This window comes from Sapajus apella, unplaced genomic scaffold, assembly GCF_009761245.1.
Source record: "Sapajus apella isolate SASKATOON/1434 unplaced genomic scaffold, GSC_monkey_1.0 scaffold43, whole genome shotgun sequence".
NCBI lineage: Eukaryota > Metazoa > Chordata > Mammalia > Primates > Cebidae > Sapajus > Sapajus apella.
Genome location: NW_022436983.1, coordinates 18,738,575 through 18,799,897, shown reverse-complemented (window position 1 = coordinate 18,799,897; position 61,323 = coordinate 18,738,575). Strand labels below are relative to the sequence as shown.

Sequence of the window (61,323 nt, the reverse complement as noted above, 5' to 3'; positions counted from 1 at the left end):
AAAAACAAAACGAAACCTGGCTTATCAATTATGTAAAATTCTTTTAATTTTAAAAAGTTATGTTTACTCCACTGTAGTCTATTAAATATGCAATAGTATATGTCTAAAAAAAAGTACATTGCTTTATTTAGAAGTACTTTATTGTTAAAAATTGCTAATGATCATCTGAGCCTTCAGTGAGTTGTAATCTTTTTGCTGGTGAAGGGTCTTGCCTCAATGTTGATGGCTGCTGGTTAATTAGAATGGTGGTTGCTGAAGGTCAGAGCGGCTGTGGCAATTTCTTAAAATAAAACAATGAAACTTGCTGAATTGATGACTCTTCCTTTCATGAAAGATTTCTCTGTAGCATAAGTTGCTGTTTGATAGCATTTTACCCACAAAACTACTTTCAAAATTGGAGTCAATCTTCTCAAACCATGCCTCTGTTTTCTCAATTAAGTTTATGTAATATTCTAAATTATTTGTTGTCATTTCAACAATGTTCACAGCATCCTCATCAGGAGTAGACTCCATCGAAAGAAACCACTTCTTTTGCTAATTTATTAGAAGCAACTTCTCATCCATTAAATTTTTTATTGGGAGATTGTATCAATTCAGTCACATCTTCAGGGTCCACTTTTAATTTTAATTCTCTTGCTGTTTCCACCACATTTAGTTATTTCCTTCACTGAACTTTTAAATGCTGCAGTCATCCATGAGAGTTGGAATCAAATTCTTCTAAATTCTTGTTGGTGTTATTTTGACTTCCTCCCATGAATCATGAATCCTTTTTTTTTTTTCTTTTTTTTTTTTGGGACGGAGTTTCGCTCTTGTTACCCAGGCTGGAGTGCAATGGCGCGATCTCGGCTCACCGCAACCTCCGCCTCCTGGGTTCAGGCAATTCTCCTGCCTCAGCCTCCTGAGTAGCTGGGATTACAAGCACGTGCCACCATGCCCAGCTAATTTTTTGTATTTTTAGTAGAGACGGAGTTTCACCGTGTTGACCAGGATGGTCTCGATCTCTTGACCTCGTGATCCACCTGCCTCGGCCTCCCAAAGTGCTGGGATTACAGGCTTGAGCCACCGCGCCCGGCCCTTTTTTTCTTTTTTTATAAACACACAGGATCTCGTTATTTTGCCCAGGCTGATCTCAAACTCCTGGACTCAAGTGGTCCTCCAGCCTCAGTCCTCCTGAGTAACTGGGACTTACGGCATGCACCACCATGGCCAGAGAATCACAAATGTTCTTAGTGACATCTAGAATGGTGAATCCTTTTCAGACGATTTTCAATTTACTTTACCCAGATCCATCCCAGGAATCATCTATGGCACCTGTAGCCTTATGAAATGTATTTCTTTCTTTCTTTTTTTTTTTTTTTTTTGAGATGGACTCTTGCTCTGTTGCTCAGGCTAGAGTACAGTGGTACAATTTTGGCTCACTGCAATCTCTGCCACCTGGGTTCAAGCGATTCTCCTGCCTCAGCCTCCCAAGTATCTGGGACTATAGGTGCATGCCACCACATTTGGCTAATTTTTATAGTTTTAGTAGAGATGGGATTTCGCCATGTTGTCCAGGCTGGTCTTGAACTCCTGATCTCAGGTTATCCACCCACCTCAGCCTCCTAAAGTGCTGGGATTACAGGCTTGAGCCACTGCGGCTGGAAGCTGAAATGTATTTCGTAAATAATAAGACATAGAAATTGAAATTACTCCTTGATCCATGGGGTACAGAATGAATATGGTGTTAGCAGGCATGAAAACATTAATCTTCTTATACATCTCCATCAGAGCTCTTGAGTGGCTAGGAACATTGTCAATGAGTAGATATACATATATATTTTGAGACAGGGTCTCTGTCACCCAGGCTGGAATGCTGTGGCACCATCATGGCTCATTACACTCCAGCCTGGGCTCAAGAGATCCTCCCACTTTGGCCTCCCAAGTATCTGGGACTACAGGTGTGTGTCACCGTACCTAATTTTTGAAGTTTTTGTAGAGACAGTCTCACCACGTTGCCCAGGCTGGTCTCAAACTTCTAGGCTCAAGCAATCTGCATGCCTCAGCCTCCCAAAATACTGGGATTACAGGCGTGAGCCACTGTGCGCAGCCAATGAACAGTAATATTTTGAAAAGAATCTTCTTAGCAGTAGGTCTCAAGAGTGGGCTTAAAATAGTAAACCATGCTGTAAATAGATATGCTGTCATCCAGGCTTTGTTGTTTCATTTATAGACCATAGGCAGAGTAGATGTAGCATAATTCTTAAGGCCTAAGGATTTTCAGAATGTTAGGTGAGCATTGGCTTTAAATCACTAGCTGCATTATCCCCTAACAAGAGAGTCAGCCTGTCCTTTGAAGCTTTGAAGCCAGGCATTGACTTCTCTGTAGCTATGAAAGTCCTAGATGGCATCTTTTTCCTATATAAGACTGTTTCGTGTAGCCACCTTCATCAATAATCTTAGCTAGATCTTCTAACTTGCTGCAGCTTCTACATCAGCACTAGCTACTTCACCTGTACTTTTATATTACAGAGACAGTTTCTTTCAACTCGTGAACCAACCTCTGCTAGCTTCAAACTTTTCTTCTGTGGCATTCCTTACCTCCCTCAGCCTTCATAGAATTGAATTCCAGTTAGGGCCTTGCTCTCTGGATTAGGCTTTGACTTAAGGGAATGTTGCAGCCCGTTTGATCATTTATCCAGACCACTCGAACTTTCTCTGTATCAGCAATAAGGCTGTTTTGCTTTCTTATTTGTGTGTTCACTGGAGTAGCACTTTTAATTTTCTTTAAGAACTTTTCCTTTGCATTCACAACTTGGCTGTTTGGTGTAAGAGGCTCAGCTTTTGGCCTCTTGGGACATGTCTTCCTTACTGAGCATTAACATTTCTAGCTTTCGATTTAAAGTGAGAGACCTGTGACTCTTCCTTTCACTTGAATACTTAGAGGCCATTATAGAGTTCTTAATTGACCTAATTTCACTATTAAATAGGGTGGCCCAAGAAGAGGGAGAGAGTTGAGGCAGTGGCCAGTCAGTAGAGCAGTCAAAACATTTACATTTATTGATTAAATTTGCCATCATATATAGATATGGTTCCTGGTGCCCCAAAACAATTAACAATAGTAACATTAAAGATCACCAATCACAGATATAATAATAATGAAAAAGTTTGGAATATTGCAAGAATTACCAAAATGTGACACAGAGACATGAAGTGACAGACATGACATGAGCACATGCTGTGGGAAAATGGCACTGATAGACTTGCTTAACACACGGTTGCCACAGACCTTAAATTTGTTTAAAAAAAAAAAATCTGCAGAGTGCAGTAAAGCAAGGTGCAAGAAAATAAGGTATGCCTGGCCAGGCACGGTGGCTCACGCCTGTAATCCTAGCACTTTGGGAGGCCGAGGTGGGCAGATCACGAGGTCAGGAGTTCGAGACCACCCTGACCAACATGGTGAAACCTTGTCTCAAAAATAAAAAAATTAGTTGGGCATGGTGGCAAGTGCCTGTAATCCCAGCTACTGGGGAGGCTGAGGCAGGAGAATCGTTTGAACCCTGGAGACAGAGGTTGCAGTGAGCCAAGTAGTCTGGGCGACAGAACAAGACTTCATCTCAAAAAATAAAAAATAAGGTGTGCCTATAATGTATAAAGTAAAAGCAGCTGCCTTTATTTTGAAGTAGGAATAATCAGCTGAAGGACTTCGTACCTGCGGTTCTTCTCAGTTCCAAATGACCTTTTCTCACAGTCATAACAGTCCACTGAGACAGACACAGATCCTTGAGGCCAAGGGTCTTCTAAGAGAGCTATAACTGAGGCAGTATCACTTCTGACCTCACTCTCACCTAAGGAAGGAACATCCTGCCAACTTGGCAAAAAGCTTTATTCCCAGATGCTTTGCAAATTGAGGTCTTAGTGTTTTCTGATAATCAGTAGTGCTCTACAAAGCTTCTTTATAGGACTTAACATACTTGTAGTAATTTAAATAACTATTAGTCTATTATTTTCTCTTAAGCTGTCAACTTCACTAGAACAGAAAGTCTATTTTGTTCATCGCTGTCTTCCTGGTCTTAGCATATAGGTATTCAAATATTTGTTGGTATACTAACTCTGTTATTTTATATATCCTAGGATGTGGATCCTATAAAATTTAGAGAGTCATGTGCCAGCTTGGGCATCCTCATAATGTGGTGGGCAGATCTCAAGAGAGCAAGGCAGAAGTGCATGGCATTTTAATGACTTAGTTTTGGAAATCATGTATAGCGTTTGTTACTTCTGTCATATGTTATTGGTCAAAGTAGTCACAAAGTACTTTCCAAGTTCAAGGTGAGAGAATAAGGATTTCGTCACTTGATGGTAACAGTGTCATAGGTAAGAAAAACATGTAAAATGGGAGATCTTGTATTGACTATCTTTGGAAAAGGATGTTACAGTTTATAATTTTCACCAAATTTGGAAAACATTTTGGCCCTTATTTCTTCAAATGCATTTTCTGTCCCCCTCCACTTTGTTTTTTTGAGACTGTAATTATATGTACGCTTTATATCTCACCGATGAAGACTTTGCTTCTTCCTTTTCAGTTATTTTTTCTCTCTGCTCATTTTGTATAGGTTGTGTTGCTATTGTCTTCAGGTTCACTGTTATTTTCTTCTGTGATCTCCAATCTGTTGTTAAGCTCGTCTGTTGAATTTTTTTTTACATCTTTTATTTTCTCACCTTATTATGTTCATATTTTCCTTCAAATTCTTGAGCATATTTATTGTAACTATTTTAAGTTAACTATTAACTTGTCTGCTAATTCTCTTACATATCACATTTCTGGGTCTGTTTCTATTAACAAATTCACCCCCACCACAATTACAGATATTTTTCTGCTTCACATATCTAGTAATTTTTTATTGTATGCTAGACATTACAAGTGCTACATTAAGTATCTAGATATTGTTATCTTTAAAGAATATTGGCCAGGCACAGTGGCTCACACCTGTAATCTTTGGGAGGCCAAGGCAGGCAGATCCCCTGAGGTCAGGAGCTCAAGACCAGCCCTGGCCAACATGGTAAAATCCCATCTCTACTAAAAATATAAAAATTCGCCTGGCATGGTGGCAGGTGCCTGTAATCCCAGCTTCTTGGCAGGCCAAGGCAGGAGAATCCCTTGAATCTGGGAGGCAGAGATTGCAGTGAGCCATGATTGTGCCATTGCACTCCAGCCTGGGCAACAAGAGCAAGACTTCGTCTCAAAAAAAAAAAAAGAATATTGAAATTTGTTTTGGCAGGTAGTTACTAGTCAGCTTGATACTTTCAAAGCTTGTTTTTACGCTTTGTTAAGGCAAGTGTTTGGAATAGTTTTTGCTCTAGGACTAACTTAGCTCTACTACTAAAGGATGATTTTCCTTAGAGCTCTAATCAATATCCCTGGTATTCAAGGTCATCCTATCTGGATAGTGGGAACACAAATATCCCCCAGCCTGTGTGAGCTCTGGGAATTGCTCCGCTTGCAATTCTGTTCGCAGTTTCATTGCCTGGCTTTGTGGGGTTTCACCTAACACGTGTAGGTTAGTATTCAGTAGTGGAATAAAGGCATCCCCATGCAGAAGTCTCCCTTTCGGAGGTCTTTCTCTGCGCTGCAAAGCTCAGCCACCTCAGTTTTCACAAATTCCAATCTCAGTCTACTCAGTTCATCAAGAAAGATACATTATGGTCTGCAAAGTGCTTCTGGGCAGAAAGCTGGAATGATCATAGGGCTCACCTTATTTGTTTCCCTTTTCTCAGGGATCACAATTCTTTACTGCCTAATGTCTGCTGTTTATATCAATTTTTTCATATATCTTTGATCCAGTTTTCTGGTTGTATGTGGTGGAAGAGAAGATTCTGTACCAGTAATACAACATGTTGAAGTACGAATTTTACCTTCAGGATTTCTTTCTTCTTTTTTTTTTTTTTTTTTTTTGAGACGGAGTTTCGCTCTTGTTACCCAGGCTGGAGCGCAATGGCGCGATCTCGGCTCACCGCAACCTCCGCCTCCCGGGTTCAGGCAATTCTCCTGCCTCAGCCTCCTGAGTCGCTGGGATTATAGGCACACGCCACCATGCCCAGCTGATTTTTTGTATTTTTAGTAGAGACGGGGTTTCACCATGTTGACCAGGATGGTCTCGATCTCTTGACCTCGTGATCCACTCGCCTCGGCCTCCCACAGTGCTGGGATTACAGGCTTGAGCCACCGCGCCCGGCCCTTCTTTCTTCTTTTAACCACTTAAAGTACAACTTAAGTTTCCAAATGCAAAAGTCAACTCTGAGTTATAATAAATAACTTGGCTTCAAGTTTCAGGCCTACCTCTAACTTGCTGCATGAATATTGTCAAATCTTATTTGTTCTTTGGCAGACACAGCAAAATTGAATTGAATATAATCCTATTCTCCCTGCTTCTCAGGTATTCTGTAATAAGCAAATGGAAATAAAAACAAACACTAAATAAGGATGAGGTTATATTTACAGTTAGTTGACAACTCACTTCTGAAACCTCTCTTGCCTTATCTTCCAGCTCCACTCTCTAAAGAATAAAAGTAGCTGAGTTAAAAATGTAGTGAGACTGCTGCTGTTTCACTGCTCCTCCTCTTACTATTAGCCAACTGTTACTGAATGCTTTTTATGGGCCAGGAACTGTGTAAGTCTTTATGTGAATAAATTTACTAAACTTTCATAACTGCCATATGGATAGGTACTCTTATTGTCCCCGTTTCACACTTGAGAATGAGACAGAGATTAAGCAACTTGGAGACGGTCACACAGCAAAGTGGCAGTGGCAGAACTGGGACTGATTCTTGTGCCATGCTCTTAACCACCACTGTGTGACTACTTTAAAACTACTGAAAATGCATCAACTGCTGCTGATGTAGAATCATTAACTATCCTTAAATATAAAAGAGCATTATCTCTGCCACCCCTTTAACAAATCTTGTTTGTTTAGACAGCTTGACTGATTTCCATGGAGAAGCAGAAAGATTGGGCTGTCATTGGAATATATGATTCCTGAGAAAAACACCGTCAGGATGGCAGGAAATGGAAGATGATGTCCAGCACCAACTACCTGGCAAATAGGCTATATAAGTGGAGTATAAAGGGTCTAGTGTGGTTCTTAGAGGGTCACTGGTGGGTACTGAATCTCTCCTGTCTTTTAATATTAATAGGCTCATTATTCTTTTTCTCTTTTTTCTCAGACACATTTAATCAAACCAGGCACCAAAATGTTAACACTCCTTCCTGGAGACAGACAGACAAAGGTTTCTTTTAATCAAAGAAGAGCTCCATCTACAGGCATTCACCAGAGAAGCATTGCTTCCTTCTTCACCTTGCAGCCAGGTATGGTGACCCATATGGGAATATTTAATTATCCAGAGCAAAAAATGGAGTGTGTTCATTGGTCCATGTTAGAACATATATGAGAAATGGTGAAACCAGTGCATTGTGTTAAACTTAGCTGACCTATTAGAAGAGGTTATAAAACATAAGAAGTCATTGCCTTTTGAAAAGCAGTATTATATGTGCTTTTACAAATTTACTTTTCTGGTTCTGTTTTGCTCAGCTTAATATTAAATATTTGTATTTGCTGACAGAGCAGTAAGGAAAGGTGTACTTGGGTGTTGGAGGTGCACTGGGGAGTTGCCCTGCCATTAGTTAGGTGGTATGTTTCTTGGGTTGGCCACAGTGGGTCCTCAATGTAAGGGTAATTGATAATTGATATTTTTGTGTGAAGCTTCTCAGATTAATGAAGGTTCAAAGATGTCTTTTTTTAGAAAAGCTCACATAAAGTTGGTTTGTATCTTATCCTTTGGCAGTTCTTTGCTTGCAGATCCCTGTTCAGGGGAGCAGCTGACTCAGAGTACGCTGGGCCTTAAACAGCAGGGCTCCTGCCCCTTGGAGGGTGTGAGGAAGAGTGCTCTAATGCCAGGTGTGATTCTCAGGATTGCTTTGCATAAACCTTCAAAATGCCCTCCTCCTCCAAACAAAAATGTAAACACTCTTTTGCTTTATGTAACAAGGGCAGATTAAAAAACAAAACAACAACAAAAAAACCTTTTTCTATTTACAAATTCTGGTGTATTTTAGTCTATATTGAATTCTTAGGAAAAGTTGAGAATTCTCACAAAACCTAAGTTTCTGTAGTATAATTCTTATGTGAGAAGGAAAGAGGAAGTCAGTTATTCTGTTTTGTTTTTATAATGAGATCTTGATACAATTTGAGCCAAGCTGGGAATTCCATGCCCTTCATCTTTATCTTAAGGCAGAACAGAATCCACTCGATGTCTGATAAAATTAACAGGCCAAACCCTAGTAGTTGTTTTACTATTCTACCTACTGATTGATTTAGCTCCTAACTGTGTCTTCACTCCCTTTATAATGAAATGCTTGGGAAGTGGAGAACCCGTTTTTCACGCTGTCACCAGAAGGTTTCTCAGAGTTGGATGGTTAATGTAATCTTTAAGACCTTACAAAACTAGTGTGTGTTTACCATGTTTCTTCAAAGATAATATCTAGGAATGTATATTTGGCCAGGATCACCATTTAGTAAAAACCACATTAAATAAAAAACAAGGGCCGGGCGCGGTGGCTCAAGCCTGTAATCCCAGCACTTTGGGAGGCCGAGGCGGGTGGATCACGAGGTCAAGAGATCGAGACCATCCTGGTCAACATGGTGAAACCCCGTCTCTACTAAAAATACAAAAAATTAGTTGGGCATGGTGGCACGTGCCTGTAATCCCAGCTACTCAGGAGGCTGAGGCAGGAGAATTGCCTGAACCCGGGAGGCGGAGGTTGCGGTGAGCCGAGATCGCGCCATTGCACTCCAGCCTGGGTAACAAGAGCGAAACTCCGTCTCAAAAAAAAAAAAATAAAAATAAAAATAAATAAAAAACAAAAGCAAAACTGATATGCCCTATATTAAACCCACAAATGAAAACTCAGCTGGTAAAGTAGGCTGTGGTCTGATTATATGCGATGTTTGACTTTATTAGGTAGGTGATGGGAAGCATTTATGTATTTGAGTAGGGAATTTAAGATCTGATGTTTTAGAGATCATTAAAGTGGCAAGGTTGAAAGCAGGAAGATTAGTTACAAAGTTATGTGAACAGCCTGACTCCTGCAGTAAGTAGTAATAGTAGCTAGTATTGATTTCAGAAAAAGCCAAATAAATCCTGCTTAGGGCAGTTTTTCTGCAGAATAATATTTATTCATTCCTGTTTTAGGAAAGACAAATGGTAGTGACCAGAAGAATGTTTCACCTCATACAGAAAGTCAAATCAAAGAGTCCAAGAAAAATGCTACCCAGCTAGACTATCTGATCCCAGGCTTAGCACATGATTGCATGACATCCCCTTTAGCCACTTCAACCACTGCAGACATCCAGGAAGCTGGACTTTCTCCTCAGTCCCTCCAGACTTCTGGCCACCACAGAATGAAAACCCCATTTTTGACTGAGCTATCTTTGCTCCAGCCTGATACTCTAGACTGTACTGGAGAGAGTAATACCCCACTGGCTTTATCCTTCACTGAGGACTTGGAAAGTTCTTGTTCGATGGACCAAAAGGAAGAAAAAAGGGATTCTGCCATGAAAAGGGAATGGCTTCATGGATCTAAGAAAAACTATAAGGGTATGGAGAAACATACCAAACTATCTGAGGACAAATGCTGTCAGCCCTTAGGCAAGACTAAACTGGAAAGAAAGGTGTCTGCCAAAGAAAACAGGCAGGCCCCTGTCCTCCTTCAAACCTACAGGGAATCCTGGAATGCAGAAAACATAAAATTAGTGAAACAAAGCCCTTGTCCTATTTCTGCGTTTTCCTGGGATAATGAAAAGAATGACAAGGACTCCTGGAGTCAACTTTTCACTGAAGATTCTGAAGGTCAGCAGGTCATTGCCCACAACACTAGAGCTCCTTTTCAAGATGTAACCAATAACTGGAATCAGGACTTAGGGCTGTTTCCTAACAGTCCTTGGGCTCAGTGCCAGGAGGATGGGCCAACTCAAAATCTGAAGCCTGATTTGCTCTTTACCCAGGACTCTGAAGGTAATCCAGTTATCAGGCACCAATTCTAAATGTTTTTATGAAGTTTTGTTTCTAAAAATACCCTGAAATGACAGAGATGTAGGAAACTATAGTTGTGGGTGGAGAGAGGAGTGAGCTTGTTTAGTTGAGAAGGTGGCATGGGATAAAGCCGTCATTACCAAGCATCTTCTGTGTTAAGTAAAGCAGGCAGTACCATTGTTAAGACAGTGGGATTGGCATCATCGTTTTCCCTCAGGAAGACAGTGGCTGGTAGATTCCCAGAACGAGTCTATGATGAACACTGAGGCAGCACATTGTGTATTTATTCCTCCATGAAAGCACCTTTTACTCAGCCTGCACAGAGCCATCTCTTTGCCCTTCCAGATCCCTGACTGGGACCTTGCTTATGGAATTGTGAGCTTCCAATCTCTGGCTGTAATCTTACTCACTTCAACCTAAGCTTGGGATGATTACTCTTGACCCCCCGCCTTTTTTTTTTTTTTTGAGTGATTAGGCAAATCTCCCCACAACCCAGGTGTGGGGAGAAGAGAGGCAGAATGGTGCTAGTTTCTTGTTATTTTGTTTTTGTGGTAACTGTACAGCACTTTAAAGTTACATACTTTATGTTTAAATATCCCTCTTAAGCCTGAGCTGGCCAGGCGCGGTGGCTCACACCTATAATCCCAGCACTTTGGGAGGCTGAGGTGGGCGAACATGGTTAAAACCCTGTCTCTATTAAAAATACAAAAATTAGCTAGGCGTGGTGGCGCATGCCTGTAATCCCAGCTACTAGGGAGGGTGAAGCAGGAGAATCGCTTGAACTCAGGAGGTGGAGGTTGCCGTGACCCAAGATTATACCACTGCACTCCAGCCTGGTGACAGAGACTATCTCAAACAAACAAACAAAAAAGCCTGAGTTATATAACAATCTGTATGTGACTATGTTACCCTTTTCCCACAAGATAGGATGGAATCCCCTTTGTAAAACTATGAATCCAAATAAATGTTTACAAAATGGCTCTTAAGGTAATTAAACAATTACCAATTTTATTTTTGAAAATGCAGTGTTGTACAGGTATTGATCAACTTATGATCTATGCAACTTACGACCATTCAACTTTACAACCACAATCGCTAGCCATGACTGCTCCGTGTCTGGCAGCGCAAACGTTGCCCAGCTGGGTGTACGACAGTGCGGACCAGCTTCCGGCAGCACTACCATCTCCGCGTGCATACAGCCTACTCAACTTACGACCAAATCATGTTACGACCGGTCTGTCGGAACCAACCGTGGTCGTAAGTCGAGCACTAGCTGTAATAGTATATGCTGTCATTGCCCTGAGTCTGATCTGAACCAGTATCTAGTTTGACCTGTCTTCTACCCAAGGCATTGTCCTTTGTTGTTAATGTGGTACCTAAGAGGCTTAAACAATCTCTAGGGGACAAATTTGCAGGTTATAAGATGGAACTGCTTTTTTTTTTTTTTTTAACTTAAATTTTTTATTGTTTTGAGACATGGTCTCGCTCTGTTGCCCAGCCTGGAGTGTAGTGGCATGAACATGGTTCACTGCATCTTGAACCTCTTGGGCACAAGTGATTCTCCCACCTCAGCCTCCCAAGTAGCTGGGACTATAGGCATATGCCACCATGCCAGCTAAATTTTAAATTACTTTGTAGAGATGAGGTCTTGTTGCCCAGGCTGATCTTGAACTCCCAAAGTGCTGTGATTAGAGGTGTGAGCTACTGTACCTGGCCTAATTTAAATGTTAAATTCTACTTTTATCTTGTATGTCATCTCTCAGGTCATTTTCCTGAAAGAACTGCTTTTAAGATTGTATGGAGCTGAGTGCAGTGGCTCATGTCTATAATCTCAATGCTCTGGGAGACTGAGGTGGTAGGTCTGCTTGAGGCCAGGAGTTCGATCATCCTGGGCCACACAGCAAGACCCCATCTCTACAAAAAAATTTAAAATGTCCTGGGTGTGGTGATACACACCTGTAGTACCAGAAGGTGGGGGGCTCGCTTGAGCCCAGGAGTTTAGAGGCTGCAGTTAGCTAATGATCTCACCACTACACTCTGGCCTAGGCATGACAGAGCTAGACCCAGTTTCTAAAAAATGAGTGTAGGGCAAAATCTCTACAGAAAGGGGGAAGAAACCCCCTAGAAGGGCAGGAAAGAGAAGCCAGTAGCCTGTTTAAGTTCATACACCTTAAAATTAACAATAATCCTATATCCCTGAAGGATACTGGGTAACCACAACAACTCAAAAGATGGACACAGTAAATGCATTCTCTCCCCAAATCCTTCCTTTAATGTCAGGTAGTACTTCAACCCAAACACACAAAGTATACATACCATAGAGAAAGGGACCTGAGGGCATCTGAGTCATGCATGGCGTGGTAGGTATAAACCTTGGCCCAACCCAAAGGAGCAGTCAAGGGCCTTGAAGAAAGATGATGGTATGCTCTTTCCCCCTCCTCCTTTCTCTTTCCTGCTGGGCTTAAAGTCCGTGGAAAAGAACGCTTTTAATCAGTGGAACTGATAAGGCCTCGGGCCCTGGAGGGTAGACTTGGTTGTTCGGTAATATAAAATATCTTTAAGGAAAAAAAACAGCCCAGGCTTCCCAGCAATAGACCATGTATCAGCTGGTTCAACAGCCTGCTCTCTACACCTAGACAAGGAAGTGAGGAGGGTGATTGCTGGGCATTGGTGTAGGTTTATGATGGAGCAGCATAAGATGATTTTCCGTGCCCTGTGAACATGTATACAAACATAGCCCCTTACCCTCAGCCCTGCTCTGCTGCAAGGAAGCTGCTGAGAGTGAGTGACAGCTGGGCACAGTGTCTTGTAAGACCAATTATAGGGTCTAATGCAGTGAAGTAAATCAGTCATTTAGGACCTATTTTCACACAGGGGCAAGGAAAAACCAGAAACAACTTCTCTCTTACCCTTTAAACTGAGACACTTCATTCTGCACAATTACCTGTAACAAATGTCTCAGGTCAAATCACAGGCCTTAGCTTCTGCTAGGGTTTGAAGTCTGGGAAGCATACAATCCAGTCTTCTCTTTCAGTCCAAGCTCTAGCTTGTCAGCAAGATTGTTGAAGATTTCTCCTTGAGAGGCAGAAACATCTGCAGTGAGGAAGGCAGCTATTGAAGGTATTCCAGGAGCATGAGACTGAGTTTGCAGAGCTGAGGGTTATCAGTTTCCTTTTCTACTGATATCTTCTTCCTTTAGAGCAAACTTCCTCCGTAGGACCTCAGAGATAAGCACAGCAGGGTCTTCCTCCTTCAATAAACTCCGGTTCCTAAAGGCACAATAACAGCTTGAGTACTTTTTCCTGGGTAGTGCTGTATATCTTTGAATATATTATCTCATTGAATCCTCACAACAATCTTACGCTGTAGGTGCTACTACAATTCCCTTTCACAGGTACAGAAATTGAAGCAGAGGAAGGTTATACAAGTTGCCCAGGGTCACTAGTCACTCAGCAAGTAAGTAGCGAATCCAGAGTTCAAAACCAAACTAGCTGGTTCCAGATCTCATCTCTTAACTAGAATGCTTTACTAGTTCCTGAAATAGCTATAAGGTGTAGGCAAAGGACCATCAATCTGTAAGAGCTGGCCTCTGGTGGCTAATCTTATGCTTCTGCCTTCTGGCCCTATGTTTTCATAGTAGCATTTCCCCAGAGGGTCAGCAGGGGAAGTGACTGATGATTCTTGGCTATTCTGACCCTTAATAGTTCTGGGGAAAAGGTGTGTTTGGGATTTCCTACTACCCTGTCTCCCTTTCAGGGGAGATGATTTTTTTCTAAGAGCCAGAATTACAGCAAAACATTCACTTAAGAAACTCATGGGAGGCCGGGCGTGGTGGCTCAAGCCTGTAATCCCAGCACTTTGGGAGGCCGAGGCGGGTGGATCACGAGGGCAAGAGATCAAGACCATCCTGGTCAACATGGTGAAACCCCGTCTCTACTAAAAATACAAAAAAATTAGCTGGGCATGGTGGTGCGTGCCTGTAATCCCAGCTACTCAGGAGGCTGAGGCAGGAGAATTGCCTGAACCCAGGAGGCGGAGGTTGCGGTGAGCCGAGATCGCGCCATTGCACTCCAGCCTGGGTAACATGAGTGAAACTCCGTCTCAAAAAAAAAACAAACAAAAAACTCATGGGAACAAAACCAACTCCAGACTGAAGTCCAAATTATCTGATACATTATATAACAGGGTCCTAGATACCTGGAAAATAGTTGCTTGAAATCCTAGTGAACTTATATACATGTATCATCATGAAGGTGTTTGATTGGTGATTAAGCTAAATATAAGGGCCAAGACTGACTATTCAACTTTCAAAGCAAAAACAGGACTGCGTTTGGCTGGTGACATTTCTGAACCTTGCTGATTTTGGTACTTTCCCATTCTTATTCACTGACCCAACTCCTGATGCAAGGACACAAGTGGGAGGAGGGGGCTGGCAATAAGGGTCTTGAATCTAATTTGGTCAAAAAGGCAAGTAAGAGAAAGTTTTGAGAGTCAACCTATAAAGCATTGTGTTCAGAAGAAAACAGCTCAGAGAAGACCAAAAGCAGCAGCAACTGAATTTGGGAATGCAGAAGACCAAAGAGCTACAGGTGAGTATGACCAACCTGACTAGGGCCAGTGAAGGAATGTTAAGGGTGACTTCCCAAATGGGTCAACTGCCAGGAAGCAATGAGAAAGTCACTTAGCCTGATCTGGTTTTCAGAAGAAAATGGGTCCTAGGAGACAAAAAGGGAACCAAGGCAAGTAACTCTCCCTTTAACAGGAACTTTATCAACCCAGGAGACCTCACTTCCAGTCCCTAAAACAGTTTTTCATCTGCATTAACAAATACAGCTGGCCGGGCGCACTGGCTCACACCTGTAATCCCAGCACTTTGAGAGGCTGAAGTGGACGGATCACAAAGTCAAGAGATCGAAACCATCCTGGCTAACATGGTGAAACCCCATCTCTTGTAAAAATACAAAAATTAGGCGTGGTCGCGTACACCTGTAGTCCCAGCTACTCGGGAGGCTGAGGTAGGACAATTGCTTGAACACTGGAGGTAGAGGTTGCAGTGAGCCAAGATCATGCCACTGCACTCCAGCTGGGCAACAGAGTCAGACTCCATCTCAAAAAAAAAAAAAAAAAATCAAATATATCTGCACAACTAGGTGCAAGGTCTAGATCAAATGCCTAGAAACCTATATTCAAACCAAGTTCCTCTGGTGTCTGGTGGTCCTGTGCAGCTGTTGAAACCACAATTGAAACTACAATCCACAACTGGAGAAACACTGTGCAATGGGGTGACTCCCTGAGGCTTCTCTGCCAGATGAAGTTTTTCCCTAAAGTCCCTCATACGCCATCGGAAAAACCTAGAGCTCCACTCCTTGGGGTTCTACTTTAGTAAGTTAGTTAAAGATGTATTTTTAACGAATCCAAGCAATTCTGATACACAGACAGGTTTAGGAACTCCTGGTGAATCTCAAAAGCCTTGTTCTGAAATCACTGAATTTGCAGGATTTGCTTGCATAATGGACCACTGTATTTTAAAGCAGAAATCTCTAACTTTATGAAATTCTCCTCCCACCAAAAATGTCTACCAATTTGAGATAAGAAAACAAAACATAATGTCATGCAACCCATCACTTTGAAGGGTGGGGCATAGAGACATTATCACTAGCAGTATGAGAAATGAAGTGGTAAAGCCACCTGAGAACAGAAGTTGGATTAGATGAGCCTTCTTGTAAGATCCTTACTAGCCTAACATTTGGTTTGGGTGACCTAACCCAATAAATGTAAAGTGTTGCTCTTTCCTCAAACTGGGGCCCAAGACACTGGCAAGCAGGTAGTCAGGAAACTTTATGAATGACATAACATACGGTACTACTAAGAACTTACTATGTAAGTATGTTGCATTAGATCATTGGCCATGAGTAACTCAGAGTAAACAGATCACCAGAGCTCCTCATCAGATACTTACAGATCTTGGCTCTGTTTCATCCGGTGAAAGTCCTTCAGGATACCCATCATGTCTGCAAAGCTGCTGGCCTTGGACAAAGAGATGCAGTCATCCTCTTCAGACGAACTGCAGGTAGCTTTGTGTTCTAGTTTGCAACATTCAGGGCTGGCAGAACAAAGCAGGGGGACTGATGGAAGCTCAGGAACCTCCACCTCTGTCTCCTCAGTGATGTCACTAATGACAAAGGAAGTTGTAGAGTGGAATGAGGATCCAAAACAAGGTAAGGGAGAAGAGACATTTGAACTTCCTGGAGATAAGAAATCTGGCGTTAATGAAGCCGAAGCTGAAAGAGAAAACAATAGGCATGGATGGACATTGAGGCCAGAACATAGTAGCAACATCTTCTCCCCGCAGCCCTGCCTACTGAACATTCATTTCCTGGGCTGACACCATGACATTCTGGGACAGCCAGGATGGTACTATCTCTGTAGCCAGTGGAGGGTCAGTCCACTATGCTGGCTCACTCGGGGGCTCAGAAAGATGTAGAAGCACTGGGCTTTTCCAGCGTTCCAGGAGGGCAGGAAAACCCAGCCCTATAGGCCTTGGCTTTTAAAAGCTCCCATTCCACAATAGGCTGTGGAGTGGTAGCCTTGTTACAGGCCAAAGCAGCAATGACAGCGCTAAGGCCTGAATTTGTCCTTTTCTCTAACTAGGCTAGCGCTTCTGACTATGCTCCTTTGAATCTTACTATCTATGAACTAGAAGACATGTTCTCAGCAAAACTAGAATAGTGAGAGACCTCCCAACCTTCCCAAATTTCAGTGAAGAGAATTTCCTCAGTTTCTACAAAACACTAAAAATATTTTAAAACCACTAAACATACTAAAAACTCTGTTTCTAAAAAACGTTACTTCTGCTTGTCTCTCATATGACACAGAAGTAGCCAAGAAATATAAATGGAAAGTTTCAGTGCAATTCTTCCATAAAACTTCCATGTAATGAAATTAAATGCACGAAGATTTCAAAGAATACCATGATTTCCATGTGTTCTACTAACTGGTAAGTTTCGGAGTTATGACTGACTCAATGCAGAGTGAAAAAATGAGGATGGGAAGAATATGAGGATAAGCCCTGAGCATCTGGGGACATATTGACCTGTTGGCTGTCCATGCCTCTGGTCAAGGCAGGCTTCCCATCCATTTCCAGTGGTTCTGCTTTAACTGCAGATAGAAAGCTGGAGGGGTGGGTTACAGGGCTTGTCTGCAAAATGGACCCATTTTTTTTTTTTTGGAGACAGAATCTCACTCTGTCGCCCAGGCTGGAGTGTAGCAGTGCAACCTCAGCTCATTGCAACCTCTGCTTCTCAGGTTCAAGTGGGTCTTGTGCCTCAGCCTCCCAATTAGCTGGGACTAATGTTTGTATTTTTTGTAGAGACGGGGTTTCACCATGTTGGTCAGGCTGGTTTCAGACTCCTAACCTCAGGTGATCCACCTGCCTCACCCTTTTGAAGTGTTGGGATTACAGGCATGAGGCACTGTGCCCCGCCACTGTGTTTTAAGGCCGAAATCTCCAACTTTATCAAACTCTCCTCCCACCAAAAAAAGCCCACCAATTTGAGATAAGAAAACATAACAAAACATAATGTCATGCAACTCCCCACTCTGCAGGGTGGGCCTTGGGGACACTGTCACTAGCAGTATGATAACTGAAGTGGTAAAGCCACTTGTGATCCCTGGTAGAAACAACAAGGAAAGCAAAGATAGGTGCTTAAAAAGGGTAAGTCTCAGTGGTGGTGGGGGGAATGTTTATTTCTTGTATTGAAAAGGAAGGCCAGGCGTGGTGGCTTATTCTTGTAATCCTAGCATTTTGGAAGGCCGAGGCAGGTGGATTGCCTGAGCTCAGGAGTTCGACACCAGCCTGGGCAATGACGAAACCCTATCTCTACTAAAAATACAAAAGATTAGCTGGGTGTGGTGGCGTGTGCCTGTAATCCCAGCTACTCAGGATGCTGAGGCACAAGAATTACTTGAACCCAGTAGGTGAGGGTTGCAGTGAGCCAAGATCACGCCACTGTACTCCAACCTGGATAACAGAGACTCTGTTTCAAAAAAAAAAAAAAAAAAAAAAAACCAGAAAAGTTGGCTGGATGCAGTGGCTCATGCCTATAATCCTAGCACTTTGGAAGGCCAAGGCGGGTGGATTGCTTGAGGCCAGGAGTTCAAGACCAGCCTGGCCAATATGGTGAAACCCCATCTCTACTAAAAATACAAAAAACGGCGGGGTGTGGTGGTGCAGACCTGTAATTCCAGCTACTCAGGAGGCTGAGGCATGAGAATTGCTTGAGCCTGGGAGGCAGGCTCCACACTGCACTCCAGTGTGGGTGACAGAGCAAGGCCCAAGATCCTGTCCCCAAAAAAAGGAAAGCTGGCTGGGCTCGGTGGCTCATGCCTATGATCCCAGCACTCTGAGAGGCCAAGGCGGGTGGGTCATCTGAGGTCAGGAGTATAAGACCAGCCTGGCCAACATGGTGAAACCTGTCTCTACTAAAAATACAAAAATTAGCCAGGCCTGGTAGTGTACCCCTACAGTCCCAGCTACTCAGGAGGCTGAGGTAGGAGACCCGCTTTAACCCGGGAGGTGAAGGTTGCAGTGACCCGAGATTGTTCCACTGCACTCCAGCCTGGGTGACACAGCAAGATATCAAAAAGAAAAAAAGGGCCGGGTGCTGTGGCTCACGCCTGTAATCCCAGCACTTTGGAAGGCCGAGGCGGGCAAATCACGACGTCAAGAGATCAACACCATCCTGGCCAACATGGTGAAACACCGTCTCTGCTAAAAATGCAAAAGTTAGCTGGGCATGGTGGTGTGCACCTGTAGTTCCAGCTACTCAGGGGGCTGAGGCAGGAGAATTGCTTGAACCTGGGAGGCAGAAGGTTGTTGTGAGCCAAAATCCCGCCACTGCACTCCAGCTTGGCGCCTGGCGACAAAGCAAGACTCTGTCTCCAAAAAAAAAAAAAAAAAAAAAGAAGGCAACTGTGGGCTTATGTAAGATGTGATCTTAAAGACACTTGGAAGAGGGTGTCAGTTTTTGTGGCTAAGGGAAGGACTCTGCCTGGGGTCACAAATTAAGTGAAGATTTTGTTCCTAACCAAACCATTCAGCCCAAAATGGCTGGTAGAACCATCTAAGAGGCACTATAGGCTAGCCAGTCGTCAGTACAACCCCAGAGCCTGGAACCTAAGTACCTCCGAACCAAGGACTACCATTTTCTCTACCCATATCCTGCCCAAGAGCCAGGGGAAATGAACAGCCTGTCATGTTCTGGCCCTGGCACAGGGGTTCCTACCTGTATCAGCTGCCACTATCTTTGCAATCTGGCTGCGCAAGTGGCTTAGCTCATCCTGCAGCTCAGTGGTTCGGCTTAAGGCTGGCAGAGCTGGCTTCTTCAGGGCCAGAAGCCTCTCCTCGGACCCACGCAGGTTGGGCACTGAGGCATTGCGCTGCATGATAATCAGAGGGCTGGGTTTCCAAGTGTGCCTCAGGGGGCGCGTATCACTCCTGGACCAGGAAAAACCAAGTAGGTCAGTTAGAGACAGCTGGCCAGTGTGCTCCTGAAATTCCTTCCCCCAATCCTATAAGAGTAGCACAGGAAGGTTCTGCTCCCCTCTGAGCCCACAGTTCTCATTCCTCTCTCCTTGCTGCCTGCCACCTCTCCTAAAATGTTCCCCGTTCCTCAGCAGAGCAGCTACTGCCTCAACTACCTGACCCGGGCATATGTCTCCTCTTCATCCGCAGCAATCCAGGCGATGTCGGCCAGGGTAGGGACTGGGGGCACATCTCTCAAACACAGGTCAGAGATGTTGGGCAGGGTCTATGGAGAAGCAAATTTTATCAACATTTACTGATGCCATGATAAGCCCATCAAAAACCGCACAACACACAGAAGGGGTACCTAATCCAACACTGGGTGTCAGGAATGCTTCCTAGAGGGAACACAAGAAGGTGCCTGGTCAGAAGCACTGAATAAAGGCAGATGCTGGTCAGGCATGGTGGGTCACACCTGTAATCCCAGCACTTTGGGAGGCTGAGGCAGGCAGAATGCTTGAGACCGAAAGTTTGAGATCAGCCTGGGCAACATAGCAAAACCCAACCTCTACCAAAAAAATACAAAAATTAGCTGGGTATGTTGGTGTACACCTGTAGTCCTAGCTACTTAGGAGGCTGAGGTGGGAGGATGGCTTGAACCTGGGAAGCAGAGGTCACACTGAGCTGAGATTCTACCACTGCACTCTAGCCTGGATGACAGAACCAGACTCTGTCTCAAAACAAAAAAAGAGGTGAGATGCATGAGAGGAGAGTCTGTGGGACTGCAAACGGTTCTGTGTCTTCAACGGGATAGGCTTACGTCACCTTTTAATAGAGATGGTTACTGTCTAAAACCATTGTGCCCTCTGGTGAAAGTGCAAGGTCATCAACAACCTGTTATATCAACAGAAAATTTTTCCTGACTAGCTCTTCATAATCCTGTATAGCTAATTGAGATCTACATTGTTACAGCAATGCTGTTTTAAACAAACCTAATAATTTGAATATATTTAGATTTAAATACAAAGAAACAATTATACAAAAGGAACCATGATAGGATTTCTTAAGATAGCTCCTCAACCCAAATGAGCAACAACCAGAGAGAATAAAGATGTTGAGTAAAGTGAAAAATTACAATTCAATCATGTTGACTGTAATTACAACAAAATAAAAAACATTCATCTAGAAAAAGAGAGGACTACACTAAGACATTAATAGTTATTGTATTACTGTGTAATTATAGGATATTTTCCTTTTCATAATTTAATATTTTCATATGCTTAAATTTTAAAAATGGTAAGAGTCCTTAAATAATACTTAAGGTAATACAATAATAAATGCATATCTACACACCAGTAAAATTCAACTGTTTCTGCCACAAATTATTTGGTATGGTAGACAGATCTAGGATTGATAGCACCTGCATTTAGATAGGAAACCTGGAACTCACAGGAGTTAAGTGATACTCCAAGGTCACACACAGAGGACTTCCACTGACCCAGGAACTAGTGCTAAAATAGGGGAAGCCTCCATTTGTTTTCCTGATTAATGCTGAATACTCCTTTGCTCTTGGCAATTAAATGAGTAAACACATATAAAGTACTCAGCCAGTGCCTGACACATAGCAGTGTGCTCAGTAAACGTTAGCTAGTATTACTAATACTACTCACATATATTCCTGCTCTATGAGAGCCTGTGCCCTTGACTGTCTCTGCCCAGCATCTGACCAAAGAACTAATGAGGGTATAGCCAAGTGTGGGAGCAGCCTCCATGGAGTCAGCCACACTCCCCAACTCTTTTTTTTTTTTTTTTATGATTCTGAGGCAGCTAGGAACACTTCCTGCCCAGGACCTTTAGGCAATTACGGATAGCTGGCAATCTGAATAACAGGACAGCTTTTCCTGCCCCCTACTCCCCAATGCACGTCCATTCCTGACCCTAATACCAACCCTGACATCTCTTCTAATTCCAGATCCAGTTCCTACAAAGACTTTGCTGTTTAGCATCTTTTATACAGATTTGGCTCCTTCATTTCTATTTCTACCTGGCCTCACATCCTTTTATGCACATATTTCTATCTCCTCTGTGTGGGTAGAAAGCAGAAGTATTTCTTTTGTGTCCCAGCTCCCCAAATGTACACATCTGAACCATACAGTCTGGAGCTGGTGCTTAACCATTAGTTCCTAGAGGGAGCCAGCTGTAACTAATAAATACTACTTAGCTTTCTACCACAGAAGAGAGCTCATTCCTGGACTAGGCAGGAATCTTCTGCTGCAGCGTGGGTGCTAAAGGATCTCTAGACACAGAGGTAAGACCGAAGTACCCCAGTAAAGGATGCCCAGATTGGCCAGAAAGAGCAGGCTGAGGAATTATGGCCTCAGAGAAACACTAAAAATAGTGGAGCTGGGCATGGTGGCTTGTGCCCATAATCCCAGCTACTAGGGAGGCTGAGGCAGGGGAACTGCTTGAGCCCAGGAGTTTAAGGCCTAGCCTAGGCAATACAGTGAGACCTCATCTCAAACAATAAATAAAAATACTGGCTACATAGCCATTAGGGCTGGTGAAGAAAAGCAGAGTTCACTCAAGCATCACAATACTTGGTGTCCCATGGGGACCTGCCAGGTTCCTTGTGGTCACAGGTTTGCATGCAATCAGGAAGGCACAGTGACCAGGAACTATTATAAGCACTTAGTAAATATTTCATAACAAAATGAAAAGTGACCAGAAAATAACCTACTTTGGCGGTCCCAAGGGGTTTGGGGCACAGAAGCGGCACTCTGAGCCTCTACTCTCCTGCCCTTCCAACGTACTCACCTCAAAGGATGCCCGGGGACATGGCTTCAAGGGTAGGTTGGTCCCAATTCTTCTCACTACACTTCGAGCGGCCCCATGTGGCTTGTTTTGCCAGATTGGAATAGTCTGGAGCAAAGAGAGACAGATAGCCACAATCTCAGAGACTGAGTCCGTCTACTGTCCCTGACCTCTCCTCTCTAGCAGGGAGACCGAATTCCACAATCCTAGGTACAGGGCAGTCTTTGGGGGTAAATCAACTCTTAATGAGGACAGGTTCCCCAGCTGCCAGTCTAACCCTGGCTAGCTACCCAAGGGGATACCTGCTGCTGCTCAGACAATGTTGGGAGGGCCAGTGAAGGGGAGAGGAAGTAGCTGGGTGTAGAGATAATCCAGACTTTCCTTCCCTCCCTCTGTACAGAAAGGCAGACATACACTGACTCCTGAAGTGCCCCAGAATCATAACTGGTTCTTAAGGGGAGGGAGTGAAAAGGTGGCCTTGTTCCAATTCCAGGCTTCTGGAGAAAGGAGGACTCAACTGGAGAGTATCAGAACCATATAGAGTACTTCAGCAGGCCCAGCACCCAACCTTCCCCACCATACCCCTGCCCTGGGAATGCCCCTTACCACAGTGGCTTCCATTCCTGACATTTGGACCAGCTCCTGCACTTGAAGGACAAGGCAGCCACAGGGCAGCTCCGGAAGGCGGGAGGCGTAACTCCTTCATATCAGGCCATCTGGAGGAACACCAGATTTCCCTCTTGTGAAACAACCCCCACAGTGAGAACTCAATGGTCACCACACCAGCCACACAAAACCAGGCCCTGCAGAGCCATGACTAACACCAAGACTTCTCCGATGTTTCACAGGGGAGAAAATCAGCCCAAGAGGCTGCCCTCACCCAACATTTCTCTAAGTCCAGACTCTCAAAGTTTCTGTTCAAGATTTGCCTAGTGAGCTTGGCAAACCCAGGAGCCTTCCTAGGATCTAAGGTTTCCTGAGGCAAAACTTCTTTTTTATTTTTATTTTTTTAAAGACGGGGTTTCACCATGCTGGTCAGGCTGGTCTTGAACTCCCGACCTCAGGTGATCTGCCCACCTTGGCCTCCAAAGTGCTTGGATTACAGGCGTGAGCCACCATGCCTGGCTGAGGCAAAACTTCTAAAGATGTAAATGGAACCCTTTGGTAGCTACAAACCGCATAGAGCCAAATTGTAGGTCCTATCCAAGGCCAGGATTCATTCTGGAAAATGAGATGTAAAAGCACTGCCGGGCCCTTCCTTGCAAGGGGAGAGATCAGAGAGAACAGGAGAACAAACAGCAGCTCATGCCAATCTCAGTCTCCTGAGTTACAGACAAAAAGAGCCAAAAAGGTTTATCCTTGCTCAGCCACCTTCTGGCTTCGTAGCTACAGGCAAATTATTTAACTTTTCTGAACGCTGGCTTTTCTATCTGGGAAAAAGTGCTTAATGAACTGTTATGACACAGATAGGTGAAGTGACATCTGACTGCTCTTCACAGCAGTCCTTGCGTGGTGAGCAGATGCAATCAGTGTGCTTGTTCATTCACTTGTTCATCAAACACCAATAGTACCCACTTGTGCCAGGCCCTGTGCTGGGCACCATAGGGGCTATGGAAGGAGTAAGACACAGTCATACTCTCAAGGAACTCGCTGTCCAGCACAGTGATAGGACATGAATACATACTTCTAGCAAAAGCTAAATATCACTAGGCAGGCAGCCAGATGAGGTCAGAGCTCCAGCTCTAGTGCTCTGTAATGAGTTTCCAGGGAGTAGGAAAAGAAGACAGAACAGCAAGAGCACAGGCCCAGCACAGCAAAGTAAAGGATATGTGAAGAGGGGCAGAGTATGTTAAAGCTACAAAAGTAGGGGTCAAGTCATGAGGCCCGGATGAGAAGTCACTGGGGAACCCTGGACAGGCTCTGAACGGGGGACAGACTAGATTGACAAAGCAGCTCTTTCTGGAGACCTCCCGTGGAGGGTCTTCCACCCTTGGGAGAGGAGGTATCACTCACTTTACCATACACATGGGGAAAGAAAGTTGGAGAGGGAAGGGCACTTCCTTCAGGTCATTCAGTGGTCATGCCAGTGGAAAGCACCCAAAGCCTCGTCCAGGTCCTGCCATCTCCTGCGTGGGCTCCATCTCGGCTCAGTTCAATTTTTTTAAGAGTCCCTCTGTGTGCCAGGCTCTGTACTGAATGTCAGTGCCGGCCACAAACTGCACTAACAGTACGTCTCTGTGTTCCTCACTTTCCTCTCCGACCTTATCTCCAAAGACCTAGCTGGGCCTAAATCTCACACACAGCCAGAGGAATCCTTCCCAAACACACTGTTAATCCCATGGCTAGTCCGTTTAAAACTGGCTTACTAGAGCCAACAAGATAAAATCCACAATCAGGCCCAAACCCATCTTTCTCTGCGCTTTCTAGACCACACTCACGGAGCACCAAGGCCTGCACACTTCGCAGCCAGCCCTCCTGCTCTCACCCTTGCTCTCCAGCCACACTGACGCTCAGTCCCCAATACCCCACCTCTGAGCCCTGCATCAAATACCAGCCCCCCTTCGCCGAGCTCATTCTTCATCATGCCTCAGAGCTCAGCTCAAGCATCACGTCCCTTCCCTGCGACAGGGTCAGGTCCTTTCCTGTGCGCCCCGAGCACCCTGCCTGTCCCTCGGAGTGCTCGCGAGAGGAACTGGAAAACTGTGATCCCCGCGCACAGCCTGGTGTCTGCCTAGGACACAGCAAGCGCTTCGACGCGCTGAAATAAACGAATCAAGGGGAACACCAACTCAGATGACACCTCTGCCCCCAAGTGTCACTGGCTAGATCTTCCCCCGGTTCGCCGGCTGCACCGGTGGGTCTTGCCATCTCTGCGCCCGCAACCCTCCTGAGGCTGCCGCTGCTGTCTGAGAGCAGACACCCCCTCAGGAGAGCCGGAGCTCCCCCAGCGCAGGGCCCCGCTCCGCACTCTTGGTCCCGGGCGTCCCCACGGAGGCCTCCGTGCTCAGTGAAACTTTGCCGCGCACCGCAGCGGCCAGAGGCCCGCGCGGACCGTGTCTCCATGCGGCCCGGCCCAGGGCGCGCCGCACCCCTCGACCCGTGGCAGCTGCCCTGACCTGGGCCAAGGTCGGCCAAGTCCTCGCCGCCTGCCCAGAGGCCCTTGGACCCACAGGCCCGGAACCCGAGTGCGCGGGAGCCTCCGAGCTGCGGCCAGGTCTCAAAACGAGCGGCGGGGCAGCCCGGCCCGTCAAGCAGGGAGGCCGAAACTAGAAGCCTCAGGTCTGGCTCGCTCACTGTTTGGTGCGAGACTTCGACAAGCAACTACCCTTCAGGGACTCAGTTTCCCCCGCGGCCAAGTGAGGGGGACAGCAGCGGCTCCCGCGAGAACTCGCGCGGGAACAGCAGACGCTGGCTCCACACAGCACCTGGCACGTAGACTACTAACTGGCTGGAAGGCCGCGCTCCCGCCTCCGCGCCACCCTAGAACCTTTCCTACCTCAGGCTCCGGCTCCGGGACTCACCTCACGTCCCCTCCCTCCACCGTGGGCCTCAACCACCCTCACTTCCGCTGACCCGCCCCCCGGAAGCGATCCTCCGCAGCTGCGCACCAAGCCGCGCACCAAGCCGCGCCTCCGCGCACCCTCGGGAGGCGGGTCCAGCCCGGGGGCGAGGCGAGCGCGGCCCCTGAGGGGGCGGGGCGCTGGCGGCCGCACGCTCCGATCCCGCGGAGGCCACGCCCCGCAGAGGTTTGCGCCTCCCGGAAGAGTTGGTGGCCTTTGGAGATTCCGGAGCATGATTCGTCGCATCCCCCACGTTTAGCCCCCATCCGACTTGACATCTGGAAGCCGAGGGCTGACTGTGTTGCTCGACCCCTAAAATATGCGGTGTATGCTGCTCCTACCCCTAGGGCAAACTATCATAATCCCCACCCTGGCGTACAAGCCCTGGGCCTCTTCCCAGTTCACCGTTCCCAGGCAAGGCCCTCTGCAAAGCCTCTCTCCAGCAAGAATGGGCAGAATAGGCCTTTTTCTCCTCTGACTCCTGCTCTCCAGCACTTTGCAGCTTTCTTCTATTTTAGCCTCCCCCCGCCCCACCCCCGAAACACGGTATATTCAGTGAGTTTGCTCATTAGATGGGTACCATGCTCAAGACCCCAGCGGCACTGTAGGAAGAGCCACATTCTTTCCAGGCTCACTAACCCACTCCCTCTTTGTGCTCCTGCCCTCACTGTCCTGGCTCTGTGGCATTCAGTTCCTGGGTCACATTTCCTCCTCTGCCTTCAGCACAGCCTCAGGCTGTGCCTGGCTCCCACGCTGCGGTTTCTTGGTCCCAAAGCCTGCTATCCTCTCTGCCAGAGACAGAGCTGGTTTCATGGGTAAACGGGCCCCATTCTCAGAACTCTGTACTTGGTTTAGTACTCTGCTGTTGTCCTCTTGTAATGATTAATTTTCTAACTGTGCTCTGCAAATGATGTTACTGGTCCTAGCATGAGACCTCAGAGGTCATCCATTCTGATCTCCACCATATTTCAAATGCTGAAGATTGATTTCCTGAAGATTGACTAGCCCTCCTTCCAGGATGGCACATTGTGTTTTAATCATTACCTTCCCCTTCTGTGCAATGGCAGATCATGGAAGTCCATGCTAGCTCTTTCCTGGGCATAGATGCTGATTTGGTGCCTCACTCAGATCCCCTTGTAGGAAGAATGGAACCCCTTAAACTGGGAATTGCCTTCATCTCCCAAACCAATGACTAATACAAGGTCCAAAAGGTTGGTTCAACTCTGCAGTGTGGTTCAGGCCAAGGATGGGCTGAGACTCTGTTTCTGCTCAGCATTTTTCCTTTCCCTCTTCTGTTTCCCTCCTTCTTTTACAGGTTTTTCTGGAAGTTCACTTCCTTAAAAAAATAAATCAATCACCTCATGCCTGCCTCAGGCTGTTTTTAAGACAATGAGTTTAACATCAGGATCTTTCTCAACAGAAAGCACCAGATTCTCAAAACGGTAAGTCCTACCATTTGTTCTATCACAAACTTATTTTGGGGAAGTCACTCAAGCCCTCTGGTGACTAAGATAGTCCTCCAAAGCATTTCAGCTCAAGTCAGCCCCAGGAGGGAGCCCCACCCCATGAAAGGGCAGAACTGACAACATCCCACTGAAAGGAAAAGCACTTAGAACTACCCAATCAGTCTTCTCTGATTTTATTACAGAGCATGTTGGGGACAAGGGAGGGAAGTGGCAAAGGAGTGACAGGAGGGCAGCCTAGGCCCTCTCTCACCCGGAGCCTTGAGGCCTGGTGGGGAACAGGAACTGCAGAGGCATCAGATGAGGCCTCGGAAAGCCCAGGCCATCAGCACCTTACATGGGACCAGAAACGTGGAGTTCGCTCTCTAGGAACAGCAGGAGAAAGGCTTGCATAAGCTACGCTTGCCACCTACACCTGACAGGATAGGGGAGACCCAGAGAGAGCATCAGGCGCCCTCCCTTCCCATTAAGGGGCACGGGAGCACTTCCTCCAAGGACACAGAGCCTGGCTGAGCTGGCTGGCTCACGCTTCTTCTGGTCTAGGGGTCAGAGAGTGAGATACTCTGATTTGAAAGGCCTTCCTTCCTACTTTGGGGAAAACAGGTAGGGAGGTGAGGGTGCAGTGCCAAAAAAACACCCCCAAAACTCCACCTGGCTGAGTAACCCTGGGCAAGTCACTTCACTTCCTGGAGACTCGTTTCAAGATGGGAACAATGAGCATCGCTTCACAGGTTTGTTGTGAGGATTAAGCGAGAAAGTGTGTGTAATATTACTGATGATTGGATGATGCAAAATTGAAAACAAGGCTGGGCGCGGTGGCTCACGCCTGTAATCCCAACACTCTGGGAGGCTGAGGTGGGCGGATCACGGGGTCAGGAGTTCGAGACCAGCCTAACTAATATGGTGAAACCCTTTCTCTACTGAAAATACAAAAATTAGCCAGGCATGATGGCATGTGCCTGTAGTCCCAGCTACTAGGGAGGCTGAGGCAGGAGAATCGCTTGAACCCAGGAGGTGGAGGTTGCAGTGAGCTGAGATCGTGCCATTGCACTCCAGCCTGGGCAACAGAACAAGACTCTGTCTCAAAACAAAAAACAAAACAAAACAGGCCGGGCGTGGTGGCTCAAGCCTGTAATCCCAGCACTTTGGGAGGCCGAGGCGGGTGGATCACAAGGTCAAGAGATCGAGACCATCCTGGTCAACACGGTGAAACCCCGTCTCTACTAAAACTACAAAAAATTAGTTGGGCATAGTGGTGCGTGCCTGTAATCCCAGCTACTCAGGAGGCTGAGGCAGGAGAATTGCCTGAACCCGGGAGGCGGAGGTTGCGGTGAGCTGAGATCGCGCCATTGCACTCCAGCCTGGGTAACAAGAGTGAAACTCCGTCTCAAAACAAAAACAAAAACAAAAACAAAAACAAAAACAAAACAAAATAAAATTGAGACGACGACTGGCTGGGGAAGGCTCAGTGGAAACGCTCAAGGCAAGCAGGGGAAGTTGGTGGACAGAAGGCCTGGGAGTGGCTGCAATGTAGCTTCCTTCCTCTGCCAGGTTTAAGAGTGAGCTCCGGATGGGGAGAAAATTAGGGTCCCGGGAGGGGGCAGCCTGACGTCAAGGCCCGAATGAGGGTGCACGGGTGCCCATGGGCGGGACAGCACGGGGAGAACAGGGATCCTCTGAGGAATGTTAAAAAGCTGAAGAGAAAGAAGAGAGGACTATTTCTTCCCACAGGTGCAGCTGCAAAGACATCAAGCTGGACCCATCGAGGATTTCAGATCCAGCCATCATGGGGCTGCTGCCGGGGACACCAGTGCCCCTCCTTTCTCCTCAGCACTGGGGTTATAAAAAAATATCTACAAACCATGAGAAAGTTTGTGTAAAAACACTTTTCCGCATGTATTAAAAAAAGAAACTGGCCATGGTCAGTGGCTCAGGACATGGACCAAAGTCCCAAGAGTGGCCAAGGGGAGTCCATGGCACCCCAGTGGTAGAAGAGGTAGCCTGGGGCACCCCTGTGGCCGGCACAGTGCTGGCTCTGGAGAAGGCTATTGTTTGGCTGGGCTATGCTTCCGTGGATGCGAGGTCTGAGGGGCAGGAGGGATGGCAGGAGCGCTGGCTCCAGCAGTCCCATGAAGACCCTGTGCTGGGGTGGGCGGTGGGGGAGCCTTGGCCCTGGGCCTCAGGAACCCCTTTAGTGAACCCCATTGCTAAAGGCAGAAGCCTCTTCACAGTAAGCTTCCCCAGACAGCTGGGGGAGCTGCAGGGGGTCCAGTCTGGTTTCCACTTCTGATGGAGGGTTCTGCCCAGAGGCTCCAGAAGGCTATGTCCTCCTGAGACCGACCCCAGCTGGGGACATCAGGCACAGGAGGGCAGCCCAGGGTATGGACAGTAACCAAGGCGCTAAATGAACAGAAGAGCCACCTTGGCAGCCTGGCTTCTGCCCGGGGCTTCTGGATATGTCCTTGGGGAAGGAAGCACGGAGAGGATGGTGGCCCTGTCCTCCTAGCCTGCTCCTCCCTCCTCTTCTTCACCCCACAAGGGCCTAGACTGTGCGGCTGGCTGGGAGAGGTCCAGGGAGTCCCCCCAGGCCCTGATCTGGGGGGGGCCCAAGCAGCTTCCAGAGCCAAGTGGGTAGGGAGAGGGTGACAGAGCTAGAGGTTCCTCTGCCCAGTCAGCCCAGGCACCCCTTGTTTACCCACCACCATGGAGCCAAGGCTGTGACGGGCACCCTCAGTGGCTCTTGTACCCCAAGGCAGCCTAGAAGTGGGTGGGCATGGGCGGCATCTGCAGTTTGCAGTGGGCTGAGGGCCACTCTGGCTCTGGGAAGTGGGGGCCTGTGCATCAGATCCCATCCGCCCCGCAGGCACTCTAGGGCTGGAGCAGGGGCAGGCCGCGCCGGAGCCCCTCCTTCAGGAACTGCATGTAGGTGGCCGTGGACGGGTCTTCAAAGGTGGGTGAGAAGCTGAAGAGATTGCTCTCGATTTCCTCGGGCTTCATGGAGGTGATGTCCAAGAAGTAGTTGGCATTGATGTGGTGGACCTGGGAGAAGGGCTGGGTGAGAAGAGTGGGGAAAGGGGGCCCCCAGGCTCCATGTGCCTTCTGCTCTCTGGGGAGAAGCAGCGACTCTCGAGCATTGGCAGTCCCTGTCTGAGGCAGATGGTGGGCAGGTGGGCAGTGATGCAGTAAGCCCTGGCCAGCACCAACCCTGCGCCCCACTCTGCACATGTGGGGCCCTCTGACGAGGGGTCTCCTCCCTGCCTTGCCCAGCAGGTGAAAACCCAACACCTTCCAACATTGCCCCTTCCACTAGCCCTCTGCCCCACCCCCCCAAAATGACCTCTCTCCTTGTTCATGTGACCCCAAACTCCATCCTGAACTCCGTATCCACTTCTCTCACGGTACCCTCACACTTGACAGCCTCCCCATCGGCCTCTCGCTCCAGAAAGTGAGCTCCTTAGCACAGGACCATGTCTTTATCTTTGTGCCTGGCACAGAGTAGGTGTCCAGTAGACGAACAAATGAATGAATCAGCAGACGAGTGGCCAGCCCGTCGTCCTCCAGTTCCTGACACCATCTCATCACCCTGTGCATGGATGGCAGATACCTTCTGCCCGGTGCCCGTTCCTCTGCACCAAGCCCCCACCGGACACTCTCCTGTGCCAGCCCCTACTCCCCTGAGACCCTGGCACCCTCCTACAGCCTGGGTCCCACACTAGCCACGCCATGGGACTTAAAGGATACGGGGTCGCTTCGATCAGAAGAGCCGGAGCTCTGAGGCTTAAGGGCAGGCCCAAGTTCAAGGCCAGCTGCACTTCACTGTCTGCATGTGTCAAGTCTCTGAACCTTTCTGGGCCTCTTTCCTTGTTTGTAAATGGGCATTCATGATCATCCATCTCCCAAAGCTGCTGTGAGGCCCCAGTGAGGAGACATGCCGAGTGCTGGGTAAGGGCCCTTAGCGAGAGGTGGGGTCTTGAATCCTGGCTCAGGGCCCTCTCCTGGTCTTCTCTGTCGCACGGCCTGGCTCTTCCCTCCCCTTCCGTCCCAGGACTGGTTGCCACGCCCCAAGGGGGCGCTGACTCTGCTCTGGGACTGTGCTCACTGCTGCACAGTCCCCAATGAGCACCACCTGCATCAGCGTTCCTGTTTGTACATGGGGACAGCAGAGGCTCAGACTGGGTAAGAGACCAGCTTGAGGCTTTGCAGCCAAGAAGTGGCAGAGCCAGACCCGAAGCCCGAGGAAGCTGCACATCCATGCCGCCTGTGGGTTGCTCCCTGGGCCCTGTGGGATCCAGGTGGGGGTGCCTACCACGGTGCCATTGGGCAGGCAGACCATCATCTCCACGGGAAAGCTGTACTTCTCCAGGTGCAGGCCAGCCAGCTTCTGGTGGGCCGGGTTCTCCTGGTTGCTCTGTGGAGACAGTTGTACACCCCTGATGCCGCGGCCCCTCCACTGCTCCGAGGCTCCCGCTCCTGCCCGCCTGCCCACTAACCTGCAGCTCTTCCAGCTCCTTCACCAGGGACCAGGTGCTGATGAAGCTCTCGTTGAGCAGGGTGAGGATGGGCGAACTTTCCAGGACGGTCTCCCGGAGAGTCCGCCCCGAACCTGTTCAGAAAGAGGAAAAAGCTGGAAGACAGAAGGGTGAGGCGTTCCCACGTCTTGCTGGGGTACAGTCTTGCTTTGGGGAAACCTCACGGGTTACAGAACAGTCTCTGCACCCAGGTGAAATGACAGATTGAAAGAGCCTGACACAGAATAGGTACTGAATAAATGGTAGTTGGAATTTACATCAATAACATGCCAGCATCCTGGGCTGAGATTAGGGGTAGGGGTTCTACCTGGCCCCAGGGACTTGCAGACAGCGACAGCTTCTTAAATCCAATGAAGGCTGTGCCCCAGGGCCTTCGCACAGGCTGTTCCTCTACCTGGCACACTCCATCCAGTCACCTGACAAACTCCTACTCACACTTCAAAGTCTCTGCGTAAATAGCACTGTCTTCACAAAGCCTTCCCTCACCCCCAGTTCTACACTCTGGTGCCACTCTGGACTGTTCCCTGTAGAACACTCAACCCACTTGTACTGATTCATTCAGTGTCTGCCTTTGCACTGTGTCACCCCCTTTGAGGGCAGGGACCCTCTCTGACTTCCTCCCTGTGGGATACCAGCACCCTACCCACTACTGCACTGATAGTTGATGGGATGAGGGCGGGGCACTGTTTTATTCATCTTTGTGCCTGCTGCCAGGCACCCAAAGAACGTTGCATCTAGGAGGTCTTTGGTGAATTTTCTGAATAAATGAATGCAAGCCCACCCTGTGGCCCAATTCTCTCTCTTACACATGTATAACACTTCCCAGCATATGCGGCACTTTCACCTCCATGTCCATAGCTCTAAGAGGTGAGTGTGTTACCCCCTCTTACTGCTGAGAAAATGAGGCTCAGGGAGGGGAGGTCACTTGCTCAAGGTTACCAGGCTGGCAATGGCTATGTTTGAACACAGTCTGCCCGGGCCCTTTCTTCAGCATCTGGTCGCTCCCTCTGGGCTCAGCACAGAAACCCCAGGCCCTCACCCCACACCTCTACCATGTGCAGTCCCTGAGCCCCTCTCAACAGGAGAGTCCCGAGCTTCCGGTACCCCACAAGGTATGGACTTTCCCACTGTTCCCCTTATATCCAGCTGGGCCCCTCACCTCAGCAGGACTGGTCGTCCAGGGCCCCCCACAGCAGGATCGAGTGCACCAGCTTGTTCTCAGCCTTGGCTCGGTCGAAGGCCTCAGTGAACGGCAAGTAGGAGACCTGGGGTCAAAGGAGACAGAGTGAAGCCATCATCAAAGTGGCCAGGGTCTCACTGTGAGTCTAGTGTGTGCATGTGTATGTGTGCAGGTATATATATTTGTGTGTGTGTGTACATGTCTGTACATTTGTATGTATATGTATGTTTGTGCGTATATATATGTTAGTGTGTGTGTCTGTATGTGTGTGTGAAGGGGGTGCTGCTGAGTCAGGGGATGGATGTCTCCTCCAAGTTCTATTTATTTATTATTATTTTAATTTATTATTATTATTTTTTGAGATGGAGTCTCACTCTCTTGCCCAGGCTGGAGTGCAGCAGCACAATTGTAGCTCACTGTCGCCTTGAACTCCTGGGCTCAAGCAGTCGTCCTGCCTCGGCCTTACCAAAGCTTTGGTATTATAGGTGCTAGGTAATTAAAAGATTTTTTGTAGATATGGGGTCTCGCTGTGTTGCCCAGACTGGCCTTGAACTCTTCTGGCCTCAAGTGACTCTCCTGTCTCAGCCTCCCAAAGTTTTGGGATTATAGGCATGAGCCATTGCACCTGGCCTCTTCCTCCAAGTTCTGAATGACAGCAGGGAGGCCCCACTGGTACACGCTGGGCCAACAGTGAGAGGGCCTCAGCAGCAAGCCCTGCACACACGCCAGCGCCTGTGCCCAGCTGCTGCTCCGCAGCTCCCAGCCTCTGCCCATGCAGCCGGACCTGGCCTTCACCCCTGCCCAGCCTCACCTTCTTGAAGGGGTACATGGCCACCTCCAGGCGGCGGACAGCCTCCTCCCAGCTCAGCTCCTGCTGCCACTTGATCTCCTCAAACACAAACTGCAGGGGCTCCCCCGAGGGCAGGTGGCTGTCGATCACGCTGCCATCCTCATCCAGGATCATGGAGGGCACTGAGGGGCCTGTGGCCTCCAGCTCCATCTGGGCCAGAGGTCAGTGGTTGGGGGAAGGCTCAGAGATGGTCGAAAATCCTCAGGGGGTCCCTGAGAGACCCTCCAAGATGCTCCGCTCATTGCACAGCAAAGGCAGGCTCCTGCAGCCGAGCCCACCTGGATGGGAGCCTCCTGTGCACTCACCTGGGGTATGTAGCCGATGTCCACCTCCATGTTGCTGCTTTCACTGGCCCCATAAAGCCACTCCATGTCCACATTCAGAGACCTGGGGACGGCCAGGGCAGAGTGATACCGTCATCAAAGCCCATTATCTGTGTCAGACTTTTCTCACGTAACACGTGCAACTGTCTCCATTTTCCAGATAAGGACACTGAGGCTTCTCAAGGTGAACGCCTGCTCTCAGAGCCACTGGGATTCTGGCTGCAGAGCCCAGACCCTCTCCCCACCAGGCTGCCCCTTCCTAAGGCACTGGAGCCACTTCACCATCTGCCAGTCCTGCTCCTCACAGTTCACCAAGGGCCTGCACAGCCATGGCCCGTGTACTGCCCAGAACCCTTCAAGGCAGAGAGATGGCCAGTGCCTTACAGTGGGTCACAGGGTGGGATAGGAATGAAAATGAGCACCGTGGTCCCTGCACAGGCCGCTGGCAGGCAGCAGGAAATCTGACAGTGCAATCTGCAGATCCGCCACAAGGGGGAGCCCCAGCACTGACAAACCACCACCTCCGCAGCAGGCAGGTGGCACAGCGGGGCAGAGCTAAGCACCTCCCGGGGGTCAGCAGTCCCTGACACCTGGTTCTCAGACACGAGCCCAGGAGCATCTGGTCCTGGAGCTGGTCACTGCCTCTCTCCTTCTGTCCCACACAGTCCCCCTCCTCAACAACCCTGGGTTGGAGGCAGGTGTGCCCAGCCTTAGGCCTGCGGATGGAGGGTTTGTGCGCTCCTCTTCCTTTTCCCTTTGACTGGGAAGCCCCTGCCCTGCCCACTCTGGGGAGGGAGGGATTCCACCTCCACTCCTAGGAGCAACTTTCTCTTCTCATGTTACCCAACCATCCTCTCACGGCTGCCCCGTGGGTGAAACAGGCCAGGAGTCAGTCTCCCACCTAACCCTACGGAGGGCCAGGGTCTTGCCCACAGCCACACGGCCCAAGGGTGCCACAGCCAAGACTCAACTGCAGACCTCCTGGCTCCCAGCCCAGGTCTTGTCCCTGTAAAGCGGTCATTCAGGCCCGATAGGTGGCCACTTGCTATCAGGAATCTGGAAAAACTTGAAACCAGGGCCTCCTGGGTCCCCTGCTCTGCTGACAGGCGGCCAGCCCTCAGCAGGGGAGGCAGGCAGGGAGTGGCTGGTACAGTCCTGTCCCAGAAGCCCCTCCAAGGCTCTGCAGCAGTAGAGGGCCTGCCTGTGGCCTTTGCATGTGCTGTTCCTCTGCCTGGTGAAATCCCTGGAGCCCCTGGTATCTGCTGAGATGACCTTCTTCTGGGAAGCATTCCCACACCCCACAGCCAGGTTCCTGGCTAGCTGCTGGCCTTCCCCTTGGTGGCATGCACAGGCTGTGGTTACAGCTCTGCCTGTGGCCTATCAGCAATGTGCGGGTGGGGAGGCCCAGCTTCAGGAAAGGTCTGCGGGCTGCTGGGCTGGGTCCCAGGCACAGAGGTGGAGGGCCAGGCCACGCGGTGCCTGGGAAGAGCTGGCAGGTGACCGGCTCATCCCCTTGCCCACCTTGTGCTGCCTTCGCCCGCCTCATGCCGCCTTCTCCCACGTCAGCCCCAGCAGATGGGCTCTGGGGAGCCAAGGAAGGGCAGAGACAGAAGGAGCCCCTAGGCTCCTGGAGCTGAGGAACAGGACCGGCTGTAGGAGGGTGCCAAGGCTGGGCCAGGGTCAAGCTCCCACCTGTGGTTGGGCACGAAGAGCCGGAAGTCGCGGATGTGGGTGGCATCTTTGGAGAGGATGATGTGGCCGGTGAACTGAGCAGGGGAGAACCAGAAGGGGAAGTCGGGCGGCTCACTGAGCTGGAACTCGGCGTGAATCCTGTGGGGAGGGTACCTGCTGCGCCAGAGCTGCCCACCTTCTCCCCAGGGGCCCGGGAAGCCTTGGCCAGACTCATCAGGGAGAGGAGGCCAAGTGTGGGGGTGGAGGTGGGCGGGCCGGGGAGCCACAGTGAGGCCCTCCAAATTCCGCTTGTCCTTCGAGGCCCAGGTCACGTGCCCCTCCTCCGGAAGCCCTGCCTGGACCCCCTCCCCAAGCTCTCACAGCTTCTAGAGGGCACGCGTGACTGCGTGTCCTGCCTACTTGTGTGGATGGCACAACCATGGCTGCCAGCCCCGTGCCAAGCAAGTTCCACAGCTTTTCTTTCTGAACCCTCACGTGCCCCATGAGGAAGTCATCAGCACCCAGATCCACAGATAGGGAAACTGAGGCTCAGGGAGCCAAAGCTGCTCGCCTTAGACGGCAGGGGGAGGAGAGGTGGAGCTGGGGGCCTCAAGCCGGGCCCTCCCCTCCGGGCACCATACCGTCCGCACCTCCCCGAAGCTCCCGTGTGGCCCACTCACCGGAACATCACGGTGTAGTAGAAGTCGCTGACGGCAGTCAGGCAGGCCACTGCTCCCTGAGGGGCAAAGCGGGTCTTCACAAAGGGCCGAGGGTGGAACATGCTCAGGAGCCGGTGGATGATGACCTGGGATGGAGGGAGGCGAGCGCTGGCTTGCTGGGTGCCGCTGGGCCTGGATCCACTGGGGTGGGGGTCAGCCCAGACCCGAAGGCCCAGGGGCCCCGTGGGGAAGGGGCAGGTCCAGAGGGAGGCAGAAGAGCAGGTGGGGCAGGCCTGGCACTGGGGTACAGGCACAGATGGGGGGTGACCATTCCTAGGCTGGGGCGGCGGGGCACCGGGTGGCACCAGCTGTCCTCACCTCCTTGCCCTTGGGCGGCGGCGGATAGAAGCGGTTGTTGGACAGGTAGCCAGTGAAGACGCTCAGCTCACTGGGGATGATCCACCAGGGCTTGCCCAGCTCCTGGCCTGGGGGGGGAAGGAAGGGCTGGAAGTGGCGGGCGGCAAATACTGTCCTCGGTGAGGCTGCAGTCGTCCAGTTTCGGAGGCCGGACAGGGTGAGGCGGGAGACCTGGGGCAGGGGAAAGCGAAGCTCCAGGAATCTGAGAACCGTGACTCTGGGGCCTCCTGTCCCATGTGGGTGGAGGTTCCCCCAAGCCCAGAGCCAGTCCACACCGAGGGAGCAGATGGACCCCAGGGCGGTTCCTGCCCCAGTGATGGCCACAAGCTTGGCAATACCCCACCCAAGAAAGGCTCCTCTGCTCTCTCCAGCGCCTCTGCAGACCACCAAGGGGGAGCCCAGGCCAGAGCAGCTCACTCAAGGGCAGGGCTGGAATGGGGTGATAGGGCTCTGTGCCTCACATGGTCCTGCCTCCATCCTCTGCATAAGCCCGTGGGCCAGTCTTGGGTGCCCCGCCCTGCCCAGGCTTCCTGGGCCTCCAGCAGCCCTGCTCTCCCTCCCCCACCTCCTCTCCAAGTCTCCTCCCAGGGACTAATGTCCCACTGGCCAGCTCAAGGTTTCGGTTTGGAGTTAAGTCCGATGAGGGTGGTGTGCAATCATGTTCGAGGTGAAATCTCTAGGGTCAAGAGCAGAATGAGACCACAGGGAAAGGGAAGGAGGGACACCCCAGAAGCACCCTGCCCTAAGTACAGCCTGCCCCACCCTGGCTAGACAGCCTGGACAAAGGCCTCCCCTAAGCCCGAGTCCTCGTCAGTGACCTGCCTCGCCTCTGTCTGACAGGCTGATGGCCTGGAGAGGAGACTCAGAGGCCACAGAGCTGTCTACACGTTGGCCGGTCTTTGAGGAGCAGCGGGTTCCCTCTCCTGTCCCCACCTCCATAGCAGCAGGAGCTCAGGCTTGGCGGGAGGTAGGAGGAAAGCAGTGCGGAAAGCTCCCACGGAGAGAGACTGAACAGGCGGTTCTCAAGGCAGAGCGGCTGTGTGGAGCCAGGACCAGCCCGCCCTGCTGGGTCCTGCTTGTGGGCTGGCCACCCCCTGCAGGGGACCTGCCAGAGATGGGTGCTGGGCTTGGTGCAGCTCTGCTTGGGGGCCAGGGCTGAGGGTGCTGCTCCTGCCCCACCCCAGTTCTTGCTGTCTATGGGGGACTCATCCACTCGGACCAGCCCATCACTGCCAAACCCAGAGACGGGCTCCCCAGCTGCTTCTGTGGAAGGGCAGACCCAAGTTTCAGCCACTGCCTAGACCTCTGCCTGTCTGCTGGGCTCTCTCTCCTTGGCTGAGAAGAACACGTTGATTCATTTGTTCATTCAACAAAATGTTTTATGCACCTACTATATACTTATATAGGGGTACACTGTGCACCCTGTCTTCTTGGAGTTCATAATGGGAGACGGCAAGTGAACAGGAACAAAAATGGGCACTGCCCTTCCCTGAGCTCCTCCTTGGAATTCCCATCCCTCCCCGAACCTGCAGCAATGAGGTTAGGAAAGGGGCTCCCAGCCAGGTGCGGTGGCTCACACCTGTAATCCCAGCACTCTGGAAGGCCGAGGCGGGTGAATCACGATGTCAAGAGATCGAGACCATCCTGGCCAACATGTCTCTACTAAAAATACAAAAAAATTAGCTGGGCATGGTGGCTCATGCCTGTAGTCCTAGTTACTCGGGAGTCTGAGGCAGGAGAATCGCTTGAACCTGGGAGGCAGAGGTTGCAGCGAGTCAGGATGGCGCCACTGCACTCCAGCCTGGTGACAGAGCAAGACTCCGTCTCAAAAAAAAAAAAAGAGGGGGCTTCCCAGCACTGCTTCCTTGGGCTGGGCAAGGTAGTAATTCCACTGTAGGTGCCAGCCTCATACTCATTCCAGTTTTTTCTGCCACGTGGCCACCAGGCTCTAAAGCTGAGCACTGCCATGGGGCTGCTGCTGGGTGGCAGATACCCAGCACCCGCCGGGACCTCAACTTCAACATGTGCAGACTGACCTCATTCTCTCCCCACTCCCTGCCCCGCTCCAGTCCCCATCTGGGCAAGCAGCCCACCATGCCCCTGGTCCCCAGCCAGAAGCCTGAGTCATCCAACTCCTGCCCACCATTGTCCATGAGGAGCCACGCCCTGCCCTTCCTTCCTTCCCCAGCACCCACAGGCTTCCCTAACCCTCCATCACCTCTGCCTCTCCGGTCCAGAACTGGTCGTCTTGCCTCCCATTTCTCCCTATTCTCCCCATGCCCCCCGTGCCCTGTCCCCGGCCTGGAAAGCCCAGGTCTAATGTGGAAGCTCTTATTTAAAATCTGCTTGCTATTCTGCCGCCACAGAATTAAGGCTAAGGTCAGGCCACAAGGCCCTTGGTGGGGTTTGGCAACTTCTCTCCCGGCCCCACTGACCAGGAGGCCCTGCGTGGGTCCTGAATGCTCTGGGCCCAGCCACACCAGCCGTCTGGCCTTGGTGACCAGCCTGGCACTTCCTGCCTTCAGGCCTGTGTTTGTGCTGAAGTGGCGCTGGCTGAGATGAAAGGGCTGGGTCGGTGTGGGCTGGGCACAGAGAGGCAGCGTTCCTGGCAGCGGGAACCACATGTGAGAAGGCTCCCAGTTGGAAGAAAGCCTGGGGATTTGGAAGGAAGGAAGCATGTCTGGTGTGGTTGGAATAGAGGAAGCCCAGAGAGAGGAGGAGGGAATGGGAGAGCGAGCAGAAGGGCAGGCAGGGGCTGAGGCAGCTTCGTCCTAGAATGCGCTCAGGAGCCGTCCAAAGGGCCTTGGGTGAGGGAGGGGCTGGCAAGGATAGCATCTGTCCACCTCCTACCTCCACCTTCTCAGGTGCCCTCCCCTGGAAAGCCCTCTGCTGGGGACCAAACCTCAGGTCTAGATCATCAGAGTTCAACAGAGGCCCTATTGGGTGCCAGGCATCGTGCTACGGCCTGTGGGGAAGAGATGGACGTGCAGGAAGTAATCATAATACGTGGGGCAGCCGCATTAACAGGGTGTCCACTGCACTTGCTGCTTCCTCTGAGACCCCGCCCTCCTTGCTCAGTCACCCTGCTGAGCCCTCCCCATCCTGCAGTCTACCAGATGTCACTTCCTCTAGGAAGCCATCCCAGATTCCCCCATCTGGGGAGGAGGCTAATGCTTCTCTCTCCTGCTCCCTCAGCAGGCTGTATGCCTGGACAGCAGGGACAACATCACAGCCATGCAGACCCCCAGGGCCTGGCACGGGGCCTGTCTCCAGTGGGCACACAGAGGGCAGAGGGAGGAAAGATGAAAGGAGCAGAAACTCGTCCTCAGGAGGCAGATGCGCATGGATGACCCCGCTGCCTGGGGTCCCCAGCTCACCCCTAGGAAGCCATCTTTGCTCTTGGTCATGGTCTCCGGGAGCAGAGGCTGGAATCGGGCTTCTATGGTGAGCGTCTCCTCGCTAGGGTCAGGGGGCAGCTCCTCCTCCTCGTAGCTGGCCTCAGGAGTTGACCCTATGAGACACAGATCATCGGAGGCACTGGCCTCATGGTGCAGGGCTCACCTCTCCCTGGACATCCACGCTAGCCGGTTATTAATGGAGCCAGGCAGGGGTGAGGGGTGTGGGGGTAGCTGGGGTGTTAACAGTTAACAATCACCAAAGTAACAACCGGTGTATCACAGTTTAGTTTCAGGATAGCCCAGGGAGGCAGATAATAACGACCAACTCCATTTGACAAATGAGAAAGAGAAGACTCAGAAAGGTGAAGCCACCTCCCCCGGTCACATAGCTAGATGGTAGGAGAATCAGGGTGGAAACCGAGGCCTGTTTACTCTAAACCCATGACAAACACAACTCTTTTCTGGGTCTTCTGAGACTGAGAGGAACTCAGTCAAGGGAACCAGAGTTATGAATGAAAGCAAGAAACAGACTCAGGCTATCTTTGGTGTCAGAGGGAGAGCACTGGTTTGGGAGCAAGGAGACCCATTTTCCCCTGCTTTTTTTTTTGTTGGCGGGGGCGGGGGGGGCATTCCCCAGCTGTAGAAGGGGCTGGACTGGCAGTAGCTGGACTTGATTTCTTGGATTTTTTCCTGCTCAGAGATCTGGCAAGTGTGTAGCCTTCCCCATGTGGAAGGAGTCATTTTGAAGCTCTAAGGGAGAAATGAAGCCTGTTTCAAAAGGGGTGAGGAATAGACACCAATAACAGAATGGAGCTGGGTGGGGGGTCTTGCCCTGTCTGCTCTCTCGGGGCAGGGTCATGGTACAGAGATGATGCCTGGCATTTGCTGGCTAGCAGGCTGAATGATGCATTAGAAGCAGTTCTCACCCAGAAGTCCTCAAAAGCACTGAGGATGCCTTTAAGCTGCAGATGCTCACAACCACCTCAGACCTACTGAATCAGAATCTGCAGGGGCGAGAGTCTGGAAACTGCCCTTTTAACGAGCACTCCCTGCTGCTCCGGATGCAAATGCCTCTTCTGAAGAATCACTGTGATTTCTGTATTTGTAAGTCAATGCAATGAAACTTTCCAAAAGGCAATCTAGAAACCCCAGAGGAAGGGAGCAACAGGAAAGAGGCAAGGTTATTAGTCAGCCTTGCTTGTTCAATTCTTTTACTGATATCACAGATAAATATTAGTAGTAATGATTCCAGCTGGGCAAGGAGGCGCACTCCTGTAATCCTGACACTTTGGGAGGCAGATGTGGGTGGATCACCTGAGGTTAGAAGTTTGAGAACAGCCTAGCCAACATGAAACCCCGTCTCTCCTAAAAATACCAAAATTAGCTGGGTGTGGCGGCACAAACCTGTAATCCCAGCTACCCGGGAGGCTGAGACAGGAGAATTGCTTGAACCTGGGAGACAGAGGTTGTAGTGAGCCAAGCACTCCAGCCTGGGCAACAGAGCAAGACTCTGTCTCAAAAATAAATAAATAAATAAAAATAATAATAATAATGATTCCTCCACCACCTAGCTGTATGAACTGGGGAAGTAGCTTCACCTCTCTGAGCCTTTACTTTCTCATTTGTCAAATGGAGTTGCTAATGACGTTATTAATTATAATAATAAAGCTCAGTATCTTACAGCCCCTTTGGCTTTTTTTTTTTTTTTTGAGACGGAGTTTCACTCATTACTCAGGCTGGGGTGCAATGGCGCGATCTCGGCTCACCGCAACCTCCGCCTCCTGGGTTCAGGCAATTCTCCTGCCTCAGCCTCCTGAGTCGCTGGGATTACAGGCACGCGCCACCATGCCCAGCTAATTTTTTGTATTTTTAGTAGAGACGGGGTTTCACCATGTTGACCAGGATGGTCTCGATCTCTTGACCTCGTGATCCACCCGCCTCGGCCTCCCAAAGTGCTGGGATTACAGGCATGAGCCACCGCGCCTGGCCCCTTTGGCTTTTTAATAAAAAGTTTTTTTTCCTGACTTATGAGTAACATTTGCCCATTATAGGCCATTTGTAAAAATTTTAAGGGATAAGGCAGAAAAGTAAACACACGCATGACCCTACCAATAGCACCAGTCGGCCCTATTTCCTGCTTGATTTGATTTTCCCCTTTGATTTCTCCAAACGTGGTCCATTTTTACATTCACAGCTTAGAGGTAATGGAGGGATTCTTTTACTCTGATGGAGAAAAAGATTTCTATGCAAACAAATTAAAAGTGCCCCTCAAGCCCAGCAAGCTTTGCCAAAGTGCCATTATGAGAGACCTCTCACTCGGGCCACAAAAAAGGACAAAGAGGTGGCTGTGCAGACACTCAGAAGTGTATGCGAAATAAGAGGTACAGGCAGGGCCACAAGGGGACGACCTGTTTATCTGCCATCTGCTTTCAATGCCGCCGAGACACTGACACACACCCTCTCCAGCTCATCAGCAATTTTCTTCCGACCTTCCTCCTCTAGCAGCGACTGCAGGTCACCAGGCCAGCACGGAGCCAACCTACCCAATCCACCCATGAAAACCAGCAGGCCTGTGACAGGGCTTTGGTGCTTACACACCGAAACAACCAGCATGTCTCTCTTGCCTTTCCCATCAATGACTGACGTACACCAAGCAAGCTGTAGGTGCCCAAGATCCTAGGTTCAAGAAATGTCACAAGAAGTTGGAAGAAAATGGACACAGAGGTTGGGGTGGTGGTGGGGGCAGCGAGAGAAGCATTTTATAATTCATTAGACTGTTTCAGCCTCTCATCTTTAACCGAAAAATAAATAAATAATCACTGATTACAACTAGGCAAAAATGATAGCAAGAATGAAATAGGAGGCCAGATGAGGTGGCTCACACCTATAATCCCAGCACTTTGGGAAGCCAAGACCGGAGGATCACTTGAGGTCAGGAGTTCAAGACCAGCCTGACTAACGTGGTGAAACCCCATCTCTACTAAAAATACAAAATTAGCTGGGCATGCTGGCAGGTGCCTGTAATTCCAGCTCTTGGGGAGGCTGAGGCAAGAGAATTGCTTTAACCAGGGAGGCAGAGGTTGCAGTGAGCCGAGACCATGCTACTGAACTCCAGCCTGACAGCAAGACTCTGTCTCAAAAAAAGAGAAAGGAAGGAAGGCAGGAGGGAGGGAGGGAGGGAAGGAAGGAAGGAAAGAAGGAAGAGAGGGAGGGAGGAGGGAATAGGAATCTGAAAGCACCTAAGCAGTTTCAAATTTAGTATTAATAGTTACAGCTCCTGGCTGGGTGCGGTGGTTCACACTTTGTAATCTCAGCACTTTGGGAGGCCAAGGTAGGAGGATCATTTGAATGCAGGAGTTTGAGACCAGCCTAGGCAACATAGTGAGACCATACTCTAAAAAAAATAGAAAAATGAGCTGGGCATGGTGGCACATGCCTGTAGTCCCGTTACTCAGGAGACTGAGGCAGGATGATCAATTGAGCCAGGGAAATTGAGGCTGCAGTGAGCCGTGATTACACCACTGCCCTCCAGCCTGGGTGACACAATAAGACCCTGTCTCAAAAAAAAAAGTTATAGGTGCTGTCTATTGGAAATCCACTACATATTTGTCACTTTGCATTTCTTTTCTCTCTCCTCAGACCTGTGAGCTGGTGCAGGACTCTGGAGCCAGACGGCCCCAGTTCTCGCCCTGGCTCCCCACCTTTCTACCTTGGGATACTGCCTACCTGTGCCTTAGTCTCTCCAACTATCAAACATGGGGATCAAGGCAGTGTCCATCTTCCAGGTGATGTTTAAAGAGAGAACCCACATGAAGTACTTAAATGTCTGGCATGGAGGTGGCCAAGGAACTTTTTGTTTGTTTTTGGTTTTGCTTTATTTATTTTGAGACAGGGTCTCACTCTGTCACCCAGGCTGGAGTCTAGTGGTGTGATCTTGACTCACTGCAACCTCTGTCTGGTGGCCTCAAGTGATCCTCCCACCTCAGCTCCCCAAGTAGCTGGGACTACAGGTGCGCGCCAGCACACCAGGCTAATTTTTGTATTTTTGTAGGGATGGAGTTTTGCCATGTTGGCCAGGCTGGTCTCGAACTCCTGGGCTCAAGCGATCCTCCCATCTCCCAAAGGGTTGGGATTCCAGGCGTGAGCCACCTCGCTGACCCAAGAATGTTAACTGGTATTATTCCTCACAGTCTGAGAAAAACAGGCTCAGGGGTTACTGGAGCAGCTCGCTTAAGCCACCAGCTAGAAAGTGTCAGAGCTGGGAGAAGTCCAGGGCCTCTGGGGCCCCAGGAGCTTCCCTCCACTCCAGACAGCCGCTCCTGCTCAGTGAAGACACAGTGGCCAAGGCGCCCTCCTCCCCAGTTGCCAGTCTCTTCTGGTACCTGTTAGCTTCTCAGCAATGGGCTTGAACTCCTCGGGGCTGATGTACATGTCCCCGTCAGTGTCCAAGGAGGAAAAGAGAAAAAGGCCATCTGTCCCCAAGGTCTTCAGCGCTGATTCCTAATTGGGAGGAGAGACAGGTCTGATCACCAGTTGGCGGCCGGATATCCTGGTCCCCAACAGGCCGTTGTTTCCGAATGGAGCCCATCCTGCCACCATCTTCCTGAGTTCTCCCAGTGCCTCCGGGTCCATCCGTGCAAATGTCACCTCTGTACCGCCCCAGAGCCTCTGTCCCCTCTGGTCCCTCTGCATGCCCCTCCCAGTCTGTCCCCAGCCCGCTTTCTGCCTGGCCCTGTTCCTCCTGCACCCTCTGTCCTCTCCCGAGTCCCCTCCTCACTGGCCAGGGCTCCCCAGTGCCCCTTTCAGATTCTGCGGGTCCCAGCTTCACTGCGCCCAGGTCACCCCTCTGGACAGGCCCCTCCAGTCTGTCCCCGCTCCCTACGGGCCTCGGTTCGCCTCCTCCCCATCAGCCCGGCCCCAGGCACCTCCCAACCCGGCTCCCGCGCCCTTCCTACTCGTTCCCCTCCGCCCCTCGCGCCCTCCCGACTCGCCCCTGCCCACGCGTCCCCCGCGTCCTCCGCGCTCGAGGCTTGGCCCTTCAGTCCCCGCGCTCCCGCCCCCGCCCCGGCCCGCTAGGGCCCGGACCTGCCGCGCGGCCGCCTGGGCCTCGGCGTGGCGGGCGCAGACCCGGACGGCGGCGGCGGTGGCTGCGGCCAGCAGGGCTCCGAGCAGCGCCAGGGCGCGGGTGCGGCGGCGGGGCGGCGGCTCGGGAGGCGGCGCGGCGGGGCCGGGGCCGGGGCCGGGGCCGGGCGGCCCGCGTTGGCCCAGCCTGGCCCGGCCCATGGCGGAGGCTGGCAGCGGCTCCGGGCTGCCCCCGACGCGAAGGAGCCGGGCCGGGGGCGGGGCGGCCGGGGCGGGGCCGGGGGCGGGGCGGCCGGGCGGGGGTCATTGGGTCCGGGCTTCCGGGCCCGTCCCGCGCCCAAGGGGGGGTCGGCTACCCCAGAGCGCCAAAAAGGGCTGAGCCCGTCTACGCGGTCGGGTCCGCAGTCCTGGCCACCCCGGCCTCCCCAGGCCGCTTCCTGCCTCTCCGCGTCCCTTCCTGTGCTTCCCAAAGCGAAGCCAGGCCTCTGCGGCCCACTTGCCAGGCCGAGCCCGGAGAGCGATTTCAGGCTGGGGACTGGCACAAAAAAGGGTCTGGGGCCGGAGGCTGGGGAGAAGCCACACACCCCGTGCTCTCCTGGAGAAGGGGAGTCGGGGGCCACCGGGGCCTCGTGTCCACCTCTGCTGACAGCCATGCACGAGGCCAGTCCATCCTTATCCCACCAGTTCTCTAAACGTTCCTGTCACCTAGAGCAAGACAATTAATTAAAAAGGGACGTCCAGCCCCCGTTCCCCTCCGCTGCAGATGCATGGGTTATGGGGAATGACCTTGTTCCGGGCACAGGCGGGGCAGCTCTGAAACCTGCACCTCCCTGGGCCCAAATTTCCTCATCTCCACCAGGGCGTTAAAAGAGTCCCCCACCTCCCCACAGGGCTGTTATGGTGAGGGGAAGGCGAGGCTCTAGCCCCTCAGCTCCTGGGGCTTCCAGAGGCCCTGGCTTTGCCGGAGAACAGCACGCGGTGTGCTTGGAGGCGGGCCCTGGGAAGGGAGGTGGGTGGGGCTGAGGACAAATGTTGCTGCCTGTCAATTCCCAGCAGCCTTGGTTCCTTGGGGCTCTCTTCCATTCTTTCAAGGCCACCAGCTGCCCCGGAGTGGCTCTGCCTGCATTTTCTCAGGAGAGGGCGGCAGCTGCAGAAGGCTCTAGGCAAGAAATCTGAGCCCAGAAGCCAGAAGTGCCTGCCCTCGCAGAGCCCCACCCACCCCCAGCGCCTGGGCACCTGTCACGCCGCAGAGGCCTGAGGGATCCAAAGGATGCTGAGCTCCGCCCATGTGCTGGACTTGGACGGGATGAGTTACACATTCTCTCATTCTGTTCTCAAGCCGCCTGGTGAAGTAAAGACTGCTTGCCTGCTTTTCAGATTAAGAATCCTGAGTTCTAAGGTTAAGAAACCTGAGTTCTGGCAGGTCTACCTGGGTCCAAATCTCCTGCCATCCCGCCTCCCAGGCTTCCCAGGGGATGGCCCAGCTGACTGAGTTGGGGGTGGGGTCCTGCCTCCACTGCCCGTTCTGTTCTTCTTTGGTAGCCAGACTTGGCAGTGCCAGTTGGGGCCTTCCCAGTGCCCACCCAGGGCCTGGCAGGCACATGATGGGCTCTTCTCAGTGTCTGTTGGATGAATGACTCCCAGGGACCTTCCAGAATTTGAGCCCGGCCCAAACCCTGCCCTGTGCTCTGGCCCCAGCGTCCTTAGAGGGACCCACTGAGGGCCTGACATCTGGCATTGGCTTCTGAAGGCTTCCAACTATGCCACATTCAACTCATTATTGCTACTGTTTGGGGACACCCTGCAGACGACAGATGCTATTAGAAACCAAATTCCTTTTTGTCGGAAGCAAAGCTAGCAGAGCACAAAGCAGGTTAGGAGGGGAAGATTGATGAGCCAAGGCTTCTGGAAAATAAACAAAGGAAGTTTTCTTTCCCAGATAACTTGTATTTATTACACTTGCTTGATACCCCACTGGTCTCTGCTGCCCAGTGCTGAAGCAATGTGCTTGCAGGACTTGGGGGATGATTCTAGAAGCTCGGGAAGCACACAGTGGGGTGGGTTTATGGATGATTCTAGAAGCTCAGGAAGGCACACAGCGGGATGGGTTTATGACACTCAGCTCAGATCAGTGTGCCTCTGGGAAAAGGATCACTGGGGCCCAGCTCTGGGAGACTTCAGCGCTGGGCACGGGCAGTGGAGTGGGGCTGGTTTGCCACTGGAGAGCGCCCTTCCCAGGAGGGCTTGTCCCAAACCAAGACCAGGCAGGGCAAGGCCTTGAGAGATGGGGCCCAGTGGTCGGTTCTGAGGGGCAGCCCTGCAGGATCTCTTTGGCACCTTGCTTTTGCCTCCCAGTGGGCGAGGGTGGCATTTGGGAACTGGCAGCCAATGGGAACCACAGCAAGGTGAATGACGCACTGTCCTCGAAGGTCTCGGACGTTAGCAGGGCACTCATTCATCCTTCTAACACGTTTATTGAGGGGCTGCTATGCTGTATCCTGGGGATGGGGTGTCCATCAGAAAGCAAACAGTCTCTGCTCTTCCAGACGAGTCAATGGATACTGCAACCCTCCTGTCGAGGAGTAAGTGCTCTGAGAGGGGTGTGCATAGACAGGGGCCCCCGATTGTCAGGACAGCTCAGAAAAGGCTTCCCAGAGCAGAGGTCTGGGCAGACCTTGACTTCGGGAGATCACCAGGCATAGCACCCAGGAAGAGCATTCAGAGGGTGGAAAGAGCAGAGGCGAAGGCTCGGTGTGTGAAACTCCATGGAGTATCCCTAGTGTCTCGAGAACATAGCCAGTGGATTCAAGCAGAGGGACCTGGCGGGGAGTGTGAAGAGGGAGGAGGAGCCAGGAAAGTTGGGTTGGAGCTCTGGCCAGCTTGTGCAAAGCCTGGACTTTACCACTGAGACCACGTGGAGGCATCAGAAGAGAGGGACATACATCTAGCCATTGCAGCACCCTTCAGACTCCCTGCTGGTTCCCAGCTTCTGCCTGGGCCAGAGGAGCTCTGATTTCCACACCCACCTCCCTGCACAGAGGGTGTTGGCATAAGCACACCAGGCCACTCCATCCACCCACAGGAAGAGGAGGGAGCCTGACCTGCCTGCAGCCACATTAAGCAGGGGCGGGGTCACTGCCTCAAACCCTGGCCCTTCTCTCTACACCCACACACCCACACACCCACGCGCCCACACACCCACGCACCCACACACCCACACACCCACACACCCACACACCCCTGCCTGCCTCCTAGTAGAATCCTCTCTTCTGCTTCCTGTCTCTCTGGTAAGACCAGGGAAAGGACTTCTTCCTCCATGGGGCGCTGCTGCCCTCCAGGGAATCAAATTGAATTAGGATTTTCCACCCCAGTTTCACCAGGGACAGTGAGCCAGGGAGAGGGCCATTTGGCTCTGGTTTTTTCTGTTTCTCCTCTTCATCTGGGACCCTAGAGAGGCAGGTGATTTTCCCCAAACCCAACCCTAACATCTTGGCAGCCAATAATAGGACCAGCATTTAAGAACAAAGGGTCACTTGGGGGAAACTGAGGCTTCTGGTGCCACTGCAGGAGTTGCTTAAGCATGCCTAGACCACGTGGGCCTCTCAGCAAACTAAGTACCTGCTGTGTGCCAGGGACCGTTCTCAGCCCTGGGAACACAGTAGTGTGGAAGATGGCATGGTATTTCCTCTCTGGGGACTGAATATTCCACTGGGAGGAAGGAAATGACAGACACACAAAGTAATTTCAGAGAGAGGTTAAGTGTGAAGGAGTGAGACAGGGCACAGTGCCGCAGCAGGCATGAGCAGCGTAGCTGGGAGGTGACATTTCCACTGCTCCGGGAATGGGAAGAAGCAGCCAGCTCTGTGAGGAATGGAGGAAGGAGTGTCCTGGGCATGGAGCAGAGGGGAGAGCCAGTGCAAAGGCCTGGGATGGGAACGAGCTTGGAGTGTCCAGGAGAGACACAGAAGGCAGAGTGAGCTGTGGGGAGAGAAAAGCTTGGTGACAGGGACTGGGGCAGGACCTCAGTTTGTTGCAGGCCACAGCAACAAACTTCATTCGATTTATTTATTTATTGAGACAGGGTCTCGCTCTGTCACCCAAACTGGAGCCCAATGGCACCATCTCAGCTCACTGCAACCTTGAACTCCTGGGCTCAAGCCATCCTCCCACCTCAGCCTCTCAAATAGCTGGGACCACAGGTGCGAGCCACGGCACTTGGCCAAACTTCATTGTAGCTACATGTGAAACCATTATAAGGTTTTAAGCAGCAGTGACAATGTGTGACTTGTTGTTGTTGTTGTTATTGTTTTGAGAGGGAGTTTTTCTTTTGTTTGTTTGGTTTGTTGTTTTGTTTTGTTTTTGATGGAGTTTTGCTCTTGTTGCCCAGGCTGGAATGCCATGGTGCAATCTTGGCTCACGGCAACCTCTGCCTCCCAGGTTCAAGCAATTCTCCTGCGTCAACCTTCCTGGTAGCTAGGATTACAGGCATGTACCACCATGCCTGGCTAATTTTTTTTTTTTTTTTTTTTTGAGACGGAGTCTTGCTCTGTCACCCAGCTGGAGTGCAGTGGCACTTGGCTCACTGCAACCTGTGCTGCCCAGGTTCAAGTGAGTCCCCTTCCTCAGCCTCCCGAATAGCTGAGACTACAAGCAGCTGCCACCACGCCCAGCTAATTTTTTGTATTTTAGTAGAGACGTGTTTTCACCATGTTGGCCAGGATGGTCTTGATCTCCTGATTTTGTGATCTGCCTGTCTCAGCCTCCCAAAATGCCGGGATTATAGGCGTGAGCCACCACACCTGGCCACATGCCGGGCTAATTTTTTGTTATTTTTAGTAGAGATGGGGTTTCTCCATGTTGGTCAGGCTGGTCTTGATCTCTTGACCTCAGGTGATCCACCCACCTTGGCTTCCCAAAGTGCTGGGATTACAGGCGTGAGCCACTGTGCCTGGCTGGTGACTTTTTAAAAGAGCTTTCTGATAGCCCGGATGCAGAAACAACCCAAATTTCCACCAATGAATGGATAAACAATGCGGTGTATCCATTCAGTAGGTACTGGTTGGCAATAATAAATCTTGGAAACATTAGGCTGAGTGGAAGATGCCAAACACAAGGACCACAGATCGTGTGATTCATTCAGTTGAAATACCCAGAATCCTGCTGGGCGTGGTGGCTCACGCCTGTAATCCCAGCACTTTGGGAGGCCGAGGCGGGTGGATCACGAGGTCAAGAGATCGAGACCATCCTGGTCAACATGGTGAAACCCCGTCTCTACTAAAAATACAAAAAATCAGCTGGGCATGGTGGCACATGCCTGTAATCCCAGCTACTCAGGAGGCTGAGGCAGGAGAATTGCCTGAACCCAGGAGGCGGAGGTTGCGGTGAGCCGAGATCACGCCATTGCACTCCAGCCTGGGCAAAAGAGGCAAACCTCCTTCTAAAAAAAAAAAAAAAAAAAGAAATACCCAGAATCCACAGATCCAGAGAGACAGAAACTAGATTAGCAGTTGCCTGGGGCTGTTGTGGGAGAGGGGGAGGAGGAGGCTGAGGAGTGACTGCTAATGGGTACAAGGTTTCATTTGGAGTGATAGAATGTTCTAAAATTAGGTTATAATGATGCTCCCACAACTCTGTAAATATACTAAAAAAAATGAATTGTCCATCTTTGAAGTGGGTGGATTTTATGGCATGTAAATGACATCCCAGTAAAGCCATTTGGTTTTGATGTTTGTTTAGAGAGCTTTCTGGTTTCTGGGTAGAGAATAGCATTAGGGGATGGACAGAGGAAGGAGAGAGACAGAAGGCTCAAGCAGTCCTATCCCCCAGGCATGAGATAGCAGGGCTTGCACAGGCGTTGACAAGATGCAGGGGTGTAGTGGAGCCAGAGGCAGGATTTGCGGATGGGTCAGAGGTGGATGGTGAGAGGGAAGGCAAGCATCATCAGTGGGCTGAGCTCGGGTAGCTGGTGGCACCATCCTGAGAGGAGGCACCCTGGAGGGACCCAGGCTAGGGGGAAGCCTCCGTCCAGTCTGCCGGGTTAAGATGCTTGCGAGCCACCCTCACGGAGGTGTCAAGGAGGCAGTTGTGTGTGTGTGTGAGTATGGAGCTATGAGCTGTAGGGAAGCAAGGCATGGATTATAAATCTGGGAGTTGCTAGCCTAAAAATGACATTTAAAGCCACAAGATCCAATGAGATCATTGAAGAGAGAGATGAGGAGAAGCCTTTGGCCTATGTGGCCGCCTGCCACCACGGATGTTGAGTGGCTTTGGCTGGATTTACAGGCTTGGGGCTGGGGCTGTGATTAACCAGAAAATAGATGAATGTTAGAGGCCACGACACGCTTGGCTCGGCTCTCACACTATCCAGGCTGGGGAAGAGATTTGTTTCCTGGGGTCAGGAAATGTCCCGGGACTCTGCCAGAGGCACAGCTTTATTCTCAGCATCAGGTGCAGGGCCCTGGTTACCCAGCCTGGCTGCCCGCTAGTCACCTGGGGCCTTTGAAGGATACCAGTGCTTGGGGCCACCCCCCAGTTGGTTGGGGGAAGGAGCGACATTTTTACCAGCTCCCCAGTGATTTTGATACACAGCCAAGATGGAGAAAATACAAAAACGGCCTAGGTCCACACACAAGCCACAAGAGTTTGCCATTTGGGGACCTTCCAACGTTAGTGTCAGGCACAGGCAGACAGTGCCAATGAGCTGCCCTCAACTCCGCTCCTCTTGTCTTGTGTATTTTCAACTGTGTCCAGGACCAAGGAGGGAACAGCGCTGGGGGGTCAGCCATCCTGGTCTGCTCAGGACTGACACCGATGCAGTTCTGCGGATGTGGGATACCTGGGCCCGAAAGTGGGAAAGCCAAAGCTGGGATGAGCTAGTCACCCAAACAAGGGAGAGGCTCAGCTCAGCTTGCATCCGAGAGGCTTTATTTCATCACCTCTGATCTTAGCTGTGCACTTCCAAGGTTTTAACCACAAACAGCGTAATAGAGGGCTATTTAATGAGCAGGCAAAAAAAGTGTGAGCTAAGTGGTTATAAGTTGTATCATGTAAATTAAGACAGAAAATGCAGAGGAATTTTATTTTTTAATTTTTAATTTTTTTTTTTTTTTGAGATAAGATCTCACTCTGTCACCCAGGCTGGAGTACAGTGGTGTAATTTCAGCACACAGCAATCTCTGCTTCCCTGGCTCAAGCGATCCTCCTACCTCTCTGCCTCCTGGGCTCAAGCAAACCTCCCACCTCAGCCTCCCAAATAGCTGGGACTACAGGCATGCACCGCCATGCCTGGCTAATTTTTGCATGTTTTTGTAGAGAAGTGGCTTCACCATGTTGCCCAGCCTTGTCTCGAACTCCTGGGCTCAAGTGATATTCCCGCCTCTGCCTCCCAAGGTGCTGGGATTATGGTTGTGAGACACTATGCCCAGCCTATTATTTTGAGACAACGTCTCACTCTGTTGCCCAGGCTGGAGTGCTACAACATGGTCATTGCTCACTGCAGCCTTGAACTCCTGGCCTCAAGCCAACCTCCTGACTTGACCTCCCAAAGTGCTGGGATTACAGGTGTCAGCCACTGTGCCCATCCTCAGTGGAATGTTTATAATCCAAAAGACCATGAAAAGAATGAAATATCTGTGCCTGAAATTAGGTGACAGTGAAAGAGGTCCATATAGGGTTTGCCCTGGGGATGGCAGGTATTGACTAGAAGCAGCACAAGCAAGCTTTCTTGGTGCTGGGATATTCTTGATCTTGATTGGGGAAGAGATCATATGAGCGTGTACATAGGTCAACATTCCCTGAGCTGGACATTTAGGAATAGTGCATTTTAGGCTGGGTGCAGTGGCTCACGCCTGTAATGCCGACATTTTGGGAGGCTGAGGTGGGTGAGTAGACCTGAGGTGAGGAGTTCAAGGACGACCTGGCTAACATGGTGAAACCCTGTTTCTACCAAAAAATACAAAAATTAGCCTGGCGTGGTGGTGTGTACCAGTAGTCCTAGCTACTTGGGAGGCTGAAGCACAGGAATCTCTTGAACCTGGGAGGCAGAGGTTGCAGTGAGCTGGGATTGTGCCGTTGCACTCCACCCTGGGCAACAGAGTGAGACCCTGTCTCAAAAAAAAAAAAAAATAGTGTATTTTACACATTACTATATCTACATTATATCTCAATCAAAAAAATTTTTTTAATTTTTTTAAGTTTCACTTAAAAACTAAAGGAGAAATAGGACTGGTTTAAAAACACTGGAGCCATGGAAAATTAAAGCACAATGAAGGATTAAACACCAGAACCATGGAAAACACTAGTTTATTTTATTATTTTATTTTATTGAGACAGGGTCTCACTCTGTTGCCCAGGCTGGTCACGATCATAGCTCACTGCAGCCTTGCACTCCTGGCCTCAAGCAAACTGCCTTGAAACATTGGTTTATAACACTGGAGCCTTGGAAAATTACAGCATGGTGAAGGCAGACATGCTGACTGAGCAGGAGGAAAGGAGTGATTTCTCAGGAAACAGGTTGGACATGTGGACAGAGAGATGAAAGGGAAGAGGAGGCAGATAGCTCCTGACTGCTCCGAAGATAGGCTAAGGGGATCGGGAGATAATTAGGGATCCAGATGCCCAGAGAGATTTCACAGAGGGAGAGGCAAGATCTCAGAGAGCAGGTCAGAGAGGCTCCTCCAGAGCCGGGCTCCATGACATCCCCCGGAGGACCCTGACACCTATAGTTGGTGGCACCAGTCAAGGCTGTGGGGGCGGTCCCTTGGTGATCAGGTGAGCTGTGGGCAGGGAAGGTGTCCAGGCCACATGGTGATCATAGGTGGGGAACCGTGTGGAGTCAGGATCCTTTAGGAAGCACAAGGAGAATGCCATAGCAGAAGGGGCTACAGCCAGGTGGACTTAAGTAGAACCCGGGCAGGTGCAGAACACTGGAGTCCTGCTTGGAATTCCCCATGAGGAGGGGTGGAGGTAGACAATGTTATGTTTCAGAAATATGTGCTTTCCAGATACCCAGAACTCCCTGACTTCACACCTGCCACAAACCCTGAGGGTTTCGAAGAAGAATGAAAAGAAGGTCCCAGACCCCACAAACAGCCTCTGTTGCATGTGTGCTTCTTCGGAAGCAGCTTCCATTTTTTAAAAGCACAGCTGAGCCCACGTGAAAGGAGTGGTAGAAACAGAGGGGGCAGCAGGCTGGAGGCTCAATCTTCGGCTACAGGGAAGAAGGGTCAGAGAAAAGGTTTCTGGTGCCCTTGAAGTCCCCCAGGCTCCTCAAAACCCAAGGAGTACAAAGGCAGAGGAGAGGCCATGCACACAGGGCAGAGGGCACGCGGGCCGTGCAGCACTCCTGGGGCACAGGCTTCAGAAGCTTCCACTCAGGAATCTGAGAGTGGTTTTCCACTGAGACAGATGTAAGAGGAAAAAGAATTCCTAGGTCTCTCCACTCAGAAGTTGGAGGAAACTTTCAGAAATGTAAAGTGGGTCATCTCATGCCCTGCTTTAAACTCTTCCTAGCTTCTTGCTGCTCTCAGATTACAATTAAACTGTCTTAGTCCATTTTATGTCACTATAACAGAAAACCACAGACTGGGTAATTTATAAAGAAAAGAAACATATTTCTAGAGGCTGGGAAATCCAAGGTTGGGGACCTGCCTTTGGCAAGAGCCTCCATCCTGCGTCCTCTTGTGGCCAAAGGCAGAAGGGCAGGAGAGTGCCAGAGAGCAAGCAAGAGAGGGTTGAATCGGCTTTTGGAACAACACAGTCTGGTGATAATGACATTAATGCATTCACAAGGACAGAGCCCTTATGGTGTAATTGCCTCTTAACAAGCCAGGTTCCACTTCTGGTTTTCTTTTTTTTTTTGAGACGGAGTCCCGCTCTGTTGCCAGGCTGGAGTGCAGTGGCACAATCCCGGCTCCCTGCAACCTCTGCCTCCGGGTTCAAGCGATTCTCCTGCCTTAGCTTCCCAAATAGCTAGGACTACAGGCACGTGCCACCACACCCAGCTAATTTTTGTATTTTTTAGTAGAGATGGGGTTTCACCATGTTGGCCAGGATGGTCTTGATCTCTTGATCTTGTGATCTGCCCGCCTCATCCTCCCAAAGTGCTGGGATTACAGGCGTAAGCCACCGCACCTGGCCTCTACTTCTTAATACCATTCAATGGCAATTGCACTTCAACATAAGTTTTGGAGGGGCTGTTCAAACCATAGCAAATAAATACCTGCCCACCAGGCACTGAGTGAGGATGGAGCCCCTTCTGCCAACTTCCTTTGACCCTCAGATCAGCCCCCTCCCACTTGCTCACTGCCTTTCTGTGCCTCCGATGCAACCACCCTTCCTGCCTCTGAGCCTTTGCACTCACTGTTCCTTCTGCCTGGAATGCTCTTCACACAGACTGTCACAAATGTCAGCTTCCCAGGGGCCATCCCTGACCTCTCCATCTCCAGTGATTTCCATGTGGAGTCAATTCCTGGATAAGGCGGCCCATGCAGGTCCTAAGACCTGGGAAAGCCACAGTTGAAATTTTGTAACTTGTACAAGACGATGGAATTATCCCTAACGTCTCTCTCTTTGAGAAGCGGCCCGGGGGGATGGTGGAGCCCCACATCCTCTCCTTTCTCTGTCCTGTTTACTCTCCGTCCTTGCTCTGGTCCCTGGATGGTGAGGACATTGTGGGTCTAGATTATCTGGGTTCTGGAAGCATGCTTGTGCTAGGATAACTGCCAGAGGAAACAAAGTGTGCTAGTATTTTCTTTTTTTTTTTTTTTTGAGTCTGATCTTATTTATTTGTTACTCAAAAAATCTTATTTCTGACTGGATTCAGATTTAGAAGTAGAAGCTCACAGAGACGAAAGTCTGCGTCTCTTCGCAATTTGTTCCTGGCGCTTCTCTTTAGCTTCCTTCATTCTCTTGGCCAAAAGTTTAGCATATTCTGCGGCCTCTTCCTTGTTTTTCTTAGTACGCTGCTTCTTCAGAGCAATACGCCGCCGTTGGTGCTGCAGGACACGTGGAGTAACAAGACGCTGAGTCTTGGGTGCTTTGGTCCTAGGTTTCTTACCTTCTTTGTTTAAGGGCTTTCTTACAACATACTGGCGGACATCATCTTCTTTAGAGAGATTGAAAAGTTTGCGGATCCTGCTAGCTCTTTTGGGCCCCAGGCGACGAGGCACAGTGGTATCAGTTAGTCCAGGAATATCCTTCTCTCCTTTTTTTACAATAACCAAGTTGAGAACGCTCAGATTAGCATCCACAATGCAACCACGAACTGATTTTCTCTTTCTTTCTCCAGTTCTCCTTGGTCTGTAACAGGAATGCCCCTTACTCAGTAGCAGGTGGACACGGCCATGAGTCAAGACACCCTGCTTCATGGGGAAACCTTGTTTGTCGTTCCCACCACTGATTCGGACCATATAACCCTTCCATTCTTCACCCAGAGCGTCAGCAGCAACTTCTGTGGCCATACACTTCTCATAAAAAGTACGAAGTTTGTGTTCATCGTCCACTTCAATGAGTTTCTGGCAGCCAGTGGCTGGGAAGGAGATGTTCAGCTTCATCTTGAAGCAGCTATACGCCCAGTATTTTCTAACCTTGGGCAGCTGCTGGGATTCTCATCTCTATTGAGTCAGACTTTGGAAGGGCAGATGCTCTGGAAATTTGGGCTAGGGTTAATTCAACAGTGAGGGAGGTGAAAGTACCACACCAGCATGTAGGAGGTGGCCCAGGAGGTGGCTGGGGCTGCAGGGCCTGACAATGAGGGGTCCTGACATCTATGGAGCCCTCCTGGTCAAGATTGAGTGGAATAAAAACTGAGGATGGAAGAATTTGGATGTTTCTTTGAATTTCAGTTTTCATAGAGAAGATTTCATTGTGGAGTTAAAACATTTTTTTGAGTGGAAGATTACATGATTGGGAGGTGTTCCTGTTCAAAGGTGGGACAGTTTTATTTTTCTTACCTGGTTCATTGCAGAATTATCTGCTCACCCACCAGGGGGATAGCGAGGCTGGAGTAAATAAGTGGGAGTAACAGGCCCAGGGAAGGGTTCGCTGTGGGAGCAGGGAGCTTGGGAGATGACCCACACTGCCGCTGCATCAGAATTACCTGGAGGGCTTGCCAAAGACATGGACTGCTGGGCTGCCCCAGAGCTGCTGATTCAGCTCCTTGGGGCCTGAGAATCTGCATTCCCAATAAGCTCCCAGATGCTGCTGGGGCTGCAGGCTCCACACTCTGAGAACTGCTGATGGAATTATTGTCTGATATGGAATCATTTTGTGGGTGAAAGCAGAGCTTCCCACCCTAGGGATCCAGGGAACTCCCAAGGAAGTAGTGAATGCCCAGCTAGTGAGGGGCCTCCAGAGGGTCAGGGCAGGGCCATCTGGATATGCATCCGATGCCCCTGAGAGATAGCCACCCCTCACCCCTGATGACTGCAAGGTTGGCCAGGAAATCCAAAGGCTTAGAGAGGAAAGTCAAGGTGTGAATGTGTGTGTATGTGTATGTGTGAATGTGCTTGTATGTATGAACATGTGTGTATGAATGTGCTTGTGTATGTGTGATATGTGTGTGAATGTATGTGTGTGTATGAATGTGAATATATATGTAGGTGTGAATGTGTGTATGAAAGTGCGTGTGTGTGAATGTGTTCATGTGAATATGTGTTTGCATGAAAGTGCATGTGTGTGTGGGTACATGTGTGAACATGTATGTATGTGCATGCATTTGTATGAATGTGCATGTGGGTATGTAGGTGTGAATGTGTGTATGAATGAGAGTGTGTTTATGTGAACGCATGTTTGTGAATGTTTACATGTGCGTTTGAACGTGTGTGCATGTTTGTGTATATGTATGTTTGTATGGCTGTGCATGTGTGTGTGTAACGTGTGTGTGGTTATGTGTGAATGTGTGTGTGTTTTGGCATGTATGTATGAATGTGTATGTGTGAATATGTGTATGTGTTTGAATATGCATAAGTGTAAATGTGTTTAAGTGAATGTGTGTGTATGTATGTGTGAACATGTATATGTGTGTGAATGTATGTGAACATGTGTATGAATGTGCATGTGTTTATGTGAATGTGTGTGGGTGTGCATGTTTATGTGAATGTATGAATGGATGTGTCAGCATGTGTTTATGTGAACGCATGTGTATGAATGTGCATGTGTGTGTGCATGTTTCTGTGAACGTGTTTGTATGAATGTGCATGTAAGTGAACAAGTGTGTGTGGTATGCATGTCTGAATGAGCATGTGTGTGCGTGTGTTTATGTGAATGTGTATGTGAGTGTGGGTGCGTGTGTGACCCCCTTTCCTCTATGCTGCCTCTCAGTCCCTGGACTGGGGACTTCTCGCCCTGGGGTGATAAGTGGGCTTGGCCCATTTTCACACTATGGGATGGTGGGGGATTCGTGATTGGAAAACTGGGCGATTCCCGACAATTTCATTGCAATCGCCAGTGGAAAGGGATCACTGCACTGAGAAGCGAGCACTTACCAGCCATCTTGTACCCCATCTCTCTGGGACCTTCCTGTTAGTGGAAAGAACTCCCCTCCCATTCCCCCTTCCTTTCTGGAATCTACAGTCGGTCACGGACCAGACCAGGATGGCCCACAGAGCCCTGCAATGAAACTGCTTATCGCATTTCCCACCTGGTTCCTTGGGTCCACTCTCAGCCAGCTGCGGGTGGGAGGGAGGCTCGGTGCATGGCTAATCCCCAAGTCTTCAGCACAGACCTTTATTTTCGTCTATAACATGTTGAGGACACAAAGGTGAGAAGACAAGGGTCCTGTCCCCGGGGAGCCGTCAGTCTAGGGAGGAGAGAATCATGCGTATCTGGGTCTGGCCTAGGTGTGTAGGAGCCCAAGTCAAAGGAGTTTTTAAGCCAATGTCAAAGGAGGGGCAGGGAGGAGTCAGGGAAGGTTTCCTGGAGGAGGTGACATTGAGGGCAGCCAGGAGGACTGAGGAGGAGTTTAGTAGGCACACTTTGGGGGTGGAGTCTAGGCAGGAAGCAGCAGGTGAAAAGACATGGAGGTGTGTGAGAACATGGCGAGTTTCCAGCAAGGAAAGAATCACTGGGATATTTGCATGTTTTTCCAGGCTGAGTTTCACCATTCCCCAGAGCACTGAAGGCTTCTGGGAAAAACACCTTAGTTACCATTGTTTTCACTTAGATCAGGGGGCCATATAATGCGTTGCCCAAGTTGGGGCACCTTTAAGAGCAAAGGGGCTACTATTATTATGTTGGAACAGCAGGTTAAAAACTAAGCTGTCATGAGCAAATGTGGGATGATCACCCTAGCCTTGGGGGCCATTTACAAGGGTGGGGTGGATGAAGGGCGTGGGGAACAGTATTAGTGCACAGTGGCCTCTGCGGAGGCTGTGCGGAGGCTGTGCGGAGGCTGTGCGGAGGCTGTGTGGAGGCTGTGTGGAGGCCAGGAGCAGCCGTTTGAGCTCAGCAAGCCTGTCAGGGCCTCAGTTCCCTCCTCTGTAAATAGGGGTGCCATCTTTTCCTGCCCGCCTCCCTTCCAAAGTTGTAGACAGGATTTATCAGGCACTCCGTGAAGAGGAAAAACTAATTGGACCTCAAACATTCCTGGGCAAGCTCTTGGCATCCTCCTCAGCCCCGAGCCCCCCGCTCCCAACCGGCCCGGGCATCCGCCACCACCAGACAGGTCCCTGGAAGACCTTGGACAGTCAACAAATCTTCATCCCGCTATCCCAATTTCTGTAGATTCAGGGCTAATAGCAAAATGCTTGCTCAATGGGAAAAGCAGAAAACGTTCAGATTTATTGCTTGGAGGGTTTGTTCTGTCTCCTGGGCCTGGTTGATGCAATTTCCGCCAAGTTTCAGAGCATTTTGTTTAAAAAGAAGAATTTTTGACAGCAGTGTTTTGCCTCACATTTACACAAGGTTTTATCGTTTACAAAGAGGTTCACACCATAACAATCACTGCTAGGATGCACTGAGTTCTTACCAGGGGTGGGGTGGGGAGGCTCAATTAACTCTTGAAACCACTTTTCCTTGTCCATGGATGGAGAAGCAGAGGCTCAGAGGGGCTTAACTAAGGGGCTGGCCCGAGGCCGCGAAGCCTGGAAAAGGGCAGGGCAGGGCTGAACACAGGCTCAGCAGTTTCAAAGACTGTCGTATGAAGCCCACATGGTTGTCCTCTCCTGTCGCGCCCCTCTGACCCTCTGACCTTCAGCCTACCCACTGCAGGCCCTGCTGCAGACAGTAAGAAAACACAAAACCAAACCCAACCCAGAGGCTGTGCAGAAAGCAAAGCTGGAATGAGTATAAAATAACCAGGTATGTTCATGGGAATCCTCCAGTCCTAAACAATATATCTTCTGCTAAGATTATTTACGTAGTGGTGCAGTTGATGGAAGTCTTTGCGGCATCAGCAGGGTCGTTGCTATTTAAGTTCTAATTCTGCACTGCCCAAAACAAAAGCCAGCAGCAAATGCATAGCTAAATTTAATTAAAGTGAAATGAAACTGGCTGGGCGCGGAGGTTCACGCCTGTAATCCCAGCACTTTGGGAGGCCGAGGTGGGTGGATCACGAGGTCAAGAGATCGAGACCATCCTGGCCAACATGGTGTAAACTCCGTCTCTACTAAAAATACAAAAATTAGCTGGGTGTGGTAGTGCGCGTCTATAGTCCCAGCTACTCGGGAGGCTGAGGCAGGAGAATCACTTGAACCCGGGAGGCAGAGGTTGCAGTGAGCCAAGGTCTAGCCTCTAGCCTGGCAACAGGGTGAGACTCAGTCTCAAAAAAAAAAAAAAAAAAAAGAAAGAAAGAAAGAA

The 61,323-nt window shown here is 50.2% G+C and overlaps 3 protein-coding genes and 2 pseudogenes across 10 annotated transcripts in view; 2 read left to right on the top strand and 3 right to left on the bottom strand.

Annotated features, from left to right (window-relative positions):
- Positions 1-10,250, top strand: part of AUNIP (aurora kinase A and ninein interacting protein) — a 32,260-nt gene extending 22,010 nt beyond the window's left edge. For all 3 annotated transcript variants that reach the window (XM_032300886.1, XM_032300888.1, XM_032300887.1), the window contains exons 2-3: positions 7,198-7,339; positions 9,223-10,250. In XM_032300886.1, coding sequence (XP_032156777.1) covers positions 7,198-7,339; positions 9,223-10,073 — 993 coding nt within the window. In that variant the 3' untranslated portion in view covers positions 10,074-10,250. The remainder of the gene's footprint in view (positions 1-7,197; positions 7,340-9,222) is intronic.
- Positions 10,251-12,307: 2,057 nt separating this feature from the next.
- MTFR1L (mitochondrial fission regulator 1 like) lies at positions 12,308-25,999 on the bottom strand. 3 transcript variants are annotated; one of them, XM_032300889.1, is made up of 7 exons: positions 25,918-25,999; positions 23,003-23,112; positions 22,400-22,504; positions 19,762-19,871; positions 19,347-19,558; positions 16,022-16,343; positions 12,308-13,331 (listed from the first exon to the last, which is right to left on the bottom strand). In XM_032300889.1, the coding sequence occupies exons 2-7, from the start codon at positions 23,024-23,026 to the stop codon at positions 13,226-13,228; spliced, it is 879 nt and encodes a 292-aa protein (XP_032156780.1). In that variant the 5' UTR covers positions 23,027-23,112; positions 25,918-25,999; the 3' UTR covers positions 12,308-13,225. The 3 variants fall into 3 exon arrangements, with proteins under 3 accessions (XP_032156780.1, XP_032156782.1, XP_032156781.1); XM_032300891.1 differs by having other exon boundaries at positions 25,893-25,979; XM_032300890.1 differs by lacking the exon at positions 25,918-25,999 and adding an exon at positions 25,513-25,729.
- Positions 25,162-27,294, top strand: LOC116566629 (annotated as a pseudogene).
- Positions 27,295-29,107: 1,813 nt separating this feature from the next.
- SELENON (selenoprotein N) lies at positions 29,108-45,749 on the bottom strand. 3 transcript variants are annotated; one of them, XM_032300883.1, is made up of 12 exons: positions 45,532-45,749; positions 44,829-44,946; positions 40,426-40,559; positions 37,010-37,219; positions 36,653-36,777; positions 35,994-36,131; positions 34,284-34,365; positions 33,940-34,128; positions 33,108-33,213; positions 31,910-32,022; positions 31,726-31,827; positions 29,108-30,470 (listed from the first exon to the last, which is right to left on the bottom strand). In XM_032300883.1, exons 1-12 carry the CDS (start codon positions 45,727-45,729, stop codon positions 30,288-30,290), a joined length of 1,698 nt encoding a protein of 565 aa, XP_032156774.1. In that variant the 5' UTR covers positions 45,730-45,749; the 3' UTR covers positions 29,108-30,287. The 3 variants fall into 3 exon arrangements, with proteins under 3 accessions (XP_032156774.1, XP_032156775.1, XP_032156776.1); XM_032300884.1 differs by having other exon boundaries at positions 29,108-30,458; XM_032300885.1 differs by lacking the exon at positions 33,940-34,128.
- Positions 45,750-56,295: 10,546 nt separating this feature from the next.
- On the bottom strand, positions 56,296-57,100 carry LOC116566487 (annotated as a pseudogene). Its single transcript, XR_004275882.1, has one exon. The product of XR_004275882.1 is annotated as a 40S ribosomal protein S6 pseudogene (transcript).
- Between the last annotated feature and the right edge of the window lie 4,223 nt (positions 57,101-61,323).

Coding starts and splice junctions, on each gene's coding strand:
- MTFR1L (XM_032300889.1), bottom strand. CDS start 23,026: ATGTCAGGAATGGAAGCCACTGTG. Junction 22,505..23,002: donor CAGGAATGGAAGCCACTGTG/GTAAGGGGCATT, acceptor TCTTTGCTCCAG/ACTATTCCAATCTGGCAAAA. Junction 13,332..16,021: donor ATGAAACAGAGCCAAGATCT/GTAAGTATCTGA, acceptor TTGTGCCTTTAG/GAACCGGAGTTTATTGAAGG.